The sequence below is a fragment of the Liolophura sinensis genome, chromosome 7 (genome assembly GCF_032854445.1).
Source record: "Liolophura sinensis isolate JHLJ2023 chromosome 7, CUHK_Ljap_v2, whole genome shotgun sequence".
Classification (NCBI taxonomy): Eukaryota; Metazoa; Mollusca; class Polyplacophora; order Chitonida; family Chitonidae; genus Liolophura; species Liolophura sinensis.
In genome coordinates, this window is record NC_088301.1 from 7184498 (window position 1) to 7241655 (window position 57158).

The 57158-nt window shown below is 38.4% G+C and overlaps 2 protein-coding genes across 2 annotated transcripts; one reads left to right on the plus strand and one right to left on the minus strand.

Moving 5' to 3' along the window:
* Nucleotides 1-3399: 3399 nt before the first annotated feature.
* On the minus strand, nucleotides 3400-7681 carry LOC135471525 (PAT complex subunit Asterix-like). Its single transcript, XM_064750791.1, has 4 exons — nucleotides 7563-7681; nucleotides 6297-6396; nucleotides 5528-5625; nucleotides 3400-4191 (listed from the first exon to the last, which is right to left on the minus strand). The coding sequence occupies exons 1-4, from the start codon at nucleotides 7616-7618 to the stop codon at nucleotides 4125-4127; spliced, it is 321 nt and encodes a 106-aa protein (XP_064606861.1). The 5' UTR covers nucleotides 7619-7681; the 3' UTR covers nucleotides 3400-4124.
* A 661-nt stretch (nucleotides 7682-8342) lies between these two features.
* LOC135470227 (tetratricopeptide repeat protein 39B-like) lies at nucleotides 8343-54415 on the plus strand. The gene is made up of 18 exons (XM_064749042.1): nucleotides 8343-8369; nucleotides 10493-10524; nucleotides 26265-26369; nucleotides 27288-27363; nucleotides 30138-30270; nucleotides 31663-31795; nucleotides 34424-34523; nucleotides 35082-35147; nucleotides 35802-35913; nucleotides 36704-36771; nucleotides 37351-37410; nucleotides 42890-42981; nucleotides 43855-44013; nucleotides 46825-46942; nucleotides 48375-48486; nucleotides 50144-50261; nucleotides 52167-52283; nucleotides 54111-54415. Coding segments are annotated over exons 2-18 (1770 nt in total). The 5' UTR covers nucleotides 8343-8369; nucleotides 10493-10522; the 3' UTR covers nucleotides 54310-54415.
* The last annotated feature ends 2743 nt before the right edge of the window (nucleotides 54416-57158 follow it).

Consider the following 57158-nt stretch of genomic DNA (forward strand, 5'->3'; position numbering starts at 1 on the left):
CACTGTCAAATTCAAACGTCTTTTTGAGATCAGATGGCTATGCTTGGGCGAGGCAGTTGTGGCAGTCATAAGGAATTATGAACCTCTGGTGGTTCTTCTCAGCCAACCCAACGACCCAACAGCCATAGGTCTCAATCAACAACTATCCTCATTTAAATGGGTGGCCCTCTTACACCTGGTTGCAGATGTGCTGAACACAATTAATCACCTCAGCAGGCTGTTTCAGCACAATGATGTGTCCTTTTCAGCAATTCGGGGCGAGGTAAAAAATAAATTCCTTTTGAGATTAACAACACCTCATAAGAGTAAATTCAATGCTTGTTAAATATGCTAGGACAAAAACAAAATCTTACATAAACGCACTAAGCTGTCCAACCATGAGTTCCAATCTCACTCCATCTTTTTGTGAGAATATAAATCAACTTACCAAAGAACACAGGTTTTCTCTGGGAAATGCCCAGTGTCAAAATTTTACACCCATGGTGATGATGACCAATTGCTAATCCTACACTGTATGATATAAATATAAGCTCCATTTAAGAAACAAATGGAATTTTATTAACTCTCAGCATAATAGATAAAACAATAAAACAAAATTTTCCTTTGATTTATTTTTGTTTCTCTTTGCATCTTACAGTGACAGGATTGCTTGGAAACAATCAATGACATGAGACAACAGAATGGCCCTTATATGACTAGTTTAATGACCAGCCTGACACCTGAAAATGTGTTCAAAGGAGTTACTCTGTCTGACGCCAGAGGTCGTCGTGGAGGAAACCAGCAGGAGTGTTCAGGACGATAAGAGATGAGCTTCTTACAACCTTACATGGAAACATAAGGGGGAGATTTCCAAGGGTTGATATCTTGGAAGCTATGCAGGTTTGTTGACTTTTCTGTTATCAATGACTCTCATATTACAGGCAATATCTTCAATAACAACATGTGTAATACTCTTAGTGCTAAGATACAAAGTTAAACAGGAACTGTTAACAATACAGTGAATGCATCAGTATTTTACTGACAAAACATAGCCACATCTCTAACCATGATGGTATACATGGGTCAGTTTTTGAGTTCATGCCAATTAAACAATCAAAAATGTTAACTCAAGCTAACTTTAGTGGGTTTATATACACAGATCTTTGAACCAGCCAGCTACCCAGGGCTTGACAGACTTCTGGCATGGGGCAATGTACACTTGGTGACGTCATTGGATCACTATGGGCAGCACAAGATGAACAGTGAAGGTGTTAGGTTTGATCCACTTGTTGACCCGGACCGATCCAGGGAAGAATTCCTACCCTTCAAGAGAGCTGTGGCTAGGAACCTCGGGCCTACAGAGCTGTTTCAACACATGTTCAGTCTAATAGATGGACAGGGGCAGCAACAAATTTTCCCAGGTGTCTGAAATAAGTCGTGAAACATACATAAAATTCATAATAAGTATACATTCTAAAATAATATATGAAACAACATCTTTAATAAATTACATGTACTTGATTTTTAACTGTTAAAACATTATCTCTTGTGCTGTATTACAGTAGCATGTTTTCCCTAAATTTACGTACTTACCCAAAGTTCTCACAAAGTATTCCTGCCTTGGCCAGTAACAAAAGTATGTGTTTTTCTTTCTCCAGAAATGTTCAAACTGATGGTGCTTTGCCTTTGTATGATGGTGGGGAACGCTGATGCAGAGCGCGTGTTTTCGTGCCAGAATCGGACAAAGACGAGGCTGAGGACGCGGCTAACTGTAGAGCATCTGGATCAGCTGATCAGGATGTCTTATGCATCACACGGACACCTTGATATAAATGTGGCGCTGGAGCACTTTTTGCAGAGGCCAAGAAGGCTTTAATGGCATTCGCCCAATGTACAAAGGCAGCTTTCATACAACAGGAACATGTAAAATTTTCAGAGGAAATAACAAAAATGATGATAACATAAAGAACAGTTGTTTGACTAAATTTTGTCCTCCATTACATAGACCTCTGAATGCCTCTAGATTGCATCTCCGGCAATCTAGGGTCCTGGAGTTTTTGGGGCCTAGGCAGCCCTTCGACCCCGGCCTATTGCTCCTGGGTCACTCTAGTGAGACACCCTCACCTAACAGCTTGGCTAAACCCCTGCTTTGAAGTCAGTCAATAGTAGGTCTACAGTGCCTGAACGCAGTGGTTTACAATGCAAACGACCGCACAGCCGCGATGTCTTCACATAACTTTATTAAGGTCTATGTTAACAAATCAGTTGTAAAAATTATAATTTCTGTTGGTAATACTCATGTCAGTGACAGATATGTATACATGTGCAGTATATTTCCATCACACATTAGCTCAGAGGACAAAACCAGAGCAGCCGAGGGGAGCGTCAAAATGGTCAAAAATGTTTTTTTTTTTATGGCTATTTTGCTTCCCACTATATAGTCCTAACGAGTTCCCTTTAACTCCAAACTCCAGTTGCTTGTGACTGGTCAGATCCGGTTTGCAAGGACAGCCTAACGAGTGGGCACCCTATGTTTTGCTCCACCATCCCAACTAATTTCTCTCTTTCCCCAGCTTCCTAAAATAAAGCAAGGAAATGAAAAGGAGGGGGTGGGGGCCAGGATCTCAACCAAAGGGGCGATGATCCAGGGGCTATACAGGCGTACACATGTTTTAAGAGACAAAAACTGTCTGCCCTCAAGGTTGTGATTAAGAACACTTCACATTTTGGCGTAAATTTAGTATGTAACTACTTTCCGTGGAAATACAGTCTATACGAGTTGTGAAATATTTACTCGAATGGAGCATGTGGATAAAATGAACAATGTTAATTATACATTGATCAGTGACTATGCAGGCCGGTGGTCAGTAGGGTAGTGATGAGAGCATCCTACAAAGGCAAACAAAGACTATCCCAGCCAATTATAGGTGTAGCAGAGGGTCCATGGGTTGAGATGGCGGATAATACTTATTTGCTTATTTGATTGGAGTTTTATGCCGTACTCAGGAATATTACACTAATACGACGGTGGCCATCATTATGGTTGGAGAAAACCGAGCAGTTTCCGGGGGAAACCCATGACCATCCACAGGTTGCTGTCAGTCCTTTCGGAGAAATAGGTACATTTTCACTGAATGCTGAGTTACACTGCCCGATTTTGCAAATTACAAAGTTTCAGATACCAATTTTAAATAACGACATGATTGCTTTTCCCCTTTGAGATTAAAATATCTGACCAATAAAATTACAGTACATAATCTGTTAGAACAAGTTAACAGAATTGTATTAACATCCGATTCAAAACATTGGGAGAAAGCATTGAGCATTCATTGTGGTTTTTTTTTCTTATATGGAGTGGAAAGGAGGAGGACTTTGTTTTTCTGTTGGTTTTGGTTGTTCATGAAAAGTGAAGAAGACGGATTCATGGTTAGCTGGAATTTGTTTTATTACACAATATGAAAATCCAGCAAAACTGAGTAGTGTATTTATAACAGAATTACAATATACAATCCTTACAACATTTTCAAAATTTTAAAGTTACAAGGGATTTGCACAGAATCCTGCTGCACATGTTTTTTTATATACTCTTTGGATTTTTTTTTTATATATATTTTTTTTGTAACCAGATGCACAATATTTATTGTTATATTTCGTAAATTGTGTGACTTTATTATTAAACCATTTCCACACCTCCTACAAATCCACAATTTGTGCCACACAATGTAATGGATACACATGTCCTGTGCTAAAAGGCATGGGTTTAAAATCTCATGTCCATTTATTGGACGATTTTCAGGTACAACTGTCCAAATAAACATGTCACAAATAAAATAAAAACAAACTGCACCAATTTAACATGTCACAGTGGAAATAGCGACTTTTTTTCTTTTTTTTGGGGTAACATTAAAATCCGCTGGACTGCCTTTATAATGCCAACTGTTACTGTTTCCAGAATGCACACTTTCAAACATTCACTTTCTGGAGAGTTCCAACTCGCAAGGATACCCCAATAGGTTTAGTTAAAGGGGTCAAAATTCATTCGTAAAAACCCTTTGTTTTCTTCGCTCAGATGGAGTAAATTCCTTGATGTTAAGGCAGTTGTTGAAGATGGTAACAACAACAATGAGGATGACAAATTGCCTGGGTTACCACGGGGGCTGCATCGGCTGAGGGTTTTGAAGATAGGACATCACCACAGCTGATATTGACAACCTACAGGGAGAAAACCAAAAAACACAATGAACCATAATAGCAATTTTTTTGCTCACAGCTTAACACCCAATTCACTGTTATTTCACTTTAATCCATCAGTTCACAGACTTGTTGATAGATTGTATTCACCCTCAAAATTTCACAAAAACAATCAGAAAGATCACAAAAATATTGGTTTTCGGGCTGAAACTGGCATTTTTCTTCAGTAGGATATCATCTTCTATTTTAAACAAGTCTCAAAGCACCTTTTTTTCAAAAGGCCAAAATACAGTATTTCAGTCCCACTGTAATGCCAAAGACACCGGGCCTGACACCCCACACATTGGCAACACTGTAGTGTGGAGTTCTCATTTATATTAATCCCACTATCACATGCTGACTGCTCGTTGTATCTACCTCCATGGCTGAGGGGGTTAGCACGCCAGCAGTCACTGTGAATTCGTAGTACGTGGGAAGGTCTGTCAACAACCTGTGGATGGTTGTGGGTTTCTTCCCTCCATAACTCTGGCCGTATGAGTGAAATATTCTTGAGTATGGCGTGAAACATCAATCAAATGAATAAATAAATCATGATATCATTACAAAGTCAACTTGGAAATACTGACTAATACATATGCTTATGCCTAAATTTTTGGTGCATATTTTCTTCTTTCTGGTAAAACACAATGGTACTCATTATAAAACTCATTACAATTTAACAAAATCAGCTTTTTTTCCTATAAGTTTCTCCCTTCTTAAAGAGCTGCTTTGGTGTCAAAACATCTGTGTCTTAAAAGCAAGGTGAATTGATAAAGACTGGGATAGTCTAAATTGCTTTCCTAAATTGTGAAAATATTGCAGTGAATTAAAACCGATATTGTACGTTTCGTCAGAGTATATGGAAACAAAATATTTCAGTCCCCTCCACTTTGTCTGGTGTGACGTCACCCACGAACACATGACGTCATCAATCGCTGACGTATATCCACAAATGACTCTGCCCTTTCAAACGCTCTTGATGTCATCCCAGCATAAATGCCTTACTCAACATCACATCTGCCTGATTCGACGTCATACAGGGAATATTATCATGTCAGGTCAGACAAATTTTACCGACACAGCCGAAGATTTTGTTTTTAAAAGAATCATCAGTTATATGGGTTATATAGTATTAGTCATCAAAATCATACTGAAACATAGGTGTTAGGATTTCTTTCATATCACTGTAATATTTCTACCCATTCTGTGTTCTGAACAGAGTGGCACTTTAAACTTTCTTTAAATTTTACTTTCCTTTCACCTGTTTTAAACTATTAACATCATCTATACCGTGACAATGAGAAATACTGTTACTCACATAAAACTGCTAAGCATCTGTTTTGTATCTTCTGATGTCCTAGAATTGGCAAAACTTATAAAAGAGCAGTATACAGCTGCCCAGGCACACCACTTCAACTGCAAAACAGAGAAATGATAATATAAATGTAACAGTGAGTCACGGGTCAAAATGTCTGATATTTTCAGGTGTTGTCTTTGTGATGTCTTTGACAAAAATTGAGGTCTTCCAATATGCTTTAAAGGTGTGAGATGTGTTAGATATCACTGTAAAACAATAACTAAGTGGAGAAAATGCAACAATCATTTATATTTATGTGTCTAAAATTATAAATATTTGTGTTTTGTACGACTTGCTCTTGCAGATCATACTTGAAAGATGAATTCTGATAGTAGATATGCAGAGACCGTATTCGTTGTTCAGTGAAGCGAGAGCGTGTTTATTTGGTTTGTCACACACACGTATATGCACAATCCCATGAACCACATTCCCCCTACCCCACTGCACCCCAGCTGTGCCCAATTGCCAAGAATGACAACCAGACACAAGGAATCAGGGGATACACTTTGCAGAAAAATCAGCTACAGTGTACATAAAATAGGGTACCTTGGTTCAATAATAATAATGAATAAAGATAATGATCCAGGATCGAGTGGAAACAGTTAAAACTGATCTCAGATGCTTTTAGCGCCTCATTATTATTACAATATTCTATTTGTTATACTATAACACTAGTAGTGCATCCATTCTTGGCACGTATTAATAGTATTATGAAGGATAATCACTCTACCTTCATCATGAGCCCACACATGCTGAAGATCATGCCAAGGAGATTCATGTAATCAGGGGTAGGGTCTTCGAGTGGTCCTCCTGATGGCGCAGGCTTGTATCTGAAATAAGGGAGGCAATTCAGTCAACTGTGGGAGGTGCACTTCTCAGGATATAATATTTTTGAGTACGCTAGTACACCTTAGAGAAAATCAATGCATGTAAATATACAAGAAATACTGAAGATGTCAAGATGAACTTTTTAATGGCCTTTCTCCAGAAAAATGCCATGTAGGGAATGAGGTATTTAAAATCACTGTGGGCAAGAAATGATCAATATGATTGTAACCGATACTGATTTTGGTCCCCAAAAAGTGCATTCTCCTCAGAGAGGGATGGGTGCTTGAGAAAATGCCAGATATGAAACACTACAGTGGTTCTTGGTATCATTAGCATACAACAAGCAATTCATTACTCTACAAACATAATTTTCTACGAACTTAAGGCTGTGGAGACATATTTGACAGGTAATTTTTGTCCCCAATTGTGGATAGAGTCTGAGATTTCTCTGACCTTGGGTTTGGCCAAATTTTTTCAGCCAATGGTGGCCCCAAACCATAGTCATGACGCTACTGATTTAAAAGGTTGATGCAGCTACCAGGGCAGTTTGTAATGATGTTTGAGACAAAAATTATGTCAATATACGGAAATTTTATAGTTGAGGTTGCTGTCATGTGGTAGAGTTTTCACAAAGAGCATCCGAGAAGTGGCTGTACAACAAATAGCTCTCTTTCAAAGCGTCAATGGTTGGAAGATTTGCATAAAGGCCTAGCTGGTGGACAGACCATGTGCTAAATGGATTTGGATATTAAGTATCCAGAATGCATCGAGCTTTGCCCATGGGGTAGGTAAATACAGACACAATGTGATAACCGTACATGTCATCAGGGCTAAAGGCGCTGACCGGATTTTCGGGCTACAGTTACTCCTCAGGCCGCGTGGGCCCTAGATTCTGTAGTGTTCAAAGACAGTGACCCACCATGTGTGTCCTTGTGTGGACATACATGTACTTGACAAGAGCAGGCGAGTGCGTCAGCTTTTTTCTTAAATGAAGTGCCCGTTGATGTTGGTTTGGAGTCATCCGTTGCCGAACAAAAGTTTGCCAACCCTAACGTCAGCGCAATCTTTGAGAAGCATTACAGCAACAACGGCAACAACAACCCAGGAGAAAAAGACATCCCATTTTCTACCAGACGCAGCGTCATTTCTAATGAACATCGTTAATTACCTGACGACTTTGTTTGGTCTCCTGGGATCCCCCGCATTATTTATCACATTCGACATGACGGAATCGTACTTTTTTATGAAAACACCGCTAGCCGGCGTGTCCAATTCTAAGCGACAGATGTCTCACATGGGAACTGCTAAAAGTTAGTCAGTTTTAATAAACGAAAATCGGACTGCCCCTTCTGTGCATATGTACATTTATTCATCTCATGCAGTCATGCAGATGAAGCTGAGTTTAGTTCTACTGAGAGGAATTGGACTTTGATACTCAAGACTCAGTATAATCTTATTCTAACCCTTAATAACCCTATGGATGACATATGATGATAGAATACTTAAGTGGCTTTCTTGCCCCCTGTCGCCAATATTAAGTCAGTGTGCACTTCTAATATTTTTTAAACTGAAAATTATATCTATGCTGACATATGTAAATATGTGCACAGGAATAAATAAAATTACAGTGCAGTTATGATATCAAACAAGCAACAGGTACCGTAGCTTAAATTTTAGCCAAACACACTGACACAGTCAAACTCATATTTAGGCTAAAACCTCAGCTAGTATACAGGCAGGAGTCTTGTTACGTTCTGTCTTTTATTATGCTTGTCATACGGTGTAAACCATGGAAAATCTTGGGTTTAATTTCGTACGTATATATTCTCGTTTTTAAGTGAAGAAGTAAGTTTGATGAAATTCTTTTGCCATAAGAACCAGTGCTTGGTTAAGGTTTGCAGTAATTCACTGCATTTGGGCGACATTGACAACCAAAATGGCAGAGGTAGCAGTTGACGGTGTTGAGAAGGAAGAGGTAAGCGAACGTTGACAGAGCACGGCGTTGTTTTAATAGATGCATTTACGTTTCTTCTCGGTCACACATTCTTTCACTTATTCTAGAACGCCTAGAAAGCAAATGCATGATGAGAACAACAGTCCCCAGCGTAGGGACTGATCTGCCATACTGACCACCGAGTTGTTAACCGCAACGGCGCAAGCTGCTTTGATCCACTGTTGATTGATTGATTTTTCTGCACGATATTGTAAATTCACGAGCAGTTGTCAGCCTGCAGCATGACAAAGATTAATATCACACCTGTTGCAGTTTTCTGCATTATAAACGACTAGATCGACTATTCTTAAAGCATAGGCCTATCATGCACGGTAGCCAACCATATTAATATTATTTATTTATGTATTTGTTTATTTATTTATCTCATGAGTAATTAAACTTTGTACCGAGGCTAATTTAATAGCCTACTAATACAAATATACTGGTCCACCCATAATTGTCAGGGACCGGCCCCAGTTGGTAGAGTGTCCGCTTCAGGAGACGGGAGACCCAGGGTCAATCCCCGGCCAAGTCAGACGTAAGAGTTTGAAAAAGGAAGTTGTAACTTCCCTCGCTTGTTGTTCAGCATAAAGGGGGTAATGCAGTTGACCGGTATCAGTATAATGGCTCGGGCATGGTAGCCTACTTGCCTCCTGTGGGTCGTCTCAGTGAAGCAGCACAAGATAAAAGAGCGGTGGAAATCTGTCCTGCAACAAGGAGGGACATTACATGCATTTTTAGGACTCCTTTGTCATCATATGAGTGAAAAATTGTTAAGTATGACATTAAACCTCAAGTACTCACTTTATTTTCAGCACCAGTATATAATATGACTTGGTGGCGCAACATGCCTAGCTAGTGTCTTCGGCAAAGTGTTTTCGTGAGGCGGCACTATCAATATATTTAGTCCAATGGGACAAGCCTGCTATACAAAGGAACCTTTTCCATTTCCCTTATGTTTTTTCCAACTGCATGAAAATATTAATGCCAAGAAATACTGTGAAGATTGTCTTCCTTAAGAGTTGACCAGCAGTATTGACTATTTTCTCATAAATTCGTACCAGTGCTCAAATTAAGTACAACAAAAGCAGCAGAATTTTTGCTGACCCATTAAACATTTGCAGCATAGTACTCACATCATCTTTACCTGCGACCGGCCCGGATAGCACAGTTGGTAGAGCGTCCGCTTCGGGACCGGTAGATCCAGGATCAATCCTTGATCGAGTCACACCTAAGACTTTAAAAGAGGAAGTTGTAACTTCTCGCTTGGCGTTCAGCATGAAGGGGATAGTGCAACAACTGGTTTGACCCGTATCAGTATTATGGCTCGGGCGGGGCGGCTTGCTTGCCTTCGGTAAGTCGTCTCAGTGAGGCAGCACTAAATAAAAGAGCGGTGGAAATCCGTCCTGCAACAAGGAGGCACATTACACGTACATGCACCCTAATGATTCCTTCGTCGTCATATGACTGAAAAATTGTTGAGAACGACGTTAAACCCCATGCACTCACTCACTCTTTACCTGCAGATGGTCAGGGGTCTCCCCTTGACTCTGCCTGCTTTCCCCTCCATAATGCTGGCTTTCGTAGCATAAGTGATGTAGTTTTGAGTACAGCGTAAAACACCAGTCAAATAAGTAAATTAATTTAATATACACAAGCTCTGACATTATTTTCCATTCTCTTGGTCATGTTGAGGTATAGATTTTCCCTATTTTTGTGTGTGTTTAGTGCATATAGTTTGTGTACCAGAACCTTCATTCCTGGATTTCCTGTGAGTCAGTGCTATTTGATAGGGAACTTTATAAACACATGCTTGTACAGGGGGCTAGCTTCTGTGGCCTTGTGGCTGGCATGCTAACACAGCACAATGACCCAGGATCCTCTCGCCAGTGTGAATGAGTTGAAGTCCAGCTTATGCTGACTTCCTCTCCGACCATAACTAGGGAGGTCTGCTAGCAACCTACAGGTGGCCATGGATTTCTCCAGGGCTATGTCTGCTTTGCTCTTACCATGATGCTGGCTGCTATTGTGTAAATGAAATATTCTTTATTCTCAAATAAATAAATACATACCTGAAATTTTTTTCTTTTCACTTTTTTCAACAGGTGTACGAAGATGCAGCAGAAACCATTCAGATGTAAGTATCTGCATCAAGTGATAAACTTTTTTATCCTATACATTTTATTTCCTTGTCAACTGACAGTGCATTCATGTGTGAAGTACATTTCCATGCTGTATATACATATCTCCCTCAGTCATGTGCATCATTAAAGGGTTCGATTCAATACACCATAACACAACCACAAATGTGTTCTTCAGATTTTTATGTAACATGTTGTTGCACTCATCAGTACATACTTGTGTCCTCTTAAAACTTCTGGGCTTGGTTTTTATACATGACCAAGAATTCAATGTAAGATACATACTATCTACCAAGTTGGCTGTCAAAATTTACCACCCATCATACAGTAATAGCCCTTGGCCAGTGTTTTTTATACAGTGGCCATCAGATTTAGAGGTGAAAGAAATTGCCTGGGGGTAAAGCATGAACCTTTGACCAGTTGCTGACAAACTTTTGCACACCACATCGGTGGAAGACAAGTGATCTACAACAGACTGTGAAAATGTTCACATGAGTATTGCTGATCGCTCTGACAAGCCTCTCAAACAGTGCAGGGGGAGGATCCACAACTTCTCTGCCGAAGTCTGGAATTGAATCCACACATTGTGTGTCATAGCCATTTTTCTGTACAACGTGTATAATGTGCTCATGATGCATTTCAGCTGTCTGTAATTCTGACTGCCATGGTGTAATGTTATAGGATAAGACAGCACCTGGCACAGACATGTATCGAAATGAGAATGCTCAAGCGTTCTGAAAAACATCATACTTTATTTTTCTGATGAGATTTTGCCAGATAAAATGTAAACAAATGGCGGCCATCTTGATAATTTTATCCAATCAATGTGTTGCTTTCAGATTTGCGACAAAAGCTGTGACATAGCCTTTACCCGTCCAGACTATACTCATATTCAGTCCAATAATCAAATGGTTTGTTGGAGCTAATGCGAGGAAGAGAGCTGATCCTAGAAGCCTCCATGTCATGCCTCCTGTCGTTAGATCTACATGTGACTTACTGCATGTGTTGTAATTGTTTTAGAATGGGAAAAACAACATATAGATAAATATATTTTACCACAGCAATAAAATTGTATTTATTACATAAAATAGTGATGCTGTTGACAAAAAAGACAACAACTGGGCCTCAAGGAATGCCTTTGATGACATCGCAGATACGGAGCTGGTGTTTCTTATAAATGGTAGTGGGCCTACTGTATGAACAGTTCAAGCAGTGGAAGAATAATACGCTTATCATTCCACTGTGTCTAATTTCCAGGAAAGCATCCGTAATTGATTTATCACTTGGACTCTCATAACCAATGTCGGTAACATTTTCTACCACAGGCTACTACTTAGCCTATTAAACAGAAATACTGATGACATAGGGAGCTAGTGTGAAAGTGACGACATTTTGCTCTCTATGATGGAGACGTACTGAAGCTGTGTCAAGATCAAATTTCATTAAAGTTAAACTTGGTTGAAAAAAATGTTAAAAATTTTATTGACCATTTAAGTTATTTTGAATAGTAGTTTTTCAGTGAACCTAGCATTAAGCAGATGCTGTCTCATACTTCAATTTTTCCCATCCACTATAAGACACCAACTAAATACAAGAAAGGTGAAATATTCAATCTATCCCATCTAAATCAATCTAAATAAACTATTGATCGACTTAATTAACCTACCCTGATAATCAAGTCTCTAAAATTGAAAACAGTTACTCTTCTTTCTTTAATCTTTGGAAAGTATTCTTGGTACCCAACCAGTACGGTTACCCAAAAAGTCACATAGATGTATATATGTATATGCATCATGCTAGAAAGGCTTTAAGCTGTCTGTGAATGATTTGTCCTTTTATGGTCAACTTCTAAATTACCCGGTAATTGGTTGTATCCATGTGAACCTGATGGTACTATTCTACAGTTACCTTCATTCCAATCATCTACAATTTATTTCCAATCTCAATCACTAGTACTTAATGAAAGTCCTGAACTAGGGTACCACTTTACCCTATGTTATGTGAATGTATATAGGCCCGGGTCTGACTGGCTGATTTACTATTACCTTTCACTAAAGAGGCAATATGGCCTGATCCATCTCCAGCTAGACTTGATTGGTTTTTGTCAGGAATTTGGCAAAGTGCCAAAAATCCATACTCCATGGCTGTGCTCAGACTTCCAATGTTCAATCTACATGTCCACTCATGGAATGTCCACTTTTGTAAGTTAAATACATGCATTTAACTGTTGCCCAGGCATGGGAAGGCTATCAAACAATTTAAACACATAACACCAAAAAAACGCAAAACAAATAGGAGTCCAGATTATCGATGTTGGTTATTATTCAACCTTTTCACGATAATGTTTTGTCTCTAAAATCAAATTAAGAATGTACATAAATTGTGCTAAAAGTTGCTCTTTTATGTGCGAAAAGGTTGAGGAATTAAGGTATGTGTATCAGGGCTTAGACGTCATAGATGTCACGTCTGTGTAGACGTATAAGTTTCTTAGATCAATTGCACTACTTTCCGTTTTCGCAAAATGTTTTGTCAAACTTTAACTGGTACTGTTGCCGCGATATGGCTGAAATATTGCTGATGTGACATTAAGTCATTGTCATTCATTCTCCTGATACTGTATTAGAATGGGGAAGATTTCTTTGTGAAAATAAAGTATTTTGAAATAAATTTTTGAAGTGTTATAAGCAGTATTACAGGGAAAAATGCATCTCTTTGTTTTTTTTAATGATGTAACATCAGTGGTGGTGCCACTTTGTGAATTACAATGTATTTACTCCGATGGTTTTCACGGATCAAAAAACTTTGTACTTCACCTTTATCAGGTGCATATTCACAAAATCAGATTGTCACGTTATAAATAAACAGAATGTCACACATTGATGGTTGCATGAATACCATAAATATTGCTCACATGAAAGGTTGTAAGAATAACAAATTTGGGTCTAGCGGGTTATCTTTCCTCTCTCACTCACTCACTCACTCAATACTTATGGTATACAACCGTCACTGCATGTGCAATGCCTGCTGTAGCCTATTTTGTAGACATTCAACAATGTACAGCATTAAATAGTTACTGGATATGTAAATAAAGAAATATTTTGTTTATGTTTTATGAAAGGTGTATATGTGTGAAATAAAAGGTCAGCTTACTGTGGAAAAAGGAAATATAAAAAATGCAGGTGTTATCTTTATTGCGACTTTATTGGTCTGTTGCAGATAGACAGTAACAGTGTTTTAGCGTAATACAACATAAATACATGTACATGATCTGATGATATATCAAACCATATCTGTGACTGAGCTTGTGCAGGTGTGCGATAAAGTGAGTGCATCTAATTAACTATAAATTGTATTGTAGGGATTCTCACAAAGCTGATCACTGAATCAGGTGTGCATAGATGCAGACGAAGTTGATGTACAATTAAAAGGGCTCAATTTTCGCTCTTGCCAATGTTCTAATTAAATGTTAATCAGTACAGTGTTCATAAAGCTGGCACTAATATAGCACTGTATTTAGTAGCATAGACTGTATTTAATAGTCCCAGGATAAAGGAAGAATTTTCTTGTTTATTACTTGGCAGAATATGCTGTAGAAATTAGCTAATGTTTGGTCAGGCTCAAAGATGTTGTAGTGATGGTCACTGTTATCTTACATGTACATGCATTTTTTCAATCCCTGCTACAGAGGTGGTTAGAGCGCCAGCATGGCTCAATGACCCAGGAGCCTCCCACCCATGCAGTCGCTGTGAGTTCAAGTCCAGCTCATGCTGACTTCCTCTCCGGCCATACGTGGGAAGGTCTTGCAGCAACCTGTATAAGTGAAATATTCTTGAGTACGGCGTAAAATGATAATCAAATAAATAAATAAATCAATGCCTACAGGTACATGCATGTAGGTATAGGAAAACAGACATCTGTGAAGGTACGCGCATACCTTCAGTCCACCTGTCCAGAACCACAGTTGGGAAATGTCCCATATCTGGCTTTTAATCTGTGTATTAAAGTAAAACAAAGCTAAAATATGAAGTAAGGTTCATCATAAAGACTGCTGAAAACTATGTGTAAAAATACTTCCCTTCATTTTTTCACATTTTTTTGAGAGTGTTGAAAGGCATTCAAATATTTGAAAACTATAGTGGGCTTTATGAGCCATATTGATGGTATCTAGGAACTCAGATGTCACATCATCTTTTTTCCTGATGTTCACCAGAAGGAAGGAATTTTGGGAAATACTATTTAAGTAATCTTTCGCTCACGGATAAATCGAGTCATTCCAACATTCGGGGTGGTGATTAGAGTTGGATAAACTTCCTGTGACGTCAGAGTTCCTAACCTCTGATAGAATGGTCCATAAAGCTCACCTTAGAAGTCAAATGTTAGTGCATAGTGAAGCCTACTTTGATTTTTAGAGGTATTTTCCTGTAAAGAGTGTGGTTGATATTGTCTTTTTGTTAGCTAGTCTGCTATTACATCACATAGTTGCTTACATATCTTACCACGGTCACTTACATTATGGTAGTACAGGAATTGTAATCAGCTGAGTGTCCCTGCTATTGATCAATAGTTATTCGGGATTTTTTTTCTAGTAGATGTGCCTTATCTTGAAGATCAGTATACAATGTATGTAACAGTAATAATTGCATTGCATGGGACAGGCATTATGCTTTGTATCCAGTCACTGGCTACGAGATGGCTGAAATATTGCCGATGTGGCGTTAAGCCCTAATCATTCATTCATTCATTTGTATCCAGTTCAGTATTAAACTTTGATTCAGTGTGTCATAGTCAAACAGTAACTGTCAGAATTAATCTGTATGTTATACTGGGGTTGGTGTTCACAGTATTGAACTGTAAATTTGTGTAATTGGATACGTGAGTCTGATAGCAGATAGACAGACTAACAGCTGCAGGGAGGCGCATGGGACATCAGCTGATGTATTGATTAGCATTTGGGAGTATGCTTATAAAATTCTCAACCCTTCAGCGTGCACTTAATGCTCAATTCTTACTCACATGCGTGTTTACAGCCCACTCACCTGATCGCCCGTGAATTGTATACTGACATCTGCTGGGTTAAGATATATGAACACTCGGGGAATCAAGTCACTATGGCTTTTCATTGTGAGATCAAATATGTATACAAAACAAAATTAAACTATAAAGGAGTAATCAGGTTTACAAAATTGGGAAATGACAAATTGTTGCTTTCTAATTGTACGAAATAATTGCAGGTGTAAGATGAACTGGTAATTCATATAAAGGTGAAAGCATGGTGAAAGTACGCTTTTGTTAGTATGTAAATGGACCCAGTCTTTGACTCATTATAGCACAAATTTCAATTTACATGGGGTATGATAAAACTGTGAAGCCAAATGTCTTGGCAGTTCGTTTCTGGACATAGATGTCAGTGGAGCTGAATTAATCATAAATAATTAAATCTATGATCTTGTTATGCACTGCCACAGGGGAATTATCCTTGTCTGTCATTGAAAGGATATTTCCATATCATTATGCATTGCATGATTTACTGGCATACGTGTACATGTGCTTACAGCAGAAGACAGCTTTAATATCAGTCACAGTATACACACACTGAGTGTTACTTCGTGGTGTTCATTTAATGCACGTTGACGAAGGGGCGGATGAACCTTATAAAATTTGTGGCAGTGAGTGGGAGGGGCCTGAAGCAAAGGAATTGCTATTCCAGCCCTTTAGGCAATGGTCCAGGGGCTGCCTTGGCCCTGGAAGCTCTGGCCTTTCAGATAGCCAGTGCCATGTCTAAGGTGATTTTGGGTATGGTAACTAAAAGCATTAATTGGTGAAAGATAAATTAATCAGGTCTTTCAGTGGCATGTCCTATTGTTTGGCATATTTGGAGTTTTCAGGCAGCCAAAAGGATGATGAACCAGAGGCCTCATAGGCCCCAAAAGTTCTGAACTTTGGGTTGCATGTAGGCAGAGGAACATTATTAGACAATTTTTTTATCGTAAAAATTGTGAGAAACAATGGGGATCTAGTTTGTTGGTCTTGAGACTGGGACACTACCATCCCAGCCAAATAGATGATTGTCCACGGGCTGCTAAGGTCCTGAAAGTTCTAGGTGTTCAGTTAGCCGGCCACACATTTTTAGGCGATTTTTGGTGACTCCAATCATGGTAGGAAGGCAGGATAAACAGGCCTTTCTGCATTCATCATACATAATTTTGTTGGCAAATAGTCAAGGGTTTAGACTATTTTGGTTCTTAATCTAGGCATCAAAACACACATTCGTTCACCAACGTTCAACACAGGCCACTAAAAACTATAATCAACCAAATGGGGGCCAATTTATGCAATATCGTGATAACAATCAGAACAGAATATACATATATATATATATATATATATATATATATATATATATATATATATATATGGCATATTACAAATTTAGTCATGCTTCGTGCTTACCCCCAAGCATGGCAAGTAATTGTCATAAAATATGACTTTTGGCGTGAAAGTTTACAATTTCCCAGTAGGATTTCATCCTATCTTTCATGCAAACTTTAAACCACTTTTCTGACAGTAATTTTATTAATCTCAGGAACAATGAGCAACGTATATGAGTAATAATATTCATTAAAGTCACATCGACTAGAGAGTACCTTTTTATTTTTTTAATGCATATTACAAAATGCACTTCAGTAGAATTTTGTTGTTAGCCTAGCAAGAAAGAGCAATATATCACAGTGAGTTAAAGTCCCACGACCTCTAACCACGAAACACATGAGGTACAGGTTGAGGTCAAGCCTTGTCACGGACAGGGAATTTGTAGATTCCCTCACTCAGAACGGTTGTGGACGCCTTGGTGACAATATTGGTTGATGGCACTTATGTGGCCATCTGCGAAGTTTTACGTCACATTGTCACACAGTATGAAAGTCTGTATTTCACACATGGGAAAGTTTGTCAGTAGCTTTACGAAGGTGGCAGGTTTACCCAAGGCACTCCGGTTTCCTCCACCTTTTGATACTGACTGCCTTCGGATAAAAGAAAACTTTCTTGAGTATGTGGTAAAATAACAGTTTGAGTCCACATACAAATCCTACCTTAGTTTAAAGGGAAGATATGAAAGAAATTCACCAACATTGATTTTTGGTTGTTGTAGCCTTTATAATTATAGTGTCATCATGAATACAATTATGTAACTTCTGTATTTATCTGTCTGGATTAACCAGATCTAAATATTTAAAGTGTTTAATATTAATATTATTATTTACAGTCACTGTTTTACTGGATTACTGAATTAACCAGATCTAAATATTTAAAGTGTTAATTATTAATATTATTATTTACAGTCACAGTTTTACTGGATTACTGAATTAACCAGATCTGAATATTTAAAGTGTTAATTATTAATATTATTATTTACAGTCACTCTTTTACTGGATAACTGGATTAACCAGATCTGAATATTTAAAGTGTTTATTATTAATATTATTATTTACAGTCACTCTTTTACTGGATAACTGGATTAACCAGATCGAAATATTTAAAGTGTTAATTATTAATATTATTATTTACAGTCACTGTTTTACTGGATTACTGAATTAACCTGATCTGAATATTTAAAGTGTTTATTATTAATATTATTATTACAATCACAGTTTTACATAATGGTATGCAGGTATGCATTGAAAGTAATTGATAGCTGACACACTGTGTGAAATGGCATGTCTGTAGTTGACATGTAGTCAGTTCACAGCTAAGAAAGGCACCTTTATGCCTGTAAAGGATTTGTGATAATATATGCAGTTGTTTTTTTACGGCTGGACCCTGCATCTCCTTGGTCCTCAGCTGTATGCCAGGCCAATGTATTGTCAACTGGATTATTGGTTGTAAAGAATATTAAACAATACTATGCTGATCAATACATAATATAGAATTACTTAACTTACAACGACAGATGTCTCAGAATATTAGTATTCATTCCAGAGACAAAGAAAAGACAAAGTATTCCACATGAAGCTTTCAAATGTATACCTTTTTATTTTTGTGATGTTGGCGTTTATATTAAGTAAAATTTCACACAAGAAAAGCCAGAGTGCTCTTTTCAACTTTAACCAACCAGGTGAGACTTATTTTTTAACTTGAGAATGTGCCTGTTTCCATTGAGAATGATGGGACATCATGTTTCTGGTTTCTCTAACATGGTATATTCCATGGCCTAATAAGAATCACAAATTAAAAGTTGATTTACTGAGTTACCAGGCACGTTAAAACGAAGTCACTGTGGATTTTCTTAGGGTTTGTCTCCATCCCTCTACCGAAATAATTAGGGTTATATTATTTGTTGTTTTTTCTGTCAACTTAATGGAGCCCTCCCTAGTTCAATCTAACTTTCATTAATTTGACTCAGTTTAGTAAAAGCCTTTAGTTTATAACATGTTATTATGAATGAATGAATCAATGATTAAGGCTTAACCCCACATCTGCAATATTGCAGCCATTTTGTGGCAAGAACATGTTTGAAAGATGAGACCATAAATTGTTTTCATTGCAACGAGAACATCCAAAATCAAACAAAAATAGACAGGTATTTTTGTAACAATCAGAACAGACATGAAAGACAAGATTTAAAGAACTGTGATCAACAAAAATCATTTGAAATTAATTCAACATAGTTCTTAAACAATGACCTTCAATATCATAAAATATAGTTACACAATAGACTTAAAATATATTTTAAATATCTATCTACAGCATCGCCAGCAACACTGATTTTAATTTTGATCTGGACCTATTCTGTTCACCGGGCACACACAGGAGAGCTCTAAGTTTACAATAGTCAACTTCCCCCCCACCCACCGCCCAAGCTTGCGTAGAGGGCTGAAGCCCTTTTCTTTTTACGTCGGAGACCCATGATGGGACATTGCTCGGTAAAACTGACTCTGATAGTGTTGGGTTTATAATCCTACATATGCTGTATGCTGTATGCACCAACTTGCATCTTCATAAAACCAGGAACTTCTCTCCTTGATCTCTTGTAATTTATGTACTCCCCAAGGGCGCTGTTCAGGTATATTTGTAGACGTATTTCCCATTCTGGATAGGAAGCTGCTTTTAACATGTATAGCTCAGATATATATGCCAAAAACTCAGCAAGGCTTGTATGATACCATAGGACTAACTGTGTTTGTTGTGGGAGTTGATAATGTCAGGAAGTGATGTTATCATGTAACCACATTGACTGCTGACGTTACTTAGGTGTAGCTTTAGACATATTTGCCATTCTGTTTCTGCTGTTAACAGGTATAGGTTACTCTTCATGCCACAAACTCAGCAAGACCTTTATGATGGCATAGCCCTAGCTACATATACGTTAGTTGTGGGAGTTTATAGATGTTATGACGTGATCACAAAGGGACAGCTCCCACTGCTAAAGTGTAGTTTTTAACGTATTTGCTATCCTGGTTATGAAACTCATGTAAACACATATTTCAGAAGATATATCAGCAAGGCCTTTGTTATGGCCTTTATGATGGCGTAGGCCTAGCTGTGTTAGTTGTGAGTGTTGATGGTGTCAGGAAGTGATGTTATGACTTGACCACAAATGGACCGGTTGTACACACTGTCCTGATCAACCAGTGAGACTCAAGCCTACGGATCAATACCTCCACTCCTCCACAGCTAAAGGCAAGCTTGGAAAGCTTGTACAGATTAGCAGTACAGGCGCTAGACACTTTACTAAGGCCTGCAGCCTTCAAAAGTCGTTGGGATATATAAGGATAGTTACCAGAAGACACAAAGGAATTTTCATCGTCTGATTCTGGATACCAACAAGTTTTATGCATTGTGTCCATGTTGTTGCCTCCAGTTAACTGTACTTACTGTATAGCTTTTCATTCCAAGGAAAGAGACATCTTTGTCCAGATTTTGGTGTACTCTTGCTTGTGACAGCTGCTGCTGGCTTTTAGGTCAATACTGAAATGTTTTTCAGAGCAGTTGAAGTCTAGACACGTAGATAAGGTGTCTAAACCAGCCCTGAGAATGCCAGGAAGAAGTTTGTGGGATGGGATGGTGTGATGTTATGTGCATTTATTTGTTCATCGTGTTAACAGTGCGCCTGAAGGCTCAGATCAATGCAAGGTTGATTTAGCTGTGAATTTTTCAAGAAGGATTAAAAGCACTTGTGCAGTACCTGTGTGCGTCTTCGAATATCTGTAGGGTTTGAGTGAAGTAACTTGAAACAGGATTTTTTAGCCAACAGAAATTCCTCTTGTAGACCAGAAAATTGTTATCCATTTTCTTGAACTGGTGGGTGAAAGAAAATGAACAGGAACTGCCAGCTTTTATGGGCATGATCACTCAACATTTCCCGCCTACACAAGCCAATTCCAGGCTGTGTAAAAATACATCATTCTTGGCTTTTATGTCACAGTGCTTGTGAACTACCTTTTTGCTTTGCGAGCACAAGTATACAGAAACAGTGATGTATTACAGACTATAGTGCACCACTTGGACTGACTTGGTTTTGGCATGTTCCCCAGTGACCAAAGAAGGTTGAAAACTGATCTTGTTTCATCATTCTAGATGTTTGTCAATCTTAGCATTCCTGTTGGCTATCAAAACGAGAGCGAACATACATGGTGATGCATATAGACTTCCTATCAACAAGGAATATGAACTGTTAAGAAACCTGACATACGAGTTAAAACCTTTGTGAATATAGGCGTCTACTGTATACTGCTCTACTAGTGCATATATAAAATATCCCTTGGCAATAACTGTGGAACACTGTATCGCCTATAAACAGAGAAAGAGAAATCGAGAGAGAGAGAGAGTTAGTTAGTTCCCTGAGAGATTCTGGAACATGTGCCAAGGTGTTGGGCCTGTCTGCTCTCAGCCTAATACACCCCGAGGGTAGGGCCTAAATCTTTTCATTGGAATATAGCAAATTATAAGTGGCATCATTTGCTGTCAAAGGGATCTGCGGCATCATGGATGGTACAAGTATCCATGATGGGAATGAGGTTGGGGCAGAGCTGGAAGGTACATGTAGCTCTCCCTGTGACCGCTGTCAGGAGGAAGGTTTTCTCGCTGGGGATACCTTCAGTCATACCCATCCAGTCGTCAGGTAAATCAGATTATTGTAATGAGTTCTATAATGATTTGCATCGATCATTGTTCAAGTGGTCATGTGACAAAATAATCATATACTTGTATATATTTTGGTGGTGGGAAAATCTTTGCCAGAAATATGTACTTGGTTGTCTAAAAGCAATGTGGATATATATGGTGTCCAAGGTAACAAAGACTGTTATTGTTTGTTGTCTTAATTTTGGGGGGATAAATAGAGGGCACTTTGCATTATTTTTTTGATGTAAGGCATGTAAGGTAGTTTTTATTTCTTTTTCAGTCAGATGTAGTCAGTGGCATTCTCGCTTGTTCATCTTTGCCTTGTATTATTATAAGTTAATGTCTTAGGATTGACCAGTTTAATATACCCCTTGGCAAATGTGTAAGTGTCTGCAGAGTACTAGTGCACGTAATTCTTCAACTTTTTGCATGTTTGCAAGGTGTTTATTCAAGCATATTCTGAGGGCATTGTTCTGTGTTGACTGACAACAGTATACTTTTTGTGAAGCTCTGAAACTAGCCAATCCAACCAATGTAGTTTTGTCTCCAAAATCAAATTAAAAAGTTGTATAAACTGCACTGAAAGCTGATCTTGCATGTGCAAAAAGGATGAGGAATTAGGGATTTTTCCACAGATGAAGATTAGCAGAAACCCCTTTGGATGTGGCGGTATACATGTAGTAGCAGATCAATAAAGTGCTATTCTGTTCAGTAACAGCCTGATATACTCCAATGGCAACTTTCCAGGCATCTATACAGACTATCTCTTTTCACAAGTTGAGCCCCCAGACCATAGGATTCTACTGGCATACATCACAACATCCATCAGAACACCAGCTATATAGCAGTAATCAGATTTAAGCACGTACATCAATCAATAACCAGTCAATAATGTAAGTATGTTACTTGTGAAATGAATTGGAGAGCTGACAAATTCTTCAGCAGGTTGTGAGGTGGCATTGAATATGTATACCATCTGCAGTGTATTGTCCTGTGAAATACCTTTTCATACATGTACTTCAGTCTCTCAGTGGGTTAATGTATATAATTCTGTTATCTCGATCGAGAATTGTGGTTACGTAATGTCTCTCTGTGAGAGAGACAGGCTTCAGTTCATCTTGGTGAACATATCTCAGTATATATTTATATATATATTTGTATATACATGTATATATGCAGTGAATTTTAAAGTTATTGAGTGTGTATTGGTTAAAGGATTATTCTTTGGGTTGTGCTGGGATTTGAACCCAGATCTTCTCATTTAAAATCCACCACCCTAACAACTGACCTGTTGGGAAATTTCCACCTACTAAGAGTACTGCAATTATATGCATTACAGACAACTTTCCATTGCACTAATCCCTTCTCTCAAGAGACATCCATGGAGATTGGTCTCATGAAAGCCTGACACCTTTTTGAGCCTGTTCAGTCACTGCACCAGTGAATAAATATACGTTGAAAGATTTACTCTGTGGGCCACTCTGCCCTCTATATATGCCAAATCCAACAGTCAACCAACTGAGGTTAGCAGGAGAATTGCATGTGCAAGTAAATGTACTGCATGTATGTCTGTTACAGATATAAGCACATACTCCTTACAGCGCATGTGTTGTTCGCTACATTGGCTTTACTGCCAATACCAGGCTGATGTGATGTTTGGGGCAGATGGGCTTGTTTAGGCTTATATATAGCCTCACCAGTGGTGTCCTCACTCAGACCTATTTAATCAGCATTCATTAATCAAATTGTTTCAGGTGTTGGTTAGAATCATGTTGTGCATACTGCTGATGGAGAGGCTAAATCTGTGTAAAGTATTGTTAGAAACATTGTTAAAAAGATTGAGACAAAGTTTTTGTGTTTCATGACATCACTTCCTGCTTGATCACCCTGACCCATGAGTAACCTTGGCATTTTTGAAGATTCATGTACAAAATTTCTAGTGGTGGAAGTGATATAAAGTGAAAGGTAGAGAACAACTTAAGGACTGCCTAAAGGAGTAAAGTTTGATTAATTTCATATCTGACAAACTTTATAGTGCTGACATCAAAACTATCATTTTATGGTCCTTATGTGGTTCTGAAAGCGCAGATTCATACACTAAACTTTAGGTGAAATAGGGAACGCCTACATATAGTGGTAATGAAGTGAAACCAAAAGTTACGTGAAAGATGCACTAAGGATACATATATGTAGTGGTAATGAAGTGAAGCTAAAAGTTGTTATGTGAAAGCTACACTAAGCATGCATGTATGTATTTTTAATGGAGTGAAGTGTTGCCGATAGATTCCCAGCCTCTGGCTGTAAATAAATCTATTTACTATTAACTGTATACATTATTTATCTTAATACTTTAATCCCCTCACTTACAACTTACTAGATGGCCTTTGGTCAGGGGCATAATTCCCTACTGAGTAACCTTCCTGTAAGTGAAATATGTATCACTAGTTTAGGCCTGCTCAGAACTGGTTCTGTCATGCCACTAAGCAACCATTGTGTATAGCCCACCTATAAAGGTTCACCACACAATCACAAGAGGAGGAAGACAGAGGACTCCAGAGACGATTCCAGAGTGCATTAGATCATGATGTACCATCTACCACAGTTTTGGTGTGCTTCTGTATAGAGGAGGAATCACAATCTTTGAATGATGTAAATAGAGAATGTGACAACAAGTAGACCTGAGTCTTGACTTTGTGTCATTCTGTAAACCAACAATGTTATCCGGCTTCGCTTTATCAGCAATCACCCCTGGTGGCAGAAGCTAAAATTTGTGTGAAAACTGCTCTAAGCATACATGTACATAGTTGTAATGAAGTGAAGCTAAAGGTTATGTGAAAACTGCACTAAGTATACATCTATGTAGCCGTAATGAAGTGAAGCTAAAAGTTATGTGAAAACTGCACTAAGTATACATCTATGTAGCCGTAATGAAGTGAAGCTAAAAGTTATGTGAAAAGTGCACTAAGCATACAAGTATATAGTTGTAATGAAGTGAAGCTAAAGGTTATGTGAAAACTGCACTAAGTATACATCTATGTAGCCGTAATGAAGTGAAGCTAAATTTATGTGAAAACTGCATTAACCATACATGTACGTAGTTCTAATGAAGTGAAGCTATATGTTATGTGAAAACTGCACTAAGCATACATGTATGTAGTCGTAATGAAGTGAAGTTAAAAGTTATGTGAAAACTGCAGTAAGTATACATGTATATATAGTTGTAATGAAGTGAAATAAGCCAAAAATGATGTGTATTATGCTGCACTGAGCATTTGGTCTGATATGAGAGTGTTATATAATCAAGTTAAGAAAATCATGCACTGTTTGCATCCAAATATCATGAATTTTGCTATTACCTTCTAATGAGTTAACATACATGTACGTGTACAATGTGCTTTGCCTCTTTGCCACCTCTCACTGACTCTGGTAAATGCATGTACGTTATCTGTGTATGCATTGCAATGTTTGTCTGTGATAAAAAAAGAGGATACTTTTCAAATTATTCTTTTTTTTTACTTTTTTGTACCTGGTTTGAATTGATCCTAATGGATATCCTAGGGTGCGATCAATGACTCGATCGCTGCCATGGCAACACAGTGTATATAAGCTGATGTTAAAGGATGTGTCTTTGTACTCAGAGCTGAATTCATTTCCTTGGAATCTTGGAATCAATGAGATGACCTTGTTGACAGTCTGTTAATTGTGTTTTGATATGTTGTGTCTCTCAGGAACCTTATTTTGTGGGACGATAAGACTCCTGCCATGCTGTAATACCGCAGCCAAACTTAGATGTATGAGCATTTTTTTTTTCAGCTGACCTGCATTTTCATGTAGATGTGCATGATTTTGATTTGGTTGTAGATAAATTTGAGCAGTTGGAGGCATCTCTCTTATTTTCAGCCAATTTTAGTTGTATCAGTTGTACAAATTAATACTTTGCCAAAAGCAGATGGTGTACCCATCTAAAGCACTTCAGTTTCTTTTAACTGAGAAGTATCACGTTTATAGACTGGAAAATTCCTCAGAATAGCAATACATGTATAAGCAAATACATGGTAATCTTGCTTCAGGGTACATGTATATTGCCTGTCCCTCAACATTCCATAATTGTTGTTGTTGCTGATAACAGTTCATAGCTATATGTGTGCAGGGGACATTGCCATATCCTAGCCGAAGCTTCTAGGCCAAGGATGAACTACATATATGATGGATGACATGATGTGGAAATTTGCTGTGTAACAAAACACACTGTTGTCAGCCCCTACTGTGTTTTTGAGGATAATAAATCCTCAAAATACCGGAAAGGAATGCAATAATTCAGAGCCCATTGCGATTTTGCCATTGGAGCTGCCTTGGAGCCATCTTTGATTTTAGAAAGCTTTCGACATTTGCACCAGATGCGTTGTACTTTTAATACATTTATATGATCCGCAGACAGTTTGTGCCCAGTGAAATGACATAAGCTTAGATTTTATTCCATACCTATAAATATTGACCACCTTTTTATCTTTTTTTTATATTTTTGAAAGAATAAAAATGTACAAGCTGACCTTGCAACGTGCATTGTTTACCAGTATGAAAGTATCTATATTTTAAGACTATGTTCTATTTGTTTTAGGGATTCCAGTATAGACTTGCAGACAGGGATAGAGCAAGCTGGGATTGCTCTAAACCTATTCCTTAACAACCATTATCAGGAGGCAAAGGACCGTATGGCGCCATGGTCAGTATACGGTTGTGAGTGAGTAAGTGAGTGAATGCTTGGGGTTTAACGTCATACTTAACAATTTTTCAGTCATATGATGAAGAAGGAATCCTCAGAGTGCATGTAATGTGTCCCTTTGTTGCAGGACGGATTTCCACTGCTCTTTTACATAGTGCTATTTCTCTGAGACGCCTTACCGAAGGCAAGTAAGTTGCCCCGCCTGAGCCATCATACTGATACGGGTCAACCAGTCATTGCACTACCCCTTCGTGCTGAACACCAAGCGAGGAAGTTACAACTTCCTCTTTTAAAGTCTTAGGCGTGACTCGACCCAGGATTGACCCTGGATATACTGCTCCCATAGCTGATGCTCTACCAACTGTGCCATCGGGGCCACTCTGTGGACTGGACACAACTGTACTCAACTCTCATGCTTCCCTTGTTCTGTCTGGTGGCCATTTGAGAGAGGGAAGGGTGGTGGTTTACTCTTGGTGACACTCTGGGCTCTTTCACCACTTCAACTGCCTGCCTTCATATAAAATCTTGATTATAGCATGAACACCTTTGCAATGAAATAAAAGAAGATGGCCTGAAATTTTGCTCATTTTTGAGTGTACATCTTGCCTGATTTCAAGAGCTCTCTTGACCTTGGAAAGGCATTTTTAGATTTATTTGAAAGGTACATGTAGGATGATGCCCTACTGGGAAAAAAAAAAAAGTTTCAGCACCAAAAGTAATGTTTTATGCAACTTTGGGTGAAATTTTATTATAACTCCCCCCAAATATATATACATGTACTGTGAGGAGAATCACTCTAGAGGTTACTCAACACATCTTTGTAGTGAAGGTACTGTCATGTATACATGTTCTGATATATATCTCCTGGTACAGAGTTACACATGTACATGTACTAAGTTATGGCCTGTGTTGTTTCAGGGCTGACCGAAGTATGTACCATGCCCTAAGTTATGGCACCATAATGTATATACAGGCCGTCATGACATTTGACATGGTAAGTTGTCTGTTTTATTGTTGTTTTAATGAGAATAGAGCAGACCCAGTCATCAGTATAATTTAGAAAACTTATTTATTTAAATTTATTTATTTATTTATTTATTTGATTGGTGTTCTACGCCGTACTCAAGAATATTTCACTTATACGACTGTGGCCAACATTATGGTGGGTGGAAACCGGGTAGAGCCTGGGTGAAACCCACGACCAACCGGTTGCAGGCAGACCTTCCCACATACGGTCGGAGAGGAAGCCAGCATGTGCAGGACTTGAACTCACAGCAGCTTCATTGGTGAGAGCCTCCTGGGTCATTACGCTGCACTAGCGCACTAACCGATTGAGCCACAGAACCCCCTTATTTATTTACATGAAAATGGATGTATTTCAGTGCCAGCCAAAAGAGTCTTGAGATTTTATTTTTGTTCAGTTTAACCCATGCTTATATATGTGAAAAGCAAGACATGTTAAAGGTTTAGTGTCCAGATTTAGCTACTTGTCCTATGTATAAAGATTATAACAGCATGTTACCAGGGGAGCCTCTGAGAAACACAATCATGACTTTAAATCCACTAAAAAGAATAGATTTACTACCCTAGCCGATTTCCAGCCAGCCGCCCGGTAAAGCTAAGTGGGTGACGTCATAATGATGGCAGCCTAGCTAGGCTATATAACCTATATAACCTAAAAGCGATGTCATTTTTGAGATGGATTCTAGCTACACAGAAGCAGATATACTGCCGTATCAATTTGAACCCATAGTGGACGACGTTAAAGTTCTGATTTATGACACTGGCATCTCTGGTCAGACTTCGATTCCGATTCATCAGACGTTTAATTTGGTCTTTGTCCTGGCAGTACGGCCTAGTAAGCTATAACTTTATCCTGTGCTACACTGAAGGTCGTGTGTATATCAGATTTAATCTTAACTATTCCTTCCTTCTGTCAGCTTCACAATAAATATCATTCTGTTCCCCAAGTGGATTTACTTCAAAAATGGGTTCACAGGATTTAATATTCGTGGTTTTAATCAAGGCAATATGGAAAAAAAAATTCTTACAACTATTTAATTTTCCTAGTTAAATTTTCCTAGTTAAATTTTCCTAGTTAAATTAAATTGGACAGATTTACTCAAGCACATCAAAGGGTGCCTTTAATCCTCTTCAGTTTCCTGCGGTGTCGCTAATCATCGTAATCTGGATCAGAGATTAAAACAATGGGGGATGGATTGTCACAATTAGATTGCTTGCGCAAAGAGATGCCACTTGTTTTCGCACCTTTGATGAGTGATTTTAATCTACAACCAGTATTTCAACCCCAGTCATTAATTCTTGATTAACACAGTCAAGCAGCATGATTAGTCTTGAATTGTTTTTGATTTTAATCGTCCTTTGTAGCCATTGAGAAACTGCTAGGTGTCAAACGGCCTTTGCATTGTTGTACACAAGAGACACACAGCTAATGGGATAGAGTGTGTCAAAGCGACAATCACTGGAAGCCATCACGTGGTTGTTTCTACTTTTCTTTCACTTTACCGGCTTACAAAAGATCAAACTAATGACGAATGAACTCGCACTTTGTTTTACATCCACAAAGTCCTATCACCAGAGTTTATGTACATATATTAAAAGCCTAATTTTTTCCTCCCTGCTGTTAAAATTTAGCTACCCACCAGGATTTCTTATCCCATCTCCTGTCAGTGGGACAAAGATTTGGCAGTGTTTGGCGGGTATAAAACCCTTCCATCTTATGCCGTGAATCCACGCTTTCTTGAGGGCCAAATCGTCTGGAAACTAAAAACTCCATGGTTCTGAGACGACCTGTTTTTACAACCATATGCAGAACAGCAAACAATTTCATGGAGAAATTTGATATGCTTGTTGTCACGTGTGTGGCTTTTTAACACTGAACTAAATGGTGAAGCTATGACAGCTAGTGAAGGTTGGACTTGTATGACGTCATTTGGCAGAGACTACCGAATGTTGGCAGAAAAATGCATAGACCCAGCATCAATCACCCATTGATTTTAATGTCATATTACTTAGATTACTGTACTTTTTTCCAATATTTTTTTTTTCATTCAGTTTAACAATATATACAGGGTAGCTAATTATGAAGAAATAACCAATCTGGACACTAATACTTTATTCTGTGTCTCTGCCTGTCGATTACAATTTCATTTCAGCCTGAACAAAAACTCCTTCAAACTGTTGTCTTCTTTTTGTATGCATCGTCACTTTATGGAATCTCAGATCACGTTCAAAAAGCCAGCTTATTCTGTGCATAAAATTTGCAAATGTAATGAATTCTTTATTTCCCATTGATCAGTGGTTTTATTGCAATAACTGCTTTAAATAGCGTTTTCTGGCTTTGATAAAATTGTGTGTGAAGCTTCATTAGGTATACTTGTAACCATAGTCATGATGGTTCAGGTTAAAAATGCCATGGAGCCTTCTTGGCCGAGGTGGTTAGGGATCCAGTGCAGCAGTGACCAGGAGTCTCTCATCTATCTGGTCGCTGTGAGTCCAGCTCATGCTGACTTACTCTCCAGTCATATGATTGAAGGTCTTCTAGCAACCTGCAGATGGCCATGGGTTTCCTCCCACCATAATGCTGCCCACTGTTGTGTAAGTGAAATATTATGGAGTACAGTGTAAATCATTAAACAGATAAATAAATACCATACAAACATTCTCATTACTTACCAATATTTCCTATGTATTGCATCAGTCAAAAATGTATTAATTTGTGTAATGAACTTTTTGTCAAATATTCAGACTGACATAGAGGCAGCCATTGAAGTGATCAAAAAGGCAGTGGTGCTATGTAACAGACATAGGAAGAAAACTTCTATGATTGGCTCACTCAGCAAAATGGGCACCAAAGTCAACTACAATGATTATACAGAAGGTAACGTATGCCAGTTATTTCAGTTTTCTTAGCAAGACTTTAACATAGAGCTACCTGAGCTGATATATGTGAATTCCTGCATGCACAAATGTGTCATACTGTATCTACCTGGACACCTACCTTATTAATATCAAACTGAAAATTTTAGATTCTGTATTTCTCCAAAGTTTGTCATGAAAATGAGAATCCTTTGAAGGTATTAAATAATAATTTTGATGCCAACAGTTAAGCTTTTCTGATAAGAAACTAATCAGACTTCACAAAAACTCAAATGTGTTGTAATAGAAAAAAGAGTCAAGCAAAATGTGTCATTTGAAGAAAGCTGAACTTCACATGAAATATTGTAACATTGTTTGTATGAATGTCTGCACACAGTGTACATATTAAACATTTGAGTTTCTCCTCTGCTCTGCCCGGTTTCCTCCACTGTAATGCTGGCCTCTGTCGTATAAGTAAATAAATAAATATACATTAGATTGGTGGGAGGCATGCGCAAGACCCTGAGGACTTCGTGTAAGGCTACATGGGGCTGTTTCTCAAATGTATCGTAACGTTACGCTGGCCTAATCACCATGACGTCGCATATTGACGGCATATGTTGCCTTGGTATTTGCGACCTGCATAACGTCACGACCCCTTTGAGAAGCAGCCCCAAGGGGGAGAACACGGTCAGCTGCATACTGCCACAAAAGTCCTAAGAACAATGGAAGCAGGGAAATCTGGTCATAAAGAAGTTTGTCTGGATTTTTTCCAGCCTCATTTTATGCACCTGATTATATGAATATAGAGAATATTGCACAGTGAAGGTTGAATATCATAAATATTTTTCAAGTGAGAGAGGAAAGTGATAATGTTATACATGTATCAGTTCTACCTTTCATGCGAAAAATATTTATGATGTTTAACCTTCACTGTGTAATATTTGATTTATTATTTATATTTTGACAATATTGTGACTTTGTGTATTTGAACAAGTTTAAGCAATGTTTTTAGCTGTAGGCCTTCACAGGCTTATGTATGTAGCGTGATGTGGCACATGACATCTTGTACGACGTCAGGTCTTGTTGCACCAGACAAGACACAACGTTGACTGAACTTCATTATTACATCATTCTACTAAGCTTGGATTGCAATGTTATAGAACAAAATGTTTCGTTTTGTCGTCATGGTGTTGGGGTGTGTAACTCTAGCCAGTGAGATATCACCTGTATCAGTGAAGGAATTCTTGACATTTCACCTTTGTATAAATAATAAAGAATCATTATTAAGTACTTGATTATAAGACAATGTGATCAAATTAAAGGAATTATTATGAAGCTTTTGTTCATTAGTTGAGCAAGGCCATCTTTAAGCTCTTAAATCATACAAAGTCATGTTATGTTTTATTGACAGTGGAAATCCATGCTGAGCTGTGTTATGCTGAGTGTCTGCTCATCAGAGCCCTGCTGACATTCGTACAGGATGAAAACCTCATCAGCTTTGTGAAGGGGGGACTCAAAATTAGGGAGTGTTACAAATGCTATAAGTAAGTCTAAGCTGTGTGTGTGTCACAAGTAAAATGTCAACCACTTTGTGAAGGGGGGACTCAAAATTAGGGAGTGTTACAATTGCTATAAGTAAGTCTACACTGTGTGTATCACAAGTAAAATGTCAACCACTTTGTGAAGGGGGACTCAAATTTCGGGAGTGTTACAAATGCCATTAGTAAGTCTACACAGTGTGTGTCACAAGTAAAATGTCAAGAACTTTGTGGAGGCAGTAGGGAAGGCTACTATTTATACAAGGTATATTTGTCAGCAACCTGCGGATGGTCATGGATTCCTGCCAGGCTCTGCCCAATTTCCTCTCACCATAATGCTGGCCGCCTTCGTACAAGTGCAGTACTCTTGAGTACTGCGTAAAACACCAATCAAATAAATAAATAAATAAATGAAAAAGACAAGGTATGAACCTCTTCACCTTACTGAAGGGAGTAGGCTAGTCAAAATAAGGCACTACTACAAGTGTTGAAAGTAAATTTGATAAAGGACATGTAGTATCGGATTGAAAACATCTTGAACGCTAAGATGTACATCTTGCAAATCTGGAAGTATCTTTGTTCCATCACAGCACTGAAATATTTCTATGTAGGTGTTTGCATATCCGATTGTGTGTCAATCAGTTCATCTGTATCTATATCAGTCTTTTACATGTAAAATGTAAACCAATGTGGTCGCTGTGAGTTCAAGCCTAGCTCATGCCAGCTTCCTTTCCGGTCGAAAGTGGGAAGCCAGGTCTGCCGGCATCCTGCGGATGGTCGTGGGTTTTCCCTGAGCTATGTCCAGTTTCCTCCCACCATAATGCTGATTGCCCTCGTATAAGTGATATATTCTTGAGTAGGGTGTAAACAGGGTGCACACAGTCCTTGAAACTCCTTGAAAGTGCTTAAGAAATACAATTTCATTTTCAAGTACTTTAAAGTCCATAAAAAAAAGACAAATACTCGTGGAAACTCCTTGAAAATATGTGTTTGTCCCAAACTTAAATATTGTCTGCTGACCGCCGAGTCTTTATATCGGGAGCTCGCTGATAATTCTCCCATAATCAGGGCTTCCGCTAGCACTCGCCATTGTCGCAAATTTAGAACAATTTTTTGAAATGGCGATAAAATTTGAAAAAAATGCAAATGTTTTTGGCGACAAATTTATTTACCTAGGAATAAATACAAAAGTTATACAAAATCTACCATGAGAGTTTTCCGTGGTTTTTAGCAGATCTTCCCAATTTTTCTTGTGAAAATAATCCACTTGCTTTCATTTCAAACGGCCTCATCTCGGCAAAACAACAACAGCCTAGGTGTATGGCGATTACTGGACAGAAAGATACAAGAGGGGTCCAGCATTGTTGCAAGTTGACTTACACAAAATAACGCTTGAAATCATTTTTGTTAAATAACGAATGAGAATCATGGCATTTAGGAGGGGGGAGGGTGTCGCCTTTCATCGCCATATGTGAAAGAAAAAAAAAAAGAAAATTATCAAGGGAAATAAATCAAGGTAGAGTTAGACCTGTAAGTGAAGTTACCTCCCATGAAAAATTTAAACTTTTCCACTTAATAAACTATTTTTTTTTTTGGATCCAGAGTAAATTAAATGTTTCAGAATATGTGCCGTTATATATATTTGTGGGCTGTCTGGTTTCTTCCTGTCAGACTGTGTTACTCCAAAGTACTGATCATAATGTTACATTTAAATAAACTGAATTTACAAATTAATTTCGTAACATATTTTCTGGTACAGGAAATTACATTTTACTAGGATCCTACAGATAGGTTGAATAAAGGATTGATTTGTTTTTCATAAAAGAAAAACATGCTGCAAATCATTGGTCCATTATTTTGAGGGCAGTTGTTTTAAATGTAACGTTTGATAAACTCCAGAGATAGCTGGAAGAAACCAAACTGATTCTATCCGCTACACCAAGGCAGATAAAAACGATTTACAGAAGGAGACCTACAAGAGTCATGGCCGCAAGAAGTATGGCTAAAGAAAAATAGTATTTACTACAAAATCTGATTAGTGGCTAAAGTGACTGGCTAAAAAAAATACTGTCCCAAAGGAAGCCCTGCATAATGATATATGGCGTTCATTTTTTTTACTGAGTCAAGGCCGGGTCAAAGAATGTGTCACATTACAGAGGTGAAGGGCAGATATTTCTTGCAAAAGCAAGTGTACTACTCAGTATACATGCATGCAGATTAAAGCATTCAGACTTAAAATATAGTCTATAGTTTGCACCATGGTATGTTTAAACGAGCCTTGAAAATGACAAGAAACTCCTGGAAAACTCCTTGAAAACTCCTTGAATTTCATTTTCATATACCTGTACGAACCCTGGTAAAACACCAATCAAATAAATAAATAAATAAAGCACCATTCAAATAAATAAATAACTGTATACTGTCCACATCCTTAACACAGCACTTGGCGTTAGCCATAGTCATTCATTCATTATCAAAGCTGTATTAAAATGCACATGTGTAGGAATAGACATTTACTATCAGATTTTTAGGAAATCTAATGTGGCCTGAGATAATATTATTTTTCTGATATGTGCTGGGATTGTTATTTTGCCTTATACTTTTGTCATTGTGAAATCCTCTGGTTATTTTCAGGGACTGCCATAAAATTTTGCAGCAGAGGAACTGGTCAGACGAGAAAGACAAGATGCACTTTGAAAGTGGCGTCAGGATGGGCATAGGAGCTTTTAACCTGGTGAGGGGCAGTCTGAATCTTGTGGTTGTGGGTGTAGTTTCAGTAAATAGCACCCCAATACCCTGAATCACCTGAATAGCCAGATCACTGACTAAGCTCTGCCGGCGTAAACACACCTGAATATGTGCTGAATACTTATTCATGGATATTGTTTACCTCAAAATTGTTGATGCAACTACATGTAGCAAGCTTAATCAATAATGATGCAATGGAAAAGTGATCTCATGGTAGTGGCACTTGCTTGAACACCATTGGGCAACTGTTTCTGCGAAGTCAGCTGTTATGCTCAAGGAAGAGAGCGATGGACAGAGAGTCAACCACACAAGGTCAATTTTTATATTTATTTGTACCAAATGTATCTCCTTATTGTCTTTTTACAGACTTGTTTTCTTTCAGTTTATATTATATGAAATATTGTAGAAGTGTGTGTGCTGAACAGTAAACTCAACTTACTTGCAATATTGGTACTGAAATTTTGCGCAGTATGAAATAAAGGTATATTTATATTGTGTGTTACCTTGAAAAACAAGTCTTGAATTCAATCTTTCTTCTTTTCAGATGATCTCCTTACTACCTGGAAAGATTCTTAAGCTGTTAGAATTTGTTGGGTTTTCAGGAAATAAGGTTGGGTCATCTTTCTTTTTTCGTTTTCCTAAAACTAAAACTGGCTATTTTTTGTGTAATACTTGAAACTTGGTAATGCTGGAGAGGTTATTGTTAGAAAAATTGCACAGTCATTTAAATTTGAAGAGGTGTTACATGCACATGAACAAATGACTCTGGGGCCTATGCCTAAAACCTGTCTTTAACTTCACATTTTAAACCTTTCATTATACTACTCAGCCATATGTGGGAAGGTCTGCTAGCAACCTGCAAATGGTTGTGGCTTGCCCCCAGAGGCTTCCCAGTTTCCTGCCACCATAATGCTGGTCGCTGTTGTATGAATGAAATATTCTTGAATATGGTGTAAAACACCAGTCAAATGAATAAATAATTATACTATTCAGTTTAATATGGTCCCATTGGTTGAGATTGTAACACATTTTGTTTTTGCATTTAAACTCCTACAAATTGATCAGAAACACACAGGATACTAGGATAAGATCATCTTTTAAATCTCCTGTTTCAACTTTTTACTTATTTTAAGGTGTTAAAATTCAAAAATTGCTTCAGTGAAATGAGACGGTTCTCAAAGTGGAGATAATTTATTGATGAGGGATTCAATAATAATTTATCTCTTGGAAGCTTGTACACATCTTTCAATCTTTAATATTTCAGAAACTAGGACTTTCAGAATTACAGAAGGGGACAGAACTCAGTCACAGTTTACGTGGGCCCCTTTGTTCTATTATATTGGTAGCATATCACACTGTTGTTAGTTATGTTTTAGGTAAGTATCATTTGAACCACAGTATTTTATAGATTAGCATGTTTATGCATCAAAGTGGGAAGCTGACAAGCTGTGAAACTAGTCTTCATCTACTTCTTCTATTTGGAACGGCTTCTTGTAACAGTACTGAGATGGTTAAACCGCTGGCTTGCTGTAATGATGGACTGTTGCTCCTTTGGCTGTTGCTTACAGTCATTGGGTTTGTCAGGTACTCAACGAAGGTCATAGTGTACACCAGGTACACGGGTTTCCATTGTTATCAGTGAAAATGTTTTTAGTAAAGTGTTAAACGCCAGTCAAACAAATAAATACGGTGAATTTTATTGTATAGCATGGTGTTAAAGATCTCTGCCTTTCTCTCAGAATGATATTTGTAACTTTTCTAGAGTCTTGTTTTTGTATGATTTTTTGTAAATATGCTTTCCATAGTCAGTTCATAATGCCAGTAATACTGTGTAAATTCAGATTGTTGTAACAAAGAGTATTACAGTCTGACAGTAGTGTAAATCTTTGTACACGCCATTGACACTATGGATATGGCTTTTTCTGTGCATGTAATGATTCGTCGTGCTTCTCCTTATCGTTTTTCATGTGTTTTTAATGTTTTATTCATCTCCTTGCATTGTTTGTGGCCTACATCTTTCAGTTAAATGCCTATGCTAATGATTTCAACCAAACAAACAACCTATTGGAACGATCTGATTTATCATACCAGCTTGCAGATATCAAGTAAATCAAAGTGTGTGATAATGGGACTACATCTGTGTTGTATCCTATGTTTTTTTCTTAGGTCTAGCTGATGGGGATATAGATTTAGCATCACAGTTGTTAAAGCCATGTTTACAGAATTATCCAAAGGTAAGAGGATTTTACTTTGATCATTTTGAGTCCAAGCATTCATAAAGAGTGTAACTACCCTAAATAACCTAAATTTTGACCAGAAAGCATTGGAGGCAAAAAAATGTCATGAGATATTACTTGTGTTGCTAATATTTACAATTTCCCAGTATGCTATCATCTTACCTTCCAAACACATCTCATAGCACCTTTCTAATTTCAGTGCAGTCTGGACAACTTAGCGACTTAGTCATGGACAAAATTTTGGGTCATTTAGGGTACATGTATCATACAGTAGGGCCTGCTCTAGTGTTCGCTTTACAACAAGAAATTTTACAATATAGTCTATTTATTTCATTTGTGTCCTGATTAGAGTCTAATATTGAAATGCTAACACTTGGTCAATCTGTATATTGTCTTACTAGTACATTTATTTATTTATTTGATTCACTTTCATGACGACGGCTAGCATTATGTTGGAAGAACTTAACAGTGCTTGTGCTTGAAAAAAAATGTGAACAGTCACACATATCATGGAGGCTTTGAATGAAAACTATCAACTATTGCACTAGTTGTTAATGTATTTTTCTGTGTCTGTAGGGAGCGCTTTTCCTCTTCTTTGCGGGCAGAGTTGAGGAAGTGCGGGGCAATTTAGATGATGTAAGTATATAACTTCTGATATTACTCACATTTTAAGACAGTGGCTGTATCATTAGCATTTGACCAGTTAGCATCATTTTCTGATAGAAAAGAATTGTCATTATGGAAAGAGATTTTATCTGGGCTTACGTATGCCATACTGAGTGCAGTGTAAACAGTTGCGACAGGTGACAGATAAGTAGTTTCTTTGACTGAATATAACTAAGCACTGAGAAAATTGAACAACAACAACACAAAATAAAGAACAAGGGACACTCATGCATTCTCTTTGGTGGAAGAAAGACACAACAGTGGATAAAGCACTGTGGTAGTTCTTTTTCACTGGTTTTCCTTGCAATTTAGACGTTTTTACCTGTTTAAATACCAAACCTTCTGACATATTGTAATCAACCCCTACAGCACACTATATCAGCCTGTGAATTGTGATGTCATAGTGCAGTAGGTCTGTTGCTGTCTTGGAAATGGATGTTTTGTCAGTGTGTCTGGGTACAACGTTATTAATGATTCTGAGCGAATCGTCACCATCGCCCTCACCATCGCCCTCACTATCGCCCTCACCAGCGACCACATGGCGATGTGCCGGAGAGTTGGCTGTCCCGGTTAGGAGTTATGGCCTTTGATTCACATACCTCAGATCACTTCCCTGGCATGTTCTTACTCGTGCATGTTTTTGTTTTTATACATCATCATGAAAAAAGAGCAACTGTGTGTGTGGGTTAGACCTAATCTGATGGCACTTACCCATGTTTCATCCATGTCTGACTCTCTAAAGGCAAATGATGGACGACATGAAATATATAGGAGATGAAAGACCATTTTGGGACCAGTTGTGTCACATTAGGTTTTTCCCATTTAACACAACAGACTGCTACATTTCATCATTTGAAATGCATAAATATAGATCTATGAATGCATTCTCTGAATAGACCTCAATATAAATTTTTTCAAGAAAAAAAAAACGTGGATGTGACGTTACTGCTACCCTTTAGATTCCTTCAGACTTCTGTAGCATCTGATGTTGTAAAACTCCTTTTTGACTGGGTGGGAAAAATTCTAAAATAGCACATCAAACTATTTTCCAGGACAGTATTGAGTGGTCTTTTATCTGATACATACATGTACTTCATTTTATATTTTCTTTGCCTTCAATAATACCCTGCATCAAGTGGTCTGGCTCAAAAGAAAAGACACAAAACCAAATGTGATGAGGTTGTGTCATTAGATGCTGGTTTTTGACATGTACTGAATGAACATACATGTACATGTAGTGATGTGGTGACATCAAGTTTCTGGGCAGATCAGAGAAGAGTGGTTGTAGTTTAATAATACCCTGCCTCAAGTGATCTGGCTCAAAAGAAAAGACACAAAACCAAGTGTGATGAGGTCGTGTCATTAGATGCTGGTTTTTGCCTTTTTGACGTACTGAATGAACATACATGTACATGTAGTGATGTGGTGACATCAAGTTTCTGGCCAGATCAGAGAAGAGTGGTTGTAGTTTAATAATACCCTGCCTCAAGTGATCTGGCTCAAGAGAAAGACACAAAACCAAGTGTGATGAGGTCGTGTCATTAGATGCTGGTTTTTGCCTTTTTGACGTACTGAATGAACATACATGTACATGTAGTGATGTGGTGACATCAAGTTTCTGGGCAGATCAGAGAAGAGTGGTTGTAGTTTAATAATACCCTGCCTCAAGTGATCTGGCTCAAGAGAAAGACACAAAACCAAGTGTGATGAGGTCGTGTCATTAGATGCTGGTTTTGCCTTTTTGACGTACTGAATGAACATACATGTACATGTAGTGATGTGGTGACATCAAGTTTCTGGCCAGATCAGAGAAGAGTGGTTGTAGTTTAATAATACCCTGCATCAAGTGATCTGGCTCAAAAGAAAAGACACAAAACCAAGTGTGATGAGGTCGTGTCATTAGATGCTGGTTTTTGCCTTTTTGACGTACTGAATGAACATACATGTACATGTAGTGATGTGGTGACATCAAGTTTCTGGCCAGATCAGAGAAGAGTGGTTGTAGTTTAATAATACCCTGCCTCAAGTGATCTGGCTCAAGAGAAAGACACAAAACCAAGTGTGATGAGGTCGTGTCATTAGATGCTGGTTTTTGCCTTTTTGGCATGTACTGAATGAACATACATGTACATGTAGTGATGTGGTGACATCAAGTTTCTGGGCAGATCAGAGAAGAGTGGTTGTAGTTTAATAATACCCTGCCTCAAGTGATCTGGCTCAAGAGAAAGACACAAAACCAAGTGTTGATGAGGTCGTGTCATTAGATGCTGGTTTTTGCCTTTGTGGCATGTACTGAATGAACATACATGTACATGTAGTGATGTGGTGACATCAAGTTTCTGGGCAGATCAGAGAAGAGTGGTTGTAGTTTAATAATACCCTGCCTCAAGTGATCTGGCTCAAGAGAAAGACACAAAACCAAGTGTGATGAGGTCGTGTCATTAGATGCTGGTTTTGCCTTTTTGGCATGTACTGAATGAACATACATGTACATGTAGTGATGTGGTGACATCAAGTTTCTGGGCAGATCAGAGAAGAGTGGTTGTAGTTTAATAATACCCTGCATCAAGTGATCTGGCTCAAGAGAAAGACACAAAACCAAATGTGATCAGGTTGTGTCATTAGATGCTGGTTTTGCCTTTTTGGCATGTACTGAATGAACATACATGTACATGTAGTGATGTGGTGACATCAAGTTTCTGGGCAGATCAGAGAAGAGTGGGTTGTAGTTTAATAATACCCTGCATCAAGTGATCTGGCTCAAGAGAAAAGGACACAAAACCAAGTTGTGATGAGGTCGTGTCATTAGATGCTGGTTTTACCTTTTTTGGCATGTACTGAATGAACATACATGTACATGTAGTGATGTGGTGACATCAAGTTTCTGGGCAGATCAGAGAAGAGTGTTGTAGTTTAATAATACCCTGCCTCAAGTGATCTGGCTCAAGAGAAAGACACAAAACCAAGTGTGATGAGGTCGTGTCATTAGATGCTGGTTTTGCCTTTTGGCATGTACTGAATGAACATACATGTACATGTAGTGATGTGGTGACATCAAGTTTCTGGGCAGATCAGAGAAGAGTGGTTGTAGTTTAATAATACCCTGCCTCAAGTGATCTGGCTCAAGAGAAAGACACAAAACCAAGTGTGATGAGGTCGTGTCATTAGATGCTGGTTTTACCTTTGTGGCATGTACTGAATGAACATACATGTACATGTAGTGATGTGGTGACATCAAGTTTCTGGCCAGATCAGAGAAGAGTGGTTGTAGTTTAATAATACCCTGCCTCAAGTGATCTGGCTCAAGAGAAAGACACAAAAACCAAGTGTGATGAGGTCGTGTCATTAGATGCTGGTTTTACCTTTGTGGCATGTACTGAATGAACATACATGTACATGTAGTGATGTGGTGACATCAAGTTTCTGGGCAGAGAAGAGTGGTTGTAGTTTAATAATACCCTGCATCAAGTGATCTGGCTCAAGAGAAAGACACAAAACCAAGTGTGATGAGGTCGTGTCATTAGATGCTGGTTTTACCTTTGTGGCATGTACTGAATGAACATACATGTACATGTAGTGATGTGGTGACATCAAGTTTCTGGGCAGATCAGAGAAGAGTGGTTGTAGTTTAATAATACCCTGCATCAAGTGATCTGGCTCAAGAGAAAGACACAAAACCAAGTGTGATGAGGTCGTGTCATTAGATGCTGGTTTTGCCTTTGTGGCATGTACTGAATGAACATACATGTACATGTAGTGATGTGGTGACATCAAGTTTCTGGGCAGATCAGAGAAGAGTGGTTGTAGTTTAATAATACCCTGCATCAAGTGATCTGGCTCAAGAGAAAGACACAAAACCAAGTGTGATGAGGTCGTGTCATTAGATGCTGGTTTTACCTTTGTGGCATGTACTGAATGAACATACATGTACATGTAGTGATGTGGTGACATCAAGTTTCTGGGCAGATCAGAGAAGAGTGGTTGTAGTTTAATAATACCCTGCCTCAAGTGATCTGGCTCAAGAGAAAGACACAAAACCAAGTGTGATGAGGTCGTGTCATTAGATGCTGGTTTTTGCCTTTTTGACATGTACTGAATGAACATACATGTACATGTAGTGATGTGGTGACATCAAGTTTCTGGGCAGATCAGAGAAGAGTGGTTGTAGTTTAATAATACCCTGCATCAAGTGATCTGGCTCAAGAGAAAGACACAAAACCAAGTGTGATGAGGTCGTGTCATTAGATGCTGGTTTTACCTTTGTGGCATGTACTGAATGAACATACATGTACATGTAGTGATGTGGTGACATCAAGTTTCTGGTCAGATCAGAGAAGAGTGGTTGTAGTTTAATAATACCCTGCATCAAGTGATCTGGCTCAAGAGAAAAGACACAAAACCAAATGTGATGAGGTCGTGTCATTAGATGCTGGTTTTGCCTTTTTGACATGTACTGAATGAACATACATGTACATGTAGTGATGTGGTGACATCAAGTTTCTGGGCAGATCAGAGAAGAGTGGTTGTAGTTTAATAATACCCTGCCTCAAGTGATCTGGCTCAAGAGAAAGACACAAAACCAAATGTGATGAGGTCGTGTCATTAGATGCTGGTTTTTGCCTTTGTGGCATGTACTGAATGAACATACATGTACATGTAGTGATGTGGTGACATCAAGTTTCTGGGCAGATCAGAGAAGAGTGGTTGTAGTTGTTCTGGTCTGTTTCCACTTTTGTCCAAAGTATCCAAATGATTAAATCATTTGATGTATTCTCTGAATTACAAAGAAAAGTATTGATACATAATACATGTATCCAGCCCGATGTTATACAAGGTATATGGAAATATATGATGACAATTGTCACTGCATAATCTATGGTACTAGGTGGCGTGTAATTGCGGCTATTTAAGCATTTACATTAACAGTTAGAATACAACCTAAGCTGTGGTGAATTGAAAAGAGGCCATATAGGTTAGGTGACCATTTGCCAGCTATCACACTGTCTTCACTGTTCTGGTTTTACTCTCTGTGTATGTTTTTAACTATACTGTATTCCAGCATATAACCCAGAATTCCGCTGGTGGACTAAACATCCCCAAAGCCTGGTCTCTTTTCATTGTTTTAAAGTGGTTGTAAATTAAATGTGATGAGGACACAACATTTGGAGTAATTCTAGACCAGCGATGTCTAATAAATTACAGTTAACATTACTGCATTTGTTTTATTTAATTCTGTTTAGCATGGTGCTAGCAGGTCTGTAATTTTCTACAATTTATCCATTTACATGAACAGAATAAAACTCTAACTGAGGTACATGTATGCTGACGAGGCTGTATTTCATCGGTTACGTGTGACCATTTGCCATTTATCCCATTGTCGTCACCATTGTAGTTTTACTCTCTAGGATGTATGTTTTTGATTATACTGTGGATTTATGCTGTGTTTCAGGCCATCATGAAGTTTGAAGAGTCTATAGATTCCCAGCAGGAGTGGCGACAGTTCCACCATCTGTGTTTCTGGGAGCTCATGTGGTGTCATTGGTGAGAGAGTGCAGATATGATACACTCATTAACACAGGCTCAGGCTTTAGTCTTATTCTCTGATGGAAACTAAAACATTTCCTGCCTTAACATGGCAGTTCCAAGCTGTCTGGAAACACACTGGTATCTTAAAACAATGTTTAGGTGTTATTTTGTAGTTCTGAGTCTCAAGCCTATTTCTGTGAAACTGCACACCCCATAATAGGGGAGTTTCTTGTTTGAAATCTTTAATCACTGAAGGTAAAAGAAGTCCCACATGATCTGTCAGATGTTGGGCAACTCTGTTTGATTACATATACTGTATTAAAGATGGGCATCTATTAAAGGGTTCAGTTAAAGTTACCTGGAGTAGACAAATGATGAAGAGAAATAAGAACCTGGGCATTTGTTTACTTTTAGAATTTTCTGAAGGTGTGTCATTTGTGCGTTCAGAACACAGTGAGACATGTGATGGGTAAAGTGATGCTATCAAAAATTGCAAAAGTCACATGATACAGTAGAGATATTTTTACCTTCAGCAACAAAAGAGTTCAATCTCAAAACTCCCCTGTTGATCACTACATCTGGTATTGTTTTGTTTTGTTTCTATATGTTTAATAAACTTTATTTCATCTCAGATTTGGCCTGTAAAAAAGCAGTTTCAGAAAGACATAAAGGTATTCAAATGATATTTTGATGCCAAAAACTTAAAAAACTCTTGCGGCCCTATGTTAAAATCAGGTGAATCATTCAGAATAACACAAAATGTATCACTTGAAAAAGAAAAAACTTTATTGATAAACTTTGCAATATTCTAGAGAGTAAAGGTAAACCTTACCTATGAACCAGAAGATAACACATAGTTGCAGTTATTTTTGTTTGTGTATGTTGCAGTTTTAAAGGGGATTGGCTGATGGGGATGAAATATGCTGAGAAGTTGTGTAAAGAGAGTCGGTGGAGTAAAGCAACTTATACATACCAGAAGGCTTGTTTCTTGATGATGTGTACAGACCAGTCTGAGGACACAGCTAACCACATCAACTACTTAATGGGGTCAGTATCAATAGGGGTTTGTCATTGTTCAGATCAGGCTTCCACATCAGCTACTTAATGGGGTCAGTATCGATTGGGGTTTGTCATTGTTCAGATCAGGCTACCACATCAGCTACTTAATGGGGTCAGTATCAATAAGGGTTTGTTATTGTTCAGATCAGGCTACCACATCAGCTACTTAATGGGGTCAGTATCAGTAGGGGTTTGTCATTGTTCAGATCAGGTTACCACATCAGCTACTTAATGGGGTCAGTATGGATAGACACTCAATCCAGCTACATGTACATGTACAGGCCTCCAACCACATCAGCTACTTAATGGGGTCAATATCAATAAGGGTTTGTCATTGTTCAGATCAGGCAATATCACTCATTCCAGCCATGGGCCACCAACCACATCAGCTGCTTAACTGAGTCAGTATCGATAGGCGTTAGTCATTGTTCAGATCAGGCTACCACTTCAGCTACTTAATTGAGTCAGTATCGATAGGCATTAGTTATTGTTAAGATCAGGCTACCACATCAGCTACTTAATGGGGCCAGTATTGATAGGGCTTTGTCATTGTTCAGGCCATATCATTCCAGCTAGAGGTCACCTACCACATCAGCTACTTTATAATGGGGTCAGTATGGATAGACACTCATTCCAGCTAGAGGCCACCAACCACATCAGCTACTTTATAATGGGGTCAGTATGGATAGACACTCATTCCCGCTAGAGGCCACCAACCACATCAGCTACTTTATAATGCAGCCAGTGTGGATAGACACTCATTCCAGCTAGATTCCACCAACCACATCAGCTACTTTATAATGGGGTCAGTATGGATAGACACTCATTCCAGCTAGAGGCCACCAACCACATCAGCTACTTTATAATGGGGTCAGTATGGATAGACACTCATTCCCGCTAGAGGCCACCAACCACATCAGCTACTTTATAATGCAGCCAGTGTGGATAGACACTCATTCCAGCTAGATTCCACCAACCACATCACCTACTTTATAATGGGGTCAGAATGGATAGACACTAATTCCAGTTAGAGGCCACCAAACACATCAGCTACTTTATAATGGGGTCAGTATGGATAGACACATTCCAGCTAGAGGCCACCAACCACATCAGCTACTTTATAATGGGGTCAGTATGGGTAGAGGCTCATTCCAGCTAGAGGCCACCAACCACATCACCTACTTTATAATGGGGCCAGTATGGATAGACACTCATTCCAGCCAGAGGCCACCAACCTCATCACCTACTTTATAATGGGGCCAGTGTGAAATGTCACTCGTTCCACCTAGAGGCCACCAACCACATCAGCTACTTTATGATGGGATCAGAATGGATAGACACTCATTCCAGCTAGAGGCCACCAACCACATCAGCTACTTTATAATGGGGCCAGTATGGATAGACACTCATTCCAGCTAGAGGCCACCAACCACATCAGCTACTTTATAATGGGGCCAGTATGGATAGACCCTCATTCCAGCTAGAGGCCACCTATTACATCAGCTACTTTGTAATGGGGTCAGTATGGATAGACCCTCATTCCAGCTAGAGGCCACCTATCACATCACGGTAGATCCAGGATCAATCCTTGGTCGAGTCACACCTAAGACTTTAAAAGAGGAAGTTGTAACTTCCTCGCTTGGCGTTCAGCATGAAGGGGATAGTGCAACGACTGGTTGACCCGTATCAGTATAATGGCTCGGGCGGGGCGTCTTACTTGCCTTCGGTAAGTCGTCTCAGTGATGCAGCACTAAATAAAAGAGCGGTGGAAATCCGTCCTGCAACAAGGAGGCACATTACACGTGCATGCACCCTAATGATTCCTTCGTCGTCATATGACTGAAAAATTGTTGAGTACGACGTTAAACCCCAAGCACTCACTCACTCCTATCACATCAGCTACTTTATAATGGGGTCAGTATGGATAGAGGCTCATTCCAGCTAGAGGCCACCTATTACATCAGCTACTTTGTAATGGGGTCAGTATGAATAGACCCTCATTCTAGCTTCATGTAGATGTACAGGCCTCCAACCACATTAGCTACTTAATGGGGTCAGTATTGATATGCGTTTGTCATATGTTTAAATCCGGCCATATCACTGATTTTAGCTACGGGCCTCCAACCACATCAATTACTAATTGGGGGCTGGCCGTGGGGTTCAGCCTGGTTTCCTCCCACCATAATGCTGGCCAGTGTCGTATAAGTGAAATATTCTTGAGTACAGCATAAAACACCAATTAAATAAATAAATAAATACTCAATAGGGGTTTGTCACTCTTCAGATCAGGTCATATCACTGATTTTACTGCCGGCCACCAACCACATGAACTACTAAATTGTGTCAGTATTGATAGGGGTTTACTAGTCATTGTTCAGATCAAGTCATATCACTGATTTTAGTAACGGACCTCCAATCACACTATCTACGTAAAGGGGTCAGTATTGTTAGGGGTTTGTCAATTGTTCAGATCAGGCCATATCACTCATTTTAGCTACAAGCAGACAAGCCACCATCCACATGAGCTACTTAATGGGGTCAGTATTGATAGGGGTTTGTCATTGTTTAGATCAGGCTACCACATCAGCTACTTAATGGGGTCAGTATTGATAGGGGTTTGTCATTGTTCAGGTTAGGCGATATCACCGATTGTAGAAACTACAATGAAATAAGTACAACAATCATATGTATATACATTAGGTATGAAAACACTATTCATGGTATGGAATTTATTTGTCCATGTTGAACAGCTTCAAATAAATACAGTGTACACAAGTACATATAAGGCCTGTATTTCAGGGAAATTCCCAAATTAAAACAGAGGATAGCTGGAAAGTCCCTACCCATAGAGAAGTTTGCCCTGAAGAAAGTGACCAGGTATGATGAGCAAAATCAGCGACTGACCCTGCCTGCTCTGGTAAGTGAAGAAACTGGATTATTTAAATTCTTCAACCTTTTTTCATATTTACAAGGTGTATATTCAAGCATATTCTGAAGACATTCATTCTGTGTTGACTGATAAGATACTTTCTGTGGTGCCAACAGGCCAATCCAACCCATGTAGTTTTGTCTCCAAAACAAATTAAACATGTAAATAAACTGCACTGAAAGTTGATCTTTTATGTGTGAAATGGTTGAGGAATTGGAGTACCTCACCTTATCTATCATAATTTCTCACTCTTAGGCTGTGAGTTCAGGCTTTGTGTATACTTTGACAGGTATTTTTTTTATTTATTTGTATAAATGAGAAACATAACAGACACCTTATTGTCTTATGTTTTTTATTGTTTTTATATTTTTGTTATTATTTACCATGTGAAGGGCAGTCAGCTGTTTGAATTGAATTCCAATGACATCACAAAGTGTTTTGCCCCATGCAGTTTAGTGTATTGGAATAGATTGTTTACACATGTACATATATGCATAAGCGCTCATTGAAGTAGTACTATAATTCTTCAACTATTTCTTATGTTTGCAAGGTGTTTATGCAAGCATATTCTGAAAGCCTTATTCTGTGTAGACTGATAAAATTATACTTTTTGTGGAAAGGTTGGGAAATTAAATAAAAGTTGAAGAACTTGATGTCACATCACTGGCATCCAACAGTATAAACATTGATGCTGACTTCTTTTGTTTTCTTTTTACTTCAATGGATAATTTACCCCAAAAATGTGTAATTAAGTTTATCTCCAGAGGAATCTGAAAAAGAAAGGCATTTATGGACCTTCTCCTTACTTGATGAAACCGGAATGGTGTTTTGGGTGAAGATTTCTCTTGGTGTTCAAATATAGTAGCTTAAAAAAAATTTTGATGTCAAAAGTACAATGTATATGTAAATTATCTATGATGGCATGATCAAAACTTTAAAGGTGAACTGGAAATATTTTTGATTTGCTACTCAAATTTAGGGTAATAAGACATTTTGATGGTTTTGCTTGATTGTCTGTTATTGTGTTTGGGTTATATTAAATTTATAACCTACATGTGATCAGAAGTAACATTACAAAAACTGAAAATTCCGTAATATTTTCCACATTCCAGTGTTTGTCCCCTTGATTTAGAACACCATTCCATTGTTATAGTCTTGACTCATTTATCCAGTTAAACTTTTTTATTGACCGATTCTTTGATTGAGGCAAAACTCCCAAGCATTTCTTATGTATGTATTTTTATCAGTATTTATCGAGAAGAAAAATTAGTAAATAAAGTTTTATAAAGACTTCAGAAATTTATACAATTGAACAGGAGAGGCCTTGATTTAAAGAGCATATTTGCAAAATGAAAAAAAAAAGATTTGCAGTTGACATTTAATTGCATACATATTGAAACAAATGAGATTCTGTCTACAGGAACTGGTATATGTTTGGAACGGCTTCTCTATCATCGGACAGAAGCAGGAACTACTGGCGCCAATGCTTACTATCCTGGAGTCCACCATTAATGATATCCTCTCAAAGCCAGGTAAAGTTTAAGGCTTCACTGTCTAAGAGAGACAAAATACTCCTAGCTGAGTTACATGTATATCTCAAGTGAAAGTTTTTAGCATATAGTCCCCATGGTTATAAGTTTTAATTCTTTAGAATTATTTTCTATTGAACTACAAAGCTCAAAGGATAGAAAAAGTAAGCAATAGCTGTACTGTTTTCAGTGTCACCATATCATGAACCTGTTATTAGATTTGTGGTGTGTTACCCAGTGAGAAGGCAGTTCCAGCAATCCTTTGTATCACTAGTTTAGTGATGTCCACAGAAGTTACATTGTGGCCTCTGTTATCTGGCGAATGACAGCAAATACAGAGAATCTGGGTGAATATGGAGGCTTATGGAAGGCAGTACGATACTACTGTAAATCTTCAATCTTTCGACTTCTAAAACACTTTTGTGGTAGAATTTATGCATACAAGAATTATGTAAATGACACTAGAATGATTTGTGTGTGTCATTAAAGATGCAAGCTTCATAAAACTCCACAAATTATTTGCCTATACTTCTCTTATAATATTGTTTGCAGAGGTGGTTGAAGAATGAGGGTACATGTGCCTTCAGGCGAAGTCTGGGGTCCAACCACATGTGTTTTAGTCATACATGGGGGTGCCCATGTAGTTGTATTTATGTTGTGTTTTATATGGAACAGATACTCACCTACAAAAACAGTGTGTTAACCACTGTGTTAATGAACTGGTAGATGTACTTGCTTTAAAAAACTAATGAGTCCAGCTCATGCTGGCTTCTTCCCCAGTCATTTGGGAAGGTCTGCCCCCGGGCTCTGTCCGACTTCCTCTCACCATAATGCAGGCCTCCGCCATATAAGTGAAATATTCTTGAGTACGACGTAAAATATCAATCAAATAAAGAAATGAATTAAAAAACTAATGACAGATTTAAAAAAGAATGTTAACATAAAGCTTTCGGGCCACTTGCACAAAATTTCATAAATCCGTTTTTGTTGTAAATGACAAGAAAGTTTACAACTTTTCTTGTAAATGACATCACCTTATGACACTATAACCTAGACAATGTCTTTTACGAAAAAATCTATGAGAAACTTTTTTTATTATAATCAACATCATTTGAAAGTTTTCTTTTCTATTAAACAACACATCTGGGTTAAATACCAACTGAGGTCATACTGCAGACTTAGAAAATGTCACACCGAAAACTTAATAGAACATGTCATCCTGAAGACTTGGAAAATGTCAGTCATAGTGCAGTACTTGATTACTCACTCATTTTTTCTTTCCACCAGTGAATATGACACACAAAGCTGCTCTGCATTTGGAACCCTCACACATCACAAGGACTGTGGTTTACTCCAGGACCAGCTTTTCCTCCACTTAGTCCACTGTTGTACATGCGAAGTATTTGGGAGCAGGACATTGTCCACCAATCAATTTCTGTATTATAATGTGCATATTTTGTTACACCTGTGTTTTTATTTATTTATTTGATTTTATTATTTTATTTTGATTTTTTTTTTTTTTTTGCACCATACTCAAGAATGTTTTACTTAAACGATGGCAGTCAGCATTATGCTGGGAGGAAACCAGGCACAGCCTGGGGGAAACTGGAGAGGTAGCCAGCATGAGCTGGACTTGAACTTGATCTGCTTTTGTTCACAGATAGCTTTCAGTATTACTGGGATGACTACTGTCTCACTCTGTTGATGAAAGGGATCTGTCTCAAATACAGAAAGCAGCCGTTCCAGTCTGAACAGTGTTTCAAAGAAGTCATTGCACAGTGAGTCTCTCATACAACCACTTGTTTTTTGTTTTGTTCTGAATGCTACTGAGACATCTTGATTTACCCCTGTCCATAAGGTAGAATTTGTCTGTCAGTGTGTTCATGTTTTATTTACATTGTAAGGAAGATATCTCAAAAATTATTTAACCAAGACCATTTATTTGGTACTCTCTTTGTTAACACTATTATCAAGGTCAAGGTTTTTGAAGAACAGTGCTGTTTTTTCTCTACCTGATTTTATAGATGTTACGGGGTTTTTTTTGTGGTTTGAGTGTTAACTGTTAATTATAACAAGTGCATGTGGGTGTATTTTCCAAGAACGCCCATAACAATAAAGATATTCAATTAGTTACATGGTTACTCAGTGATAGGATACAGAAATATATGGTGTCAGTCATTCTCATATTGGATGAGGTATCAGTTGAGCCCAGTATGAAGCTCACTGACACCATATGTTTCTGTATTCTATCACTGAGTAACCATGTAACAAATTTATCCTGCAAAGGCCAATCAATTGGGTGCAGAAGAATGATGTACAGGTGAATCGCTTCAGCGGTGTGACATTTGCATTCATAACCCAACAAAGGGAGATAATGTACGAAGCAGACACGTGATGTCTGCAGGATTCAAGAATATATCTGTACCCTCATGACTGCTGTTGTCCAATGAAGAGTTATTTTTCTTATACAGGAGAATTTTATTCATTTTTTGTGCATTATACATAATGTACAGCATTCAACATGGTATTTCCTATCAGCTCATGGTATATTTTGTCTTCACGATGACTGCTTAGTTGAGACATGGACTTTCACTTCCATAAAGTACATATTCCAGCACAAGCAATGCTGTTCAGACTGTTAACAGACAGCTTACAGATTTAGCCGAAGAATTGAGTGTTTGGTGTAGCTGATGGAAAGTAACTCCACCGGTGAATGTTAGATTAATTTCTTGCCATAGGCTGAACCATTAGACTTGAGATGAACTGATATGGGCAGAGGGATAATTTCCCACAGCAACGTCGCTGTCGTGTACACTACCTCAGCTCAGATCACAAGCTCTGGATCAATGTTTTTTGATGTTTGTTCAGCTTTGGTCTTGTGCCAGCAAGGCAAGGTGGTTTCCTGCAGATTCTTTGTGGTCCCCTGCAGAGTCTTGGTGGTCTCCTGCAGACTGTTTTTTGTTTAGACTCAGTGTGGTTCCTCCACACCCAATGGTTTCCTCACTTTGGTTTCCTCTAGACTCAATAGACCCTTGGTTTCCTGTAGACTATTTATGGTTTCCTCTAGGCTATGTAGGGTTTCCTCCAGTCTGTTTGGCGTTCCTTCAGACCATATTTGGTTTCTGTGAACTCCTTTGGTTTCCTTTGGACTCCCTTTGGTTTCCTGCAGATCCCTAGCTGTTTCTTCCAGATTCCCAGTTGTTCCTCCAGACTATTTATGGTTTCATCCAGTCAGTCTGTGGTTTCCTCCAGACTCTGTCTGGTTTCTGAGTCATACTTGTATATCACTCTTGTTGTTCATATTTAGCTTCATATCATATTTAGATATATCTTCACCTATGAATTACCTGGTTGTGGTCCTCCATACCTGATCAGATTGGAAATAGTGCAAGTGACACGTGACCTGCTATATCCGTTAGTTTTTTTTTTATCCTATCATTAGTTAGGTTTAAATGTAGCATTTTAGCTCACCTAGACAGAATGCCTCCAAAATCCATCCAATATTTTGTTCTCTCACAGCAGGAAGAGCTGTTGAGACCAGGGGTTTTGTTAGCACAGCTCTATGTTAAGCATGTTAGCAATCAGATTTTGTTGTTTGAAAGTATTTGGATTTGCAAACTGTTAAAGGTCAGTAGAGTTAGACTTACTGTGTAATGGCTGACTGTTTTGTGTATTAAATCCAGTGAGAAGGACATCAAGCATGATGGTTACCTGGTGCCTTATGCCACAGTGGAGTTAGCCTTATTGTACATGTCTGAAGGTCGCATCGCAGAGGTCAGCAAACTGCTGGAGAAAGCCAAGTAAGTTCACACAGAAACAGTTATTTCGATGAAGTGTAAAGGAATAATTAAAGTCTTCTGTGCATATTGTAACAAAATGTTGATCGCTTTGTCATTGTGATTTATTTATTTGATTGGTGTTTTACGGCGTACTCAAAAATATTTTACTTATACGACGGTGGCCAGCATTATGGTGGGAGGAAACTGGGCAGAGCCCAGGGAAAATCCACAACCATCTGCAGGTTGCTAACAGACCTTCCCACGTACAGCCGGAGAGGAAGCCAGCATGAACTGAACTTGAACTCCTAGTGACTGCATTGGTGAGAGGCTCCTGGGTCATTACGCTGCATTAGCGCGCTAACCAACTAAGCCACGGAGGCCCCTCTTTGTCATTGTTAAGATGTTCATTAATGTATATGTATACTAGCCTCAAATAAAAGGGCTACTGACACACTTTATATAATACCAAAAGAACATTATGTCATAAAAATTTAGCAGAATAGTACATGTACATATATTTTAGCTTTAAATGAGCTGCATGTTATGAATCTGAGGTCTGTCATTTCCTGGGTGAAATACTGTCATTGTGTCTTGGACTATATATGTATTCAGCTTGTGAATCAGGAGATGTCTGACTGAAAGTAAAAATAACTTAACCTCGTTTCATTTTACATGAAGCCTAAATGCTTGAAACCTGCTCTCTTGGAAAAAGTGCAATATATGTACCATAATAGTTATAAAACAGCTGTAAAATGTTACCAGCATTACATATACATTAAGCTTGCAGTCTATCCATTCGGTGATGTCAGCATACTCTCTTATATCAAAAAGTATCAAATAGTTCTGTTATTCGTTGTAATTTAAGTTTGGTTCATGGCTTCACTGAGACAAGTTACCAGCCATGTGTGATTTTTGTGCAGTTTCATACATTTTTATAAAATTTATGATTGTTATTATTTGCTGTGCTGTGGACTTCACTATATAATCTGATGGCTCAAACCAGTAGTGGATGTATTGTTTTTACAGTACATTCAAAATACTTGTTAGGCTAGCAGTTTGCTCTGGACACTTCAGTTTTCTCCACCCATCAAACCATTGTTGTGTATTAAAGTGAAATATTCTTCAGTACAGCTGGTGTTGAACTTCAAAGGAAAAATGCACTAAACTAGTGGACCATGTGAAAGTTAGTTGAATTCAAATGTTTTCCAATGTACCCCAAAGAATTTGAAAATCAGAGAAATGTTGAAATAAAAAATGATTTTGAAGTATGTGAAGTTCAAATCATACTTACATAACGCAATTGTTTATAAATATTGATTTAACATCTATATGTGTAGTGCCTTTGTGGTTTTGAGACGCTGATGAATTGTCAGGTGATGTCAGTCCCATGAAATAAGTGTCTATCATGTCAACGCCATTATAAAGTGTCTATCATGTCAATGCCATTATAAAGTGTCAGAGGTGTCAACATCCTGATGAAATGTCTTAGGTGAAATGTCCGAAATGTGAACACCCTGATGAAATGTCTGTGGTGTCATTGCCCTGATGAAATCTCTGAGGTGTCAACATCCTGATGAAACGCCTTAGGTGTCTACACCATGTTGAAATGTTCGAGGTGTGAACACCCTGATGAAATATCTGTGGTGTCAGTGCCCTGATGAAATGTATGTGGTGTCAGTGCCCTGATGAAATCTCTGAGGTGTCAACACCCTGATGAAATGAATGTGGTGTCTGAGGAAGTATCTGTGTTTCAACTCTGTGATGTAGTCTGGTATCATGGCATGGGGATGATGATAATGTGGTTTGTATTCATCGACTATCTGATGGGGACCTTTTTTTTTTTTTCAGAAAAAATTACAAAGGGTACCAACTGGAGTCTCGGCTGCACTTCCGCATCCATGCGGTGCGTACCCAGCTGAACCTGGTGGAGAATGGTGATGTGTTACCCTGTACCCCGCCTGCAACCCCTAAAGACAAAGCCAGCTCTATGGACTTCTTCACAAATGATGCTTCCACCTCACAACAGGCAGCTGTGCCATCAGAATAGAACATCAGACTAACCACTGTATTCTTTAATAAACTTTTTGACTTGTGACAAGGTATCTTCAGAGGTAATTTATGCAAAAATATAATCATTTCATTTTGCACACAGAAATCTGAATGATAATAATTCTTAAATTTTATCTGTATATAGATTGAATAGATATATATAGATATAGTTGTGTCGAAGTAGGTGAGATGAGAGTGTGAGAGCCCTGAGATAGGTCAAGATGTTTGTGTACATGCCTGTGATTCTTGGTCGGAAATATGTCTGCATACATGTATATATAGTATATAGACAGTATATACAGTGCTACTGGATGCTTCTTCACATAGCCTATTGGGATGCATTCCTATCGTCGGTCTAATTGCCACTGGTGAGAGATTCAGTCTGACCTGCAGAGGACACAATGTGATGTTCCAGTGTTGCAAAAGTTGCATCAAGTCCCGTTAGATGCAAAGATGCTACAGTGCTCACTGATGACTCCACTGACGTCAGGTTTGGTGAAGGCACGATGTGACGTTCCAGTGTTCTAAAAGTTGCATCAAGTCTCTAAAGCGAAGATGCTACAGTGCTCATTGATGACTCCACAGACGTCAGGTTTAGTGAAGGCACGATGTGATGTTCCAGTGTTCTAAAAGTTGCATCAAGTCACTAAAGCGAAGATGCTACAGTGCTCACTGATGACTCCACCGACGTCAGGTTTGGTGAAGGCACGATGTGACGTTCCAGTGTTCTAAAAGTTGCATCAAGTCACTAAAGCGAAGATGCTACAGTACTCACTGATGACTGCTGGCATCAGGTTTGGTTGAGGTAGTAGCACCACTTGTCTCCTACAGTGGTCAGTGGAACAATACGTCAGTGCAGACTTTGCAAATGAGACTGTTTGAATGTGCAGCAGAGCCTGCAACAGAACTTTGTACAGTGAAGTTCTGTTTGACTTTGCAGCTTAGCCTTTATGATTATGCAGCATTGTCTGTTTGATTGTGCAGCTGCTCTGTGATTGTTCAGCTGAGTATTTGAGTGTGCAGCTGAGTATTTGAGTGTACAGCTGAGTCTGATTGTTCAGCTGAGCATTTGAGTGTGCAGCTTTGTCTCATGGTGTACATGTAGCTGAGTCTGTTTGATTGTTCAGCGGAGTATTTGAGTGTGCAGCTGAGTGTGATTGTTCAGCTGAGTATTTGAGTGTGCAGCTTTGTCTCATGGTGTACATGTAGCTGAGTCTGTTTGATTGTTCAGCGGAGTATTTGAGTGTACAGCTGAGTGTGATTGTTCAGCTGAGTATTTGAGTGTGCAGCTGAGTGTGATTGTTCAGCTGAGTATTTGAGTGTGCAGCTTTGTCTCATGGTGTACATGTAGCTGAGTCTGTTTGATTGTTCAGCCGAGTATTTGAGTGTACAGCTGAGTGTGATTGTTCAGCTGAGTATTTGAGTGTGCAGCTGAGTCTGATTGTTCAGCTGAGTATTTGAGTGTGCAGCTTTGTCTGATTGTGTTCATGTAGCTGAGTCTGTTGATTGTTCAGCCGAGTATTTGAGTGTACAGCTGAGTCTGATTGTTCAGCTGAGTATTTGAGTGTGCAGCTGAGTCTGATTGTTCAGCTGAGTATTTGAGTGTGCAGCTTTGTCTGATTGTGTTCATGTAGCTGAGTCTGTTTGATTGTTCAGCTGAGTATTTGAGTGTACAGCTGAGTGTGATTGTTCAGCTGAGTATTTGAGTGTACAGCTGAGTCTGATTGTTCAGCTGAGTATTTGAGTGTGCAGCTTTGTCTGATTGTGTTCATGTAGCTGAGTCTGTTTGATTGTTCAGCTGAGTATTTGAGTGTACAGCTGAGTGTGATTGTTCAGCTGAGTATTTGAGTGTACAGCTGAGTCTGATTGTTCAGCTGAGTATTTGAGTGTGCAGCTTTGTCTGATTGTGTACATGTAGCTGAGTCTGTTTGATTGTTCAGCTGAATCTGTTTCACACATCAGAACATGTTTTATCGAGGATTATAGCATGTTTACGTTTGATTGTATAACAGAACTACATGTAGTTTGATTTTGCAACAGGACCAGTTTTACTCTACAACAGGACCAGTTTGACTCTATGACAGGGCCATTTGACTCTACAACAGGGCCATTTTGACTACGACTGGGCCATTTTGACTACAACAGGGCCAGTTTGACTCTACTACACGGCCATTTAGATTGTACAACATTACCAGTTTGACTCTACAACAGGGTCAGTTTGACTCTATGACAGGGTCAGTTTGACTTCATATCAGGGTCAGTTTGACTCTACAACAGGATCAGTTTGACTCTACAACAGAACCTTGTATAAAGTTATGTATTAGAGCCATTTTTGTCTGTGTGGCAGAACCATTTTAAATTTGCATGAGGGCGAGTTTTGTTGTGAAAAGAACCACTTGAGTTTAAAGCAGTCCATTTTTAGTGCAACGTTGTCAGTTGCAGTATGTTGTATGGGTGATTGTGGAAGAGATTCTGCTTGATTGTGAGAATATTCAAGTAGAGATACGTTTAAAGATTTTAATACACTTATATCATTCTGTAGATTATTTATGAATATATATGGCATATTCTAATATTTTGTTTGTTTATACACGGAAGTACATGTGTATCAGGGCTGTTATTTTTTTCCTAATATGTACATGTACATAAAGGCTGCTTTATAGTGGCTGTTGTTATTTATCCTTCTCAACATATATTCAGGTAAATAGTAAAAAGTGGATGTAAAATAGTTGAACATTCACAGTTCAGTTAGAACTATAAATGCATTGCATTTGCCAATATTATACACTGTTTTAGTTGGGTGCAGATATTACTGATTGGACTTGCTCAGTTTGAAAGAAGCCCATA

What these genes read in the sequence shown, in the direction of transcription:
- LOC135471525 (XM_064750791.1), bottom strand. Translation starts at nt 7,618, where the DNA reads ATGTCGAATGTGATAAATAATGCGGGGGATCCCAGGAGACCAAACAAA. An exon ending in AGACCAAACAAAGTCGTCAG is followed by an intron (nt 6,397 to 7,562) that starts GTAATTAACGAT and finishes CCCTTATTTCAG; the next exon opens with ATACAAGCCTGCGCCATCAG. An exon ending in TGTGTGGGCTCATGATGAAG is followed by an intron (nt 5,626 to 6,296) that starts GTAGAGTGATTA and finishes TCTGTTTTGCAG; the next exon opens with TTGAAGTGGTGTGCCTGGGC.
- LOC135470227 (XM_064749042.1), top strand. An exon ending in TTGGGTTTTCAGGAAATAAG is followed by an intron (nt 35,148 to 35,801) that starts GTTGGGTCATCT and finishes TTAATATTTCAG; the next exon opens with AAACTAGGACTTTCAGAATT. An exon ending in TGCGGGGCAATTTAGATGAT is followed by an intron (nt 37,411 to 42,889) that starts GTAAGTATATAA and finishes GCTGTGTTTCAG; the next exon opens with GCCATCATGAAGTTTGAAGA.